Genomic DNA, 72,089 nt, shown 5'->3' with positions numbered 1-72,089 from the left:
CCATGTAAACCCTAAACACAAGTTGATATGGACATCATAATGTAACTACATTAAAGCTAAGCCCTTTATCCTGAGGCACCCCCTTTAAGCCCCTTGGGCTGGTGAAAACTCAATGATCATGAGGAATAATGTCACTCTTCCTAAGTTTTCTAACCCTGGAGGGTCCACAAATCTTGCTCTACATGAGGAAGACATCACCACTTGAGGAAGAAAATGCTATCCTCTTGTGAGCTCATACCCCAGCAGAGCTGTGGGTGAGAAGAATGGACAGAGAGCTCCCAAGGACTTCCCATTCCATTGCAAGCTCTGAAGGGGTTGGTTGGTTTTATATTTGTTTTGTTTCTGCAGGAACAGACTGCAGATATCCATGGAGACAACAGCAGAATGCCAGGAAACCCTAACAAAGATGACCGTTGTGCCTTACTCTGAAAAAACCAGATGTTTATTAAAATGTCAGCCAAATGACTTACATGTCACTGACTCTGAGGGCAGCACAGCAGTCCTGCAATGTTGAAAAAGCAATAATAATTAAAGATGGTCACTCATCACTATTGAATGATAGCTGGCATCCTTGCAAAAATGGCCATTTCTGCTGCAGTCCAAGCAGTGTGGAGGTGGTTGACATCTCCGTGGCTCAAGACTCTTATTTATTTCCAGTATTTAGATCCATAGGTCAAACCAGTTATTTGGAAATAGATACAGGCTACTTTATAGTTCTGACATTTCTATTTCCCCAGTGGATTGCATTAAAGGTTATTGACCTCTCTAGGGCTGAGTAAGCCCACAGAGAATGTGCTCTGGGAGACTTCGGCATTAAAAGCTGTAACAATTTTTCACTTTAATAACACTTATCAGATAATTCCAATTACTGCTTGCTTTTGGAGTTCCATACAGAGGGAGAAAGGGATTTACATTTACAGCTCAATTCCCAGCATGCTTTACAATACAGGCAACGTCTATTATTTATTACGTGTCCTTCCTTCTCTCCCTGCGCTCTGATGGATTGATGCTATTTGATCAATCACAGATCTGCAGCCTGACACCATAAATTTCAACCACTATGGCTTTGTCCCAATGTCACAGAAAGGGCTGGGGAGTGCTCCCTGGCCCATGAAGAATCAATGTTTAAGCCGTAGCCATGTGTTGTGTTTAGCCATGATGCGTTTAGTAAACAAGACCAAACAAGAACCAGACAACTCGGTCCCCTGACTTCAAGAGCTGCAAGCACTCTGCTTCATGCATAATTGCTTGTGGATGAAATGCATGTATATGGCCTGGAGGACAGATGGGGAGAGCATGTACAGAAGTATCTTTCTCTGTGGAAATAAGAGAGGAGAAGCAGCAGGTAGGGAGCCCTGCTGCCACAACATCCTGTGGGAGAAGTGTACCTTGTGAGAGAGATTGTATCAATTCTAAAAGACTTCAAACTTTCCAGATTTGAGCTGAAGTGACTGGATTCCCAACGGTGTATTGGCTGTTAACTCCAGCCAGCTTCTCTGAATGCTCTCAAGTTTCATTATGGATGCATTCATAATGATGCAAGTCCCACCTGTAAATTATCTGGAAATCAATACTCCTATTGAGAAAGTTAATACTCCTATTTTTAACTGAGACAAAAGGAAAACAATCTCAAAGTGGTTTTGATAAGTTCCTAAGCGCTGCTCCATTAATCCTGCCCTGGACAGAGCAATTGAGAAGATCAGTGAATTAAGTGTGGCTTTTCACAGGCAATGAAGTTTATACTTGTGTACTTTACTCCCATGACTCAGTGATGTGAATTTGGTAAGAAACCTCAATAAAGAAGAGTGCAACAAATATTGTTTTATACTTGGAAGGAGCAGATCAGTGGTTACTCAAAGATAATTATATCCAGATGTGTTTATCAGTTGTTCATTCGAGTATTCAAGCATAAATAACTAACTTGCTTTAAGTTACAGTTCTGAATTGTGCCAGGAATCCCCCTGGCAAACTAAGGAAATTTAACAGTTTTGGAATGGTCACAGGAGATTGCATCTGCTCATGTTGAATGTCCAAATGGATACACAAAATTGTTTCAATTTTGCTTTTGTATTCTCATCAGTCAGCATCTAAACCCAAGGGAAAACCCTGCCAAACAGGGCTCATTCCTCCCTCCTGGAATACTGAAGTGGATGCTGAGAAAGGCCATCTCCAGTGATTAACTGCAGAGAAGGATTCACAGCTGTCATTTCATTTTAGGGTTAAATGTACCTTTTTAGTCTGGAATGAGGTTTCTAAGTGTCTTTGAAAGATGGACTGCAAACAAAAACTTTCTTCTTGGCCTTTCCTTCTCAGTCTTCTCTCAATTCCCTTCTTGGATATCTGTCTTTGCCCACGCATGGTTGGCCACATGTGTGCACTTATCTACTCCAGGAGTGGGGAGGTCTACATGTTCCTGCTGCATCCCTGAGCCTAACTTACAGACTATGCGAATTTAAAAGCTGTTTTTTTGTGTCAATTTAACCCCCTCATGCCAAAGTTTCTTGGTAAAACCACCAGTGACATAAATGCTGTGTGAATCTGGGCCTGCAGTGTGGCCGCTCAAAGCTTCTGTGTTTTTATTTGAGTCACTAAGCTCCTAATAGAATAGCCTTCATGGGTGTCAAGGCACTATTCCTGTAGCATGTGTTGTTTTCTTTCTGGAAAAAATTAATCATGAGATCTCTGAGAAATCAATAGAAACTTTTTGAGTAGGATGGACAACACCTACTTGGCTAATCTTGATTTAATCTATGCTCAGAGGACAGAATTGCTGCTCCTCCTTGTCTGTTTGCCCTGAATTAAGCACATCTGATTCACTCCTAAGTGCCTTCATCAGCTTTAGAATATGGATGAGTAAAATCAAAATATTAATTTTTTGAAATCCCATTTTATATTCACATAAATAAGCAAAAGCTTGACGATAGGGAATCATGCTGTGAAAAAAGTGAATTTCAACTTCCTCATTATTTTATGTGATTTCAAATCTAAGAACAACATGCTCCAAAAATTTCTTACAAAAGAGGAATACTTATTTATCTAAGTGTTCAGATATATCTCATACCTAAAAATGAAATTGCATTAGTCTGAATAGAGAATTACACCTACAAAACCTACATTTAAAAGGGAATTCACGGTTTTTAGATTAAAATTTACTTTAAGGCTCAGTGGGAGTGATTCTGTTCCCAGATCTGAAAAAAACCTAACCCAAACTAATGTAAATTTATTTAATTTCTAAAAGCTGTGATTTCATAGGGATGCACATGATAATGTCATTGGAAGAGGGAAATGAAGTTGCCTTGGTTCAGCAATTGCTCGCTTCAGTGGTATGTTTTGATTCCTCTTGGATTTGTGCTTGACACCAAATATTCAAGATATTCAAGATCAAATATTCAAATGTTTCTCTTGGGGGTGGGGAGGAACTACAGCCTGATATTTATATAAATATCCAATCTTAATAATAACTTTTAAAATAGTCCCTTATAAGTAAAAGTTTCAAATTAGGGAAAACTTCAAACCCATAGACGCACACTTTCCATTTTAGCAACTTGATCTGTGCATTTTAGTTCAATTTTGAACAGCTTTTTGATCCCCCAAATAATGCAAACTTGATTTTCAGACAGTTCCCTGGCCTTTTAGTTTGCTAAATGTTGCACTGTGCTCTCTTAACTGCTATGTGCAACACGATGCCAGCAAAAACAATAGCTGTATTTATGAAATACATTACTGCAGTTTCCAGCCCACAATTCTGAGACTTCATGGCTGAAATCTAAATTATGTGCCAGCATGCATTCAGTTGTTATTAATCCACAGCTGGAAATGTGAGCCAGCCCTTAGTATGATATATTCTTCTTTTGAACTGGTGAACTACTTTTGCAGATAGAAATTACCCCAGTAATTTACCAACTCCCTTCAGCAAATGAGCACTGATGAATTGTTTCATCCTAGAGTTTATCAAGGGTCCTTCAGGTGAGTTTTCACCAGAATGTGTGTACACTGGCCTCCCAATTTTTTTTTTGGTTTTTTTTTTTTTTCCCTCTGTGTAATAATTAATCTCTCAGTGACATGTTGTCTTCCAAAATCTCCTGACACTTACTAGAAAATTATTCTCAGCCTGTCTTGCAGGTGACAATGTTTCATTCACTTATGTGCAGGTTGCACTGGTTTTCTTGCTTGGAAGTTTGTGACTACAAAAACCACCCTGTCCAGAAAGCCATGGTTCCTCCAGGGAATGACAGCTTTCTGGCATGAGCCAGCACCATTCAGAAAATGATACTTGTTCATTTAAAGCGGTGCTGAATGAACTCCATTGGGCAAAAAGATCTTATGGGAATGAGAGGATGATTATGAAGCCCAAGCAATCCTCCACCATTATCTCCAATCAATCCTTATCAACTCAAGATCTTACAGAAATACCATAGAAAAGTTTAGGCTAGAAGGGACCTTGTGAGTCAATTTGGTCAACCCGCCCTCTCTCACTCCATGTAAACACAAAATCCAAGCCCTTGGAAGGCTTCCGAGCTGCTCCAGGACCCCACACCCTTCCTCTTTGGCAGCCATCAAAATAAAGCAGTCCCTTCCAGCCCCGCAGTCTTACACAGCTTAATGAACGTGAGCATGGTGATTGCTCAAGTCTGCAAACCCATTTTAGTAGCAGCACCAACATTCTTTGATGCCACTAGAAGACCATCATTATACTCTGCACCACCAGGAGAACTGTCTAAGAAAAAGCCACCAAGTCCTGCCACCTCCCAGATCTACCACGGCCATCGTTCACATCAAGAAAACCAAATTCCCTGAGCGTTGCTAATGACTGCTTTCTTTTTCCATCTCCTTATCATTATGGTAGAAGTCTCCATAAGAAAGCCTCAAGCTTGGTGAATGGCAAACTTAATTGGATGTGCCTGGCTCAATATTTCTATTTTTGATAGCCTAATTAGAGTGGGCAAAAGACAAACCACTTTTATATTCAGATGGCTTTGCAGACTGCAGTGTTTTTCTTTTATTTATCAAAATCATATGTGTCTATTTTAAGCACTTAATCCTAAAATATTGTGTTCTGGAAACTGACAGAAGCTTCCTGAAGAAAACACAAAAATGGTAATTCAAGAATTTAGGTCATTTATAATCAAGGATTCAAAGCAAGATGCTGGAGACAGCTGAAACAATAAGAAAAGTACTGAGGAGAATGGCAGGAAATAGTATTCCTGCTCAGATTTCAATGGAGCCACACAATGGTACTTCTAGATGTGTGTCCATAAAAAAGATTGTGTGCAGGAAATTTAGCACCTCCATTTCCCTAAATCACCATATAAATGCAATATCCTCTTCTGCCAGTTAACAAGAATTTTTTCTGGCTAATCTGTGCATAAAGACAGCAACAGATAGTTCTTACTCCAGCCTTCCCTGATGTGGGGCAGTAAGGTGCCACTTCAATATGTTAATGAAATCTTCACCCTACTATATGAAAACCAACTGCAGACCACAAGCACATTCTGTCTTGCTATTTCCTGAGGGTTTTTTCAGTCTATTGTAATTAGAGAATTTACCATGCCGCCTAATCCTTCAGTTTGTGGGTATTTGCCATTTTTCATCCAGGTAGGGTAAAAATGCACAGGGAATGTATTTTGCCTATTTCTCTCAACTGGGCCATCACTTTAAAAGAGGGATATTAAGAACAAAAAAAAAAAAAAAAGGAATTTGACCCTGAAAATAATTAGCATTGGAAAGTCATGTATAATTTTAAAATGGCTTATCCCAAAAGTGAGAAGTTATAGAGCCTACATGTGGGGTTTTTTAAGGAGCCATATCTCCTAGAGATCAACACAAAACTGATAGGCTGTGAGGTTTCTTTTCTTTACATTTGATAATTACATTTAAAACAAAAACCTTTAGCAAAAAAAACCCACACTTTCAACTTTTTTACAAAACCATCCGAGATCATTTGTAGCTCAGACCAAACCACTGCAGGCTTTTATCAGGGCAACACTAATAATGGCACTGGAGACGGGCAGGGAGGGAAGGGGATGGTGCAGCCAGCTCCCCGAGGCAGGGCACACAGCCAGCCCTGGCATCCCCTGCCAAGGAGCTCCCATGCTTTCCCGAGGCTGGCAGCAGACAAGCCCAAGTGCCCTGCATGATTGCCAGCCCTGTCAGAGGTACAGGGCCAGGGCAGAGAGACTCTGGTGACACCTGCAGAGAAGGAGCTGCAGCCACCTCCACAGGGAGTGGTGACAAAGGGGGAGCAGCACAGAGCCTTTCAGCCCTAAAGGCCAATCCAACCTGTGCTTCCCCTGAAAATACAGGGATGTCTCAAACACCAGCAGCAAAGGCAGGATGTTTCCGTTTTATCGCATGTACATGTGGCACCTCCAGCTGCTGCCTGAGGAACAAAGGATGAGGGAGGGTGAGTGATCTTGCCTTCCTCTGTTAAATTAATTCATATTTAGATACAACTGACACATCTTCAGATCTGATTTTTTAAGTTAGTTGCCTATGGGGTGAGCTAATTTAATATGTAATTAACATGAGAGACCATGGATGCAATTTTTTATTTTGTGAAGTCCTCGATCTCTGATAAGCATTTTTGTATTTGACTGATGATTTTGTGAAAATAAAAATAAAAGGATTGGTCATTTCTAATGAGCCCCAAATTATTTTACACCAGCAAAAGCATAACTTTGAAACATTGGTGATAAAAAATACTGCCCATGCCTGTTTTTAATGCCTAGTTTGCCTTTAAAATATTTTGGGTGAAATTCTGTATCATCACACCCAGAGTGAGCCTGGAAAAGGATCAGGAATTTTTAAATGGCTGTAATAAAATGTGATAGTATTCTTGGATGGGAAATATTAGACAGATGGAAGGAATCCTACTAATGCCCAACAATGCATCAAGCAATGTAATTACATGCTGTAGCCAGGATCCAGTTACTAATGCTCTGCAAGGCACAAAGGTATATGGAATCAACTATTTTTACAGCTGTCATAAAACTCCATTCCTGCTAATATTCCTCTCCTCTGTGTATTGCCATAAGCAAAAAATCTGGATGCTAGCAGAGAAAAATCAAGAATTACAGAAGGACAAAGTCTGTTTTAATCCCACAGCAGAACAGATAGCATTGTGCCAGCATGGGATGTTATTTACAGAAATTCCATTATGTAACCCAGTAAACTCTGTTTACCAACTTAGAAATAAGTTCTTTGAAGTTTAGGGTTAATACAAGCCCATCTTAAAAGCTATGTGAAGGTTTTTTCCAAGTAACTCAGCATCAAGCCAGCAGAAATCCCACAGTTGTCACCATAAACATGTGTCACATGGTGCTGCCAGGCTAGTGCATCCCTGAGTTTGGAGGAAAGGCTGAGTTCTCAACTTCTTTCCCAGTTTCTCTTCTTACTGCATACCACATAGACCTAACCCATAGAGATATGCAAGTATCTCCATAAACCTCCATATCTGTGCTGGGGGAGTAGAAACAATTGGCATTTTCCACAGAGATTACATGGTGCCAAGGGTTGTACTTCACTGGGCCAGGGATGGAGCCTGCAGTTGGCCACAGGGGTCCTGCTGACACATGGTGAGCCCCAAGCCATTCAGAGAGACAGCATTTGTCAGGAATAACACTCCACGCACACAGCCAGGAAAACTGGAGCCAGATTCAGGGCTCATGTGCTGGAAAAAATAACTACAACTGTGGAAAAACTACTCTTACAGCCTCCATGGCTGACTCCAGATTACAGATAGGGATTTGTGTTACAGCACATGTCGCAGTTGAGAGAGCCATGACACACAGAGTATCACCACAGAATTTCAAAAGGCTTCAAGCATTCACCCAAACAGAGTCACACAATACCTCATCAGAAGGCTTCAAGCTTCTGCCCACATAGAGTGACATCCTGTCACTTCAGAAGGCTGCAAACATCTGCCCTTCTTGTTCTTCAGCCCAACCTTTTATACCCTGATGTTGATGCACTGCACCTGTGTGCCCTCTGTTACCTTTGGAGGTTGGTCAGTGCACCTGGGCACTCATTACCTTCAATGCTGGTCACCTGCTTCTCACAGCTGTGGCCAGTTAGGGATGAGGCTCCCAATTACCACAGCCTGGGTACCTACAGATTTGCTGTGCACAAATGCCCAGTGCTGGGATTGCTCATTTATGGAAATGAACTATGGAGCTGGCATTTTAACTAGTTGTACCTCCATAAGTGAATGAAAGCTCACTACAGCTGCAACTGTTTAGCAAAGTGCATGGAATTGTAATTGCTTAAGTTTTCTCATATTTTTTATCTATCACATAAATTACTTATAAAGAAGATTTTCTCCTGCAGTTCTCTTTAACTTATAATTTAATTTCATTAATTGACTTAACAAAAGGTCTGCTTCAGATATGGGGAAGCCAGGGAAGAGATTAGAAGCTAGAGGCTCTGCAGTCTTCGCTGCACATGGTAGCATTATTTTCTGGAAGATTTCACATTCTTATTTTAATAGCTTTTCCATTAAGTTCAATCTTGCTACAGTTAAGTTATAAAGTGATACTTGCCAGAATCACAGTTACTGCATATCTGAGGTATATAATGATTCATTAATTTAACAAATCATCAAATACCATATGTATTATTAGCTTTTAACAATTATTGTAGCCTTCCCCCAGTGCTCTCATAATACCAAAGGGATATAAACAATACTGTTTAATGACTATTGTTGAAGAGGCCATGGAACTTGCTCAGGTAGTTTTTCTTGGCCATGTTAAAGAAAAGCTCAGGTTCAGAGGTGAACAGGAGTCATTCCTACCTTTATTATTTAAAACACATTCTCATTGGTATTGTCTGCCAGCTTATTTACACAACAGTTTTTCCTGATTAATGTTTTGCTTCCCTGGATTGCTTGGAGCCCTTGCTTTGAGCAACTTAGAAGATATAATAGATATTATTATCTTAGGTGCTGAGATACTGAGAGGAAATATCTGAGTCCTTCAGGTTCCTCCTTGCACTGAGCTCCAGCAATACTTTATTTAATCATTTTCTAATTGAATCCATGCAGCATTTGTTCTCTTTCAGGAGGAGGGAGGATGTCAGCTAATTATATGCTACATACCAGGATGGGAGTGATTAGGTAATTATATATCACCAATAGCAGAATCTTCTAGACGAGCTGTTTTTTGTGGGGGGACTTTATCTGTTTTCCCTTTCTTTTCAGAGGTTTTGCTCAGTAGAAATATATCCCTGGGCTTTTCTTTACCAGGATATTGCCACTGGAAAGTTGTATTCTACAGATATCAAGGAGAAATTAAATACAAACAGAAACACTAGGGAAGTATTATAGCAGAAGATCACATATGATGATAAAGCAGTAGCACTTTTGCATATATAGTACAAAGCACACCCTACTCTAATACAAACACCAAGCACAGCAATTTCCATTATCCTTCAGGCATATTCATCACAGATTTTTTTTTTTTGGCCCTAGAATTAGCTTGGAGAGTAACAAAAATCAGAGGTTTTAAGTCAATTTCATTTGCTGAGATTAAAGCAGAAAGATTAAATGAACAGCAAACAGTGCCAAAATTTGGATATCAACACTGTCATTCTTGCAAACTTTTCCAGAGCTATAAATCTTCCACATTTTGCTCAAAGATTTTCCTTTTTTTTTCTTTTTTGCAGTGACTTGATGAAAGGCAGCAGCACTTTATGGATGTTATAAGTGGTGCGAAATGATTGGTAGCCTTGGGAATTCTCCCTGCTTGGAACGACATTTCAAATCTATGAAATTTAATTAAAAATACATATATCATAATTGCTGTGCCTAGCTCTCTTCAGTGCTCTGCTATCCCATCTAAACCATCTCATTTTCCATTTTTCCTGATCACATCTGATCACAATGGTTCTGAGCTGGCTGGCATGAACTCTTATGACTCTATCAAAATAGCGGGTGCAATGTCAGAGCTTTTTTCCCTCTGCTAAACCAAGGCACAAGCAATTTAGCACCATACATGTGGGGGTTCATAATCCCTGACACAGTACACTGTAACCATTAAGCCACTGACCAAAAGTCCCATCAAAGATGCTCAACTTGTATAATCCTAAAGACAGCTGAAGCTTTAAGGCTTTAAACCAATTTTCCTAGAAGTCCAGAAAGCCCTCTTGAAGCATATTTGAAGACGATTTATTTTTTCATCTGGTACTTACGCAGCTCACATTCCCTGCCCAGGACGGGGCGGTGAACTGGATGATGTTTAAAGTCCCTTCCAACCCAAAATGTTCATGGTTCTGTTTTAGAACCCTACAAATAAAAGTGTTTTCAGAAAAAGTGTGTGGTTTTCCACAAGTCCATATTTCCATGATGAGGATGAACTTGTTTTGGAGAAAGCAGGTGATGCACAGTAGAGAGTGTAATGTTGAGCAGCACTGATAAAACAAAGCTGAAAACCTTGCCTGGATTTTGGTTTCCACGCCATAAATCTCACTTCTACCCTTGTTCTCCACCCAGAAACCATCCTAGTGTCAGCAAATAATCCCTTTTATTTGATTGCTGTGAAATCTCCTTCTCTTGTCAGAACCACTGATAATCCTCATGGATGAAACAAGACCGTGGTTGCAAAAGAAATGGAAATATCAGGTTGGTATCCCCTTTTTCACACTGACTGGGTGAGACCTTGGCCATCCCTTGGCATCTGGATGGGATGCCCTCCGCAGCACCTCCTCCTCCACTCTTTAACTTTCCTCTCTGTAAAACATGAGCCTCAATTACTGCCCTCCTCTGTGGTTTGTGTGGAAATCCATTGATGCAGATACTGCCACTCTCAGAACTTCTTTAAAGCTGAAACTACATTCTAATTTAGCTCAATTTAAAAAGTTGGGGTTTTTTTTTAAATAAGAGAACCTTTACTTTTTGTTTTCAAGCAGCCTTTTCAAATTCATATTTTATGAGTTCCTTTAGCTTAAATTGGCGGAGCTATTTTCTCTCTTTCTTAGAAAGTCATGAAGTAGTAAAGATATTAGTTAAGCATTACAAACTAATTAGGCCTTCAATTATCATTGAAATTGTTTTTTTAACAGCTATCTGCTGATATGAAAGACCTTTTGATCCTATAAAAGGGATTGAAGTATCACAGTGTTCCAAACAAATCTTAGGTTACTCTTACATTAAATGTCTCTATTTATATAGAAACTGTTTCTGTCTAAACACTACAAAGGAGATTGTATTATCATAAGCAATTATTTCAGAAATAATTAAAAGGCTTTTTCCCCTTCAAAATGAAATTTGAGCTCAGCTACAATCAAAACACTTCCCAGTTTTGTTTTTGTTACATCAGCAAAACCTTAACAAGCCACCTTTAAGAAGACAATCTATAGAATACCTTGATATATTAAATATATTTAAAAAGAAGGTTATTTTCTCAAGGAAAAAAGCTCTAGGAGACATCCTTTCTAAACACCTTAGCAAGGAGGAGGTCTCCTGGTCTTTAAAAAGATTCTGCTGATGGTTGATTGCCTTTTCTTTTAAATAATTAAAAAAAAAAAAAACCAAAAAAAACCCCAAAAAACAAACAAACAAACAAACAAACAAAAAAACCCACCCAACTGGCTGCCTTAATTACAGTGTGCAGCAGCATCTCCTCAAATTAAAGGTTATTGTCAAACACTCTCTGCAAGACAATGCTAAACCAAATGGAAAGATACAAAAATACATCCCGGGGTTTATGCAGCAGAGAGCTGGAGGCAACGGACCTTGTTTTATGGTGAATAAAAAAAAAAAAAGGCATCGTTCTCATTAACATTCATTGTGTCTGAATGGAGCCAGCAATTGCCCTGGTGTCTATATAATTAGCTTTAACACTTGCTTTAATAAAAGAAGGATACAGGAGGATGTGAACTATCATTTTCTGCAGGTCTTAAGTACTCAAGGAACCTCTGTTCGGTTCCTTCTGCTAGGAAGAAAGATACTTTTGTGCCCCTAACTAAAATAAGAATAACCATAATAATAGTAATAACAATAATAAAAACATCATTAGCAACTAGCAACTAGGTTTGTTTTAGTAGTGACATTTGTGTCTGTCTGTCAAAAAGCTGGTGGTGAGGAATGAAGAAGCACCAGCAGGGAGGTAGAGAGGCACCTTATCAATTCTGGGGCAGCAGCACCACAAACCATGCCCCCAAGATGAGATTACAGAGCATCTCAGGAGAAGGTTTTAATTCACAAGGCATGGGGACAACAGGGGGACAAAAGTAGAAAGGGATTAAAGAGACAGAAAAGAGAAGGAGCATTTCCTGCACCCTTCTTCCTTCATATTGCAGTCATGCTGTGTGCAAAAAATATCTTTTAATCCTGAGAGAGAGACCCCCAAGAAGCAGCACAGGCATCCAGCTGAGACTCAGATGCCTTTGCCTGCAGCACTAGATGTATTTTTAAGGGCTCCCATCACCCACAGATTTGGTGTGACTCTGCTTAACTTGTGAAATCTGATCACAGCAGTAGGTGATATGACTTTAGGCAGAGTTGTGGCTCTAAGGAAGAGAGAAATGACTGTAGTGCAGTAAATAACAGCACCAGAAGCTCTTTACAACATGACTTTCAGGCTGATTAAAGCTGCCTTAGATGCCAAATTTGTATGATCCTCTACCAGGCTTGTTAACTGTTCAGAAGCTGCTGTTGATGGAGGTTTTAAGACAAAAGAATGTAACTCCTGAACCGTGGAGAGTGAAATCACACAGCAGCTACTTCATCTCCTGTAGTCAGCTCCAAACAGTTTGCTGTGAGTAATATAAACATAATTACCCATTCTTATGGTGGAACAAAGGCATTATTTCTGTTCTTATTAATCAGCTCAGCACAGTTCACCATAACATTTTCCTACAGATAGAGATTACCTTTCTTTTCCTCACTACTGATGGCTCCAACTGCACCAATCTAAAGTTGACTTCAATGAAGCTACTCTAAGTGTAAAGGAAATTTACACTTATATATATATAGATATACTTGAGGATTATAAACCTGATGGGTTTTCAGGGCAATCTGAGATGAAGGAATACAGAATGGTGTGGGTTGGAAAGGAGCAACCCGCCTGCAATGAGCAGGAGCAACCTCAAGTAGCTCAGGTGGCTCAGGGCCCCATCTAACCAAGCCTTGAATGTTTCCAGGGATGAGGCCTCCACCATTTCTCTGGGCAACCTGTTTCACCATCCTCATCTTAAAAATCTCTCCCTTACATATGTATGACCTCCCCTTGTAGCTTTGTTCCTGGACAAGGGCATCAGGCTTTATAATCCCTGCCTGTTGGACACACCAGGTTCCAGGCCTATGTGTTTTTTATGACCATGAACCCAACTTCCCTCAGCTGGACCAGAAATGCTCCAAAAATATGAACTAATATATTCTGTGAAAGCACACATGCCTCATTTTGTTTATTCTGAGCAGAAGCTCTGAAACATTACACCTCAGCAGATAAGACGCCTGTGCTCAGATTTTAGATCCATAGGGTGCTTGGAATGATTAAATCAAGGGAAAAACATGCCAGAAGAGAAAATTAGCTTCCTCCCCCACATTCTCTGCTGCTGTCTCACCTGCTTTTAAGCCTCACCACTGCTTTCCACAAAGCCAAGTCGTGTCTGTGCCTCTTCCCATGTCCCTGGTGGACGGCAGCCAGAGGAAAGCTGGGAAGCAGAGAACGAGAGACTGGAATATGCTTGCTCATACTTCCGAGTGATTTTGACGAATAAAACAAGCTAAAAGCAGACAAAAAACTGCTACTTTGGAAAACGTGGTGCAGGGCAGATTTACAAGCTCATATGGTGAAAAGACTGGAGAATTAAAGCTGGGTGAAGATTAAACTTTTTGTGTTTAAAGACTTCAGGCTCAACACCTGAAAGCCACCCTGACCCAGAGATCTAAAGGGGAGGAACCTGTATGAAATCAACTAAAAAATGCTGCTTGCTCATCTCAAGCCCCCCGTTTTTATGCCTGCCTTTTCCTTCTGTAAGTTTTACTTTAAAAAACTGAAGTAACAAAATCATAAAAGAAAATGTTTCAGTGATTTCAAACTTCGCAGAAAATTAAAATTGGAGCTGACTCTGAGTCTTCTTTCCACAGAAGAGTTTCAATTTAGATGAATTGCTGCTATTCTCATATATATATAGCAATGTATAATAAAAAATATATGTAATTGCTATGAAGGACAGCAGTACCCTCGTCTTTGCTGGTCCCAAATGCCTCCTCAGAGGAGTTAAAAAAGAAGCAGTTTCTAGTTTGGAGGCAAAGATAGAGGGAAGGAAGCCACGTAGAGCTTTGCACACTGCATTTTGCAGGCAATAATGTGGAAGGGAGGATGGATGGATCCTGTGGAGCGTGCCAGTGACTGCACGGGCTGCTCGCAGAGTTAATGGGGAACGTGTTCAGAAACCAGCTTGCACCACAACAAAGCAATTAATCACAATTTGTTGGCACGAGCCTGAAAACAATTTCTCTGTGTCTGTAATGACTGCAGTTGTATTGGGCTCCGAGTCTCAACAGAATTTATAGACATCAAAATACTGTACTATAAACATTTCACGAGGCCAAACTTTCACTGAATGTAAGGTTTTTGAAGAGAGTGTATATATAGATATTTTTTAAATCTAGATTGCAATTTGCCAGCACAATCTCCAATGTCTTGTGGTTATGAAAGTCTGCAAAGCCAGTGGAGGAAAAACAGCATAAAAATGTGATGGGGCAAATACTCAAGGTTTTTTCCTTGTCACCATGCCTCAGGATTGAGATACAGCACAAGTTTAGCACAGTGCCACAGCTGGGACTAACTGATGGCTACAGCCAAAGCATATTTAATCTCTTAGACATAAACATCTTTTATTTTCCTTAAACGCAGCCTTGAGCACAGGACTGGTCCAAGAGCAAAAAAAGGATAGTGGCAAGAAAGCCTGCAATCAGTTTTTCATCTGTCCCCTAGGATGAAAGAGGAATATATGAGTCATTTTCTTGTACAATGGAGAAGCCTGAATCCCTCTGCATCTGGTTAAACCAGGGACTGGCCAAAACTTATTCTGCTGTGATTTGTCACAGATTAAATGCAATCATAAATGTTTCTGGAAGTATTTTTTCACGGGTTTTGAACTCGGCAATAAAACACTGTTCTTTCAGTGGAATTTCAGCTACAGAACTCCTATACTAATGCTAGCATTAAAGTGATCAATAAGTGATAAATGACTGACATTCTGGTCCTATACAGTGAACAATGGAATGCTGAAGGACAGTGACAGTTGTTCCCGTGGGATTTACTTTATTGTTTTCTGCGTCTTTTCAGACTCATGCTTTGAGTCTTTTTACACTAATGTTTCATAAGCTGCTATTGAAGCGATAAAAACAGAGATAGGGAAAGCATTTGGGAGTTATTTCTGCATTTTCACACATGATATTCTTTCTGAGATGCTGCACATTATTCTTTCTGAGATGCTGCAGTCTGCTGGGAGGAAAGGGACTCAGGGTTGCTTTCATTTTATTTAACTAATTTTTAAAAGCAATATGGAAATTCTTGCTGTGTGAAGTAGCTTTCCTCTTTTAGTCAACCCTTCCTTCACCCACTGCCAGATGAAATAGTAACAGTGAGTGAAGCAGTATTTATTCCATCATGCTCCGTTTGGATTACCTCAAACTAAACCCAATCTCACTATACAGTAAACTTCAGTCTCAACAGTTATTTGGGGATTAAAGTGGTTATGGAAAACGAGCAGAGATGTTGTTCTGAACCTGGTGCTGGAGGGGGAATCCTGCCAAGAAGGTGGGCCCACCTCCCTCGGGAAGAAAGTGGAGATGGGGACTGTGCTGATGGCAGCCCTGGGGTTGGGCTGAGACACCAAGTGGGTCTCTCCACTTGGTCCTGTCTCCGAGGATGCTGTGCCGGCTTTAACCACCTCCTCCTGCCTGCTCAGTGCCTGCATGAATGTGCCCTGTAGGAGCCAGGACAGGTCAGGAAAAGCCAGCGCTGCCTTGGGGCCAATAAACCTGCTGGCCTCTGTGTGGATGTGCGTGCACGGCATTCCCACGCACATCCCGCAGCGTTGATGGCTGAGGGAGTGTACCTGGGGACTCCCTGATTAATCTCAACCAACAGAGGATGAACTGTGTGTCATAACCTGGCTGTATTTCATGTTTAGAGAAAGATTCAAGCTCTTTGAATAGCTCTCAGCCTGTTCCCAGGGGAGCCAACCCTGCTGGCAGCCGTCAGTCCGGGTGGTGGCTGGGACTTATCCCCATGAAAGCCGCCGTGCTCCAGCTCTGGATGCAGCGACCACACTGCAGCCCCAGCAGAGCTGCACAAAACCAGCTACTGCTGCTCTTAATTGCACAACAGACTCAGGCAAACGTCCCCAAAATGGAAGAAACACATTTAAATAGCCTTATGTAATTTCAAACTAATACATGCACGGATTAGAGTCCTCCTCCGAAGGGAGGGGTCACGCTGCGCTAGCCTGCTTTCCACCCTGAGGCTACGGCAGCGCCCTGATATCCAAACAAAGTCCTCCCACCAGCTGTTCCAAGCAGGGGACAGCCCAGACTACATTAGGAGAAGGATGAAGACATTCTGTCGCTAACTTGGTCTTCAGATCACACCTAACTTAGCAGGGCCTCTTCTGTCAGTCTCAGCAATCTCTTGGGCAGATGAGCAATGTTTTCTTCTCACAAGGTAAAACTCCCACGCCTCACATCCCGTGCTGTATCCACCCCGAGGACAGCCTTCTGGTATGGCTCTCGCCATGCTCTGCACTGACAGCCCCTCCTCTGATGTGCCAAAAATGAGACCCTGGTGTGTTTTGGAAGGCTTTGATTCCCAGTCTCACCTCTCATTTGTTATTGAAGGGCAGCTTTCTGGGTAGCCAGTGCTACCCACCACGGAGCTAGGTGTTCAAACAAGCATTCCATGCTTTCCCCGGGATGTAACAAACATACATGTACAGACCAAGCCTCATTTTCCACAGCGGTCCCCTGTCTGTCCATCTCCATGCTCAGCACCACCCCAAGCCCTAATAATTAGGATGCCTAAGTGAGAACAGAGCAGATTTAATTGAGACTGGTTTTTCCATGTGAGGCATGGTACCCACAACCTAGCGGTCCTGCCAGAGTGGGAAAACTGGAGAAGCCAAGGAATACTTTGACCACGGTGTTACCTAAGTTGTGGAAACCTGTTTTGTTCCTGAAGGAGTAGATTAGGAGTGTGGGGAATATCAAGTTTAAAGCAGCTTGACACTACTTGGCAACTTCTAGTCACTGTCCGTGTGATCTGTGAAAAATCCCAGAGTTAAATGAAAACAGATTGAAAAGGCAAACACAGTCATTATTTCTGCAGGGAAAGTGCTCCATCCTGGGGATACGGCTTGGCAAGCTGGGAGCTTAGGAAACACAGGAGGGAGTACATCTGCTGCAGTAATTTTCCTTTTCACCTGGTTCCTGCCGTGCTGCACAGCAGCACCGCCGAGCAGCACCATGGAAATACACTCCTGCACCTGTGCTCCCCTTTGTGCCCACTGTTAATCTGGAAAACACTAATTTTTGAGAGTGTGCATCCCCTATTACCAGCATCTGATGACTTTGGCTAAGAGCTGGAGAGGCAGTGAATCAATATTCAAGTTTGTTCATGTTGGTAATAAGGGAAGAATAACTCTGATGTTCTTGGGATTGTCTTGTCTCTATGCAAAAAATCAACCAACTTCCCTACATGGATCTGGGGCATGGAAACATTCCTTCTAGTTTGTTGCAAAACAGGTTTTCAGCAGATGCAAGGAAATCCCTATGCTTCAAATAGTATCTTCATTTTCTGCATTGTATGATGCTCACATGAACTGCTCCACAATTATTCCAGACCAAATTCTTTTGGACGTATAGAGACCTGGCATAAATCTACTCGCAGCTTAAAACTTGTGTTCAGTAGCTGATTGTCCAGTGGTCTTATTCTTAAAGAACAAATATTATTTATAAGCTACAGTGCACTTTTTCAATCTCTGCCACTTGTTCCTGGTTTAGTTAGCACTGACTGACACACAAAATATTAATGATAAAAACATTGTCTCTGGGTTGGGAAATCTCTGAACCACAAACAGCTAGAGAACATTTAGAGGAAAAAATAATTGAAAATTTACCCTGTTGTTGTACTTTTCTATTCACATCTGATATTGGTCATTGCTAATGACACATTGCAGGGCTGGATGAATTTCTGGAGTGTCCTGAAATGGCTGTTCTTAAATCCATCATCACATCCTGGCAAAGTGGAAAGACTTACCCTTTTTAGAAAATAGGCTGCATGTAAATGAGCCAGAAGTGTGAGCCAAAAAGCACTTTACTATCAATTTAGGCACAGATTTTGCTACCTTTCCTCAGGTGAAGGGAACCACACTCTTCAAATATTACTATGGAAGTGGATTGTAACTGCTGAAGTCTCGACCCCATGTAATTAAAAATGTCCCTGAATAATTCTGTTCATTAATTTCACATGTTAAAAAAAGTAATTAGCAAAAGCATTTCAAAACCAACTCCATCCAGTGCTCTTGTGGGAAATCTCAGCAGAGCACAAGCAGAGTGAATTAACCACGGTGTTACCAGGGCCAACACTACAAGAGTCGGAGCGAATGCGCTTCTGCCTCACTCTGGGTCTGCAGTGAACAGCTCTGGCAGCCAAGTGAGGACTCTTAATTATGCACCCTCTAATCATCTCAAGATTTGCTTTAGCAGTGAAGTTTTTAGATGTGGCAAAGAGTGAGCTGCATTTTGAAGACTTCAGAGATGACGTGAGCCTTTCCTCCCTGCTTTCTTCTCATGCAACTAAACGTTGTACATCACTGGTCCAGGTGCTTTTTGCTCCTGCTCCTGTATGGAGACGTCCAGCTGGAAGGGAAAGTATACAACTTGGTCCTCTCCAGCTTCTGAAAAACTTCTCTGCTTTGAGCACTGTGCCTGTAGAAGGATCTTGTCTCTCCACACCATTAATACCATCAAATGACAGCCTTCAAATCAGGCAACCCCATTAATTCCTCAGCAGGCTGACAGCTAATCAAGGCACAGGGGAGACGTGAAATGTTAGCACAGACGGAAACATTCAGACTGCTTTATCTCCTCTTCACTTCAGAGTGTTACATTAGCAGAAAACTGGCACAAGGACACAAAGGCTTGGATGCATGCTCAGTGCTGCCTCTCACTGAGCTCTCACCTGTTAATGAGGGTCCTGGATAATTCTGGTTTTTTTTCTTTTTCTTTTTTTTGAAAGCTCTGATTGCAGTAGGAAAAATGAGCACAACTCCAGAGAGAGCTTGGCAAGCTCTCCCCCCCATGCCATGCTGCTCAGCACGGGCCAGAGGCAGTGAGGTGGTCCCTGGTCCCCAGCCCATTCCCATGCAGGAATCTGCTGGCGGAGCAGCCTCCAGAATCGAGCTGACTCCTCTCCCACAGCTCCAGCAGCCAGCCAGGAGCTGGAGCTGGCAGCACCCAGCTGCGTCGACAGCCTCCAGCTTTTTGTGCACTGCAAATGCACAAAAAGCAACTAAAAAAAGCAACAGGAAAAAAAAAAAAAAAAAAAAAAAAAAAAAGCAGGAGATGAGTTAATGCCAGACAACAGGTTATTCAAGGCAGCAGAATTGCTTAGTGCTGGGAGCGGCCCAGGGGCTTTTCCTGACGTTGTTTTGAGCCTGTTCAGTGACTGACAGAGCAAATGCATCCTCATCTCAGTATTTCTCCTGCGTTTTCTGTGAAGTGCTTTGGGATTTACTGGCGAATAGTAACACCTTTCGTGAGAGCAGTATGAAAAAACAGCAACAGAACGATCACACTATTATTAAAGATGGAGCAAGACTGGAACGTTTTGTTCTTGGGGAAAACACAACATGAATTAGATAGCCAACATAATGGAAAATGACAGAATAAATCATAATAAAGGTCCACTGTGTCATTTATGGATAAAGTTTTGAGTTTTAAAAGTCTCTCTATGAGATTGCCTAATGTTCACCAAGATATAACAAATACACAATAGCTCTGCTCACAGCCTTAACTCTAAGAGGAGAGAATTTTATTACTTATTTTAATATTTCAAAATAACTTTTTCCCTAGGAGATGCAGGCTTAAAAGTTGTTACATAAAAAAAGCTTTTGGGGAAAATAAAAAACCAAAACCAACAACCAGACCCCAATGCCTTATTCTGTCCCCACAACCAGCAAATTACATTTAAATTCTAAAGGTCAATCTGTTTATATTACATACATACACATTTGGAGACTTCTTTATCAAAATGATTTGCCAACTAGATTTCCCAGTCTCATACCCTGTTTCTGTGATTCTTTGCAGCACAAGATGATTAGGATTTAGATCAAGGCCAAACTCTCAGTGCTGTCTCTCCAAGGGCCTCCAACTGAAAGGCTAAAGCTAAAGCCTTTGTTGTGCCAACCAATCAATCTCAGCTTTCTTTTGGAAAATACATGTAATGCACAGGCCAAATGGTAGCAGGGATCTCACAGAAGAGGTGAAGCATTATTAAATATGATTGTGTATATTCCATAGAATAAGAGATTTAAAACAGGTGTTGAATAGTTTTATTTCAATATTATTACAGTGCTTATCTGAAGAAAGTATCTGTCTCTGGGACATAATAAAACTTACTCAAAGATTAATTCAGTGAAAATTCTTTGCTTCAATGAAAAATAGCCACTGAATTAACGCATCTCATACTTTGTTATTTCAGACTGAGAACTTAACAAAAGAGGGTCAATAACAGAAATTCACAGAATACAAGTCAGCAGATAATGACAATTTTGCCATTCACCTAATCTTAGGAATCAGTTGAGCCATGTGTACCAGCTGCTGGGATCTGTGTGAAACAGAATACTTGGAGGGTAAACCTGAAGCATCATCATTTGCAGAAGGCACAGCCAAACTCCTCCTGCACACTCAAAAACCCTTTGCAGAAAAATCATGCTGGCTCTACGATCTGAAGAAGTGAGACAAGATCACAGAGCCAAAGGGTATTATTGCAAGGACCAGAAAACTTCTCTCTCCTACCTTTTCTAGTAACACATTAAAGAAAAATGAGTAGCCACTCAAAGTAAGAGAGCTTTTCCTTAAGCTGAAAATACTACAGAGAAACACTCATCAAGGCAATAATTAACAAAACCCCAAAGGGGTTTTGTTAAGAACTCATAGCAACTGAAATAGTTAATTTATTGGCCCTTGTGGTATTTACAGTATATAATGGTCACTTTAAACAGAAGGACATGCAGCAAGTCTTCTCCTGCATATGCTCAAAGCCACAGGAATTAATGCCAGGGTCTGAGGTTTGCTAGCCTCGGCTGCTTACTGGACACACACATCACGCTTCATTTAGCACTACATGAAAGTTAATCAAGTTTAATTATCTTTTCCTCAAATGTCCCAGGAAATGAGGTAGAAAAATTAAAACAGTTAGATGTCTGCTGAAAAGCAAATATATTTATTATGCACTTTAATATACACAGGGATTTTTGCTTAATATAATACAAGGAATAAAATAAAAATTTTACAATGTGAAATTCATTCAATGTACATTAAAGGCTATTTACAACCCACTCCAGGAAAAAACAGTCCATCTGCAAACCAAGTTAACTGAGGAGTTCAGATGGGGAATATTAAGCATAATGGACATTTGCATAGCAGAGTAACTGAGGAGGGAAAACACCTTTTTAGTTTTAAAGAAATGGTAATGTTTTCAATATTGATCACAGAGAAGACAAAAATGCATCAATTGTGCCTTGTTATCTCTTAATGCATTTCTCTCCAGATGAGTTTTTCCACATGCACACAGTATTGATATCCATGTCCACAAAACAGTCTTTTTCCCCAGCTCTCCCATCAAGAATTTTGGATGTCTTGTGGAGATGACCTTGGAAGGACCAGTGAAATGGGACGAAGAGAAACAGGATTCCTGTTTTATTCAGGTTTTTTGGGTGGTGAGAACTGCTGCCTGGCAGAAGGTGCTGTGCTGAGTCACAGTTGCACCTCTCTGCTGACCTCCACTCCTTTATAGATGGGAAAGGGCAAAGCGGAGGGAGCAATGGGGGAACAGCAACTTTGCTTGGCACACAAACCCCTCACAAATGGTGATGCTAAAAATTACGCGCAACAGCAATGTCAAATTACACAGACCATCTGAGAAAATAGATGATTTAAAAGCAATTCATGCCCCATTCCAGAGGGATATTCAAAATGTGGCAGAATTGTCATTCTGAAAACATTTTTGACAGGTCTACTTTCTGCTGATTTGGAGAGGGTTTCCCCAGTGACTGTTTCAAATGTAAATACTATTCACACAAAACCCACCAGACTATCTGTAAGTTGTGGCCCCTTGTGAAATTGGCCATTTTTTTACGTCCTCTGTCCACAAGGTACAACTCATAACAACACAATAAATTTAAATAAATATAATCCCAATGACAGTCAAGGTCAGTAGAAAAAATGTTGGCATTCAGTGATCCCTTTCCACAGAACAAAACATACATCTAATCACTAAGGAAAGTCGTATTCTTGCACAGTATTGCAAATGTACTACACTTGAGGTTTGGAACAAGTTTGCTGAGAACATTTTGGTACTTTCTCTTTTCTAAACCACCAACCCTCTTAAGGCCATTCTGCCAGACTCCTGTTATGTTTATTTTATAATTGTCCCACGGGGACAAGAAATTCAACACGTGAAACATTCAGAGTAATCCATGTTGCCATCTGTCAGCTTCTAACATCTAATTTTACTATATGCTGAATGCCTGACTATAAAAGATTCTTTTTTTTACATTTAAGAAAAAGCAAGTAAGAATGGAGGTGCAAGATTTAAAAGAAGTATTCTGATGACAGTTGATTATAATAACCAGACATGGAGCCCTTCAGTGCCTCATAATATGCATTACATCTACATCCAGACGCCATTCATCGAAGTTTAAGGATCTAATTAATCATCTTTGAAAAATAACCTCAGCTCTCTATCATCTTATTTCTGGAATGATCAAAATTAGAGTATGAAAAAGATGAAACCCAAGCCTTTAGAAGAAACACTTGCATACAAAAATAGGCTTATTTTCTAAAGAGCAAGGCTGTGTAATGGTGAATAGTAGAATATAGCTTGCATTTGTAGGAGAAAAGAACCCACTTGTTTCATTTTATCACTTGCAGAACTGTGCAAGTAAGATGTGCACATTTGAAGGGAAAACTCACACTGCTCACTTTCACAACAATGACCTTGACTTTGCACTCTTTCACACAAGTAAAATACTACTGCTGTAAGAGTGGGAAACCAGCTTTCCATTATCCATGGATGGGTTCCCCTGACTGCTGATTCACCGTGCTCCAGGTACAGAGACACGCTGGCTCTACCTAATCCCCGTGAAACAGTAACCACATTCATACCAGTTTGTGCTTTAAGGAGTTATTGTCTCAGGACAGGGCCAACTCAGCCATCTCTGTACTCCCCAGGCAACGCTGTTGCTGTGCTTTTCCACTGCACTCTCGCTGCATATTGCTCTCAGCCTTGCTCACAAAGGGTCTGTATTTTCCATGGTTTGTTTTAGTGACATTCCCAAAAATAGTCCTTTACCTTGGAAAAGAGAAAGAGCTGTTTCTAATGTATAGAGATATACAAGAAAGCAGGATCAGACCTCTTAGCACCTCAGACATACCCATATTAGTTACCTCATCACCGTAGCAATAACAGAGCCTATTGCAGACCAAGTGTCCAAAATTTGCCTATTGCTTTCAGTGGTCCCAGTCTGCTATCCAGATTTGGTGCTGTAGTACCAGAGAGTGGATTTTTGCTGCTTAAAAATCCCAAAGACACTGCAGGTGGTTGCAGTCCGACTTCTTTGCCACCACTGAACAGCAATTACACAGACAGAACACACAAGTACAGTATTTATAAAATACTGTTAGAAGACTTGTAATTCTGGAGGGAACCTTTTGAAATACACGGGGAACTGACAATACATGACAACAATGCAAATGTGACAAACTCGTTGCTTATTTTCTTTAGCCACAGAAAAATAAATACAAAAAGCACTGCCTTTTCCATAACACAGTTCACTGTGGCACATGCACCTCTACCAAGCGATCTGGAATAGGAAATCAGAATTCCTGGTTCTTACCATTTTCAGCTGTGGTCAGGGAAATACAGCATATATCTTTCTGCAATTAAAAAAAGTGCTCATTCTGTGTATTAAATACAAAGTACACAAAAAAAAATTTCGAAGCACAGAGGGTTATACTGAGAAGGCAGCCTGAAAATGTAGGCACATTACAGTAATTAAGGTAACTGAACTGTAGGAATCACATTCTTGAATTTCTAGGTGGACTAAACAAGCATTGTTTGCTTTCATCCCAGCCAGCTGATAAATCATTGGGAGCAGAAGCGCTTCTGTTCACAGCATCATGGAATTGGCCTGGAAGTATAAAATAAAAACATTAAGCTTTGAAATAGTCTGTAACACAAACAGCATTGTCAGAAACAGAGCTGTATCATCCCTAATTAAAGTCAAAAGCACACAACAACAACCTGATGAGGAAAAGTGTTTCCTGCCTAACCCCAGTCCTGTGATTGATTCCCTGTGCTCTCTGCCATCCCAAGCACCTACAAGGTCCCCACAACAGGAGAGCTTCCTGGTGGGAAGCAGCAGCTAGGGAAGGAAAGCCATTCCTTTGGTGCCTCTCTGGAATATTTTTGATGTGATTCCCCACAGGTGACTCATTTATCCACTGGTCAGGGAAATGACCCTTTTTTCTGCTTGAGATTTGGCAAAAGAGGAGGTAAATTACAGCCTGTGCCAAGCAATTCATAATCCACACAGAATTGTTCTAAATTCCCATCTTTAAAGTGACGCTCTGGGAAGTGTTAAGAGAAAAGCAAAAGGAACCATTTGGTTATCCACACCTCATTTTTTAGCCATTTGTAAAACCAAGAACTTCACTAAGAGAAACCCTGAATTTTCAGTAACACACCATTTGTTCCAGACAAAGCAAAGCCAAATTTTAGTATGATATGAGGAATGTTCAGATTTCTTTATATGCTGTTTATATTTTAAAATCAAGGAAGATGGAAAAATTCACCAAAACCAGGCTTTTGATGACAGGTTAGGTCAGATGAACACATTCTACGTCAGAACCATGCAATGGATTTACAATAAAGTACAACATGAAAGCACGCGATGAACATCAGGTGCAGGCACGTCAGAGTTAGGAAATACAATCCTTAATTACATGTTTCAAAGTTTTACAGAAGGAGGAAAAAATGACAAATAAATTCTAATCCTGTTTGGGCATGATGTACTACTGTGGGAATCTGAAGTACTTGTAACTTTTACGAAGATTTAGGGACTTTTCTCTCCCAGCTGATGATTCCTCTATGCCTGTTCCTGCTGTCCAGCCCCACAGCTCATCTGATCCTTTGGTAAAATTTGCATTTTACAAATTTTACAAACATCTAGTGCAGATGTTTCTGAAACACTGTATTGTTTCAAACATTTTTTAATGGAAGCAAAACGCCAACCCAACAGGGTCCTGCACAATATTCCATTGCTCTGCAATTCTAAAGGGACCTCAGCTACATCTACAGATATATTCAATTAAAGTAAATTTCCAGAACATTTTGGGAAAATGCCTGTTTATAAGTTTTTGACAGCTGAAAACCTTCCATGTGTGGATTCTGCACCCCCTTCAACTGTCCTAGAAACACGCTGTCTTTGATGACCTGCAGCAGAACTGAGTCAGAACTGGCAAGAACATTCTTGTTCTAAGGAGCAGCAGCCTGAGCTGTCCAAAATGCTGCATTCACAGACAAAAAATGTTTTCAAAAGTAAGTGAGCAAGCAATAAGAGGTGGGCGCACATTTCATAAAGATGCTGCTTCCATCTTTATGAAATGTGTGATTGAAATTAAAGATTCCAATAGAAAACATATTAACACATTCCAAATGCCCTAAAAAATATACACTTCAACAGGAAGAGGGAGAAAAATAGAACTATTTTAGCTGACTCACTGACAATTCATATCTGAAAAAGAGACTGATAATTACTTTTTCAGCTTAAAATTCAGTATTGGAGAGGAGGTGAGATATCTAAATGACCTCCACTGACTAAGAACAAGAGAATGGTCAGAAAATTGGTACCATAACATAAATAATAATCTTGCACTGAGGAAAGCACCTCTTTTATAGGAGGATTACCTTTACAGTAAGAGAAATATAAAATCAAAGCTTTAGAATAGTATTTTATACTTATTCACCCTTGAAATCCACATTCAGAGAAGTGGTTGCCTATAACTTATAAAAACCTTCAGAAACTTTCTGAGGAGCATTTTCATAAATAATGAAATAAAGACTATATCTGAAAACATCATGAACTGAAATTCTCCTCTGTCCTTACATTTGAAAATCAAATTCCAAATCAATGCTACCTGAAACTCACTTATCAAAGACAGTGGGGCACAATTTGAGCAACTGAATTCAACAGACAACATGACAGTGATCCAATTCCTCTATGGCTGGTGCTTTTAAATTACAGCAAAGGAAATATTTGACAGGTTAAGATTTTAACATCCATCACATAAGCAATTATGATGGTAAATTATAATAAAATGTCATTTTAACACGTTTTAAATGAAATGCAGACATTTGGTTCCTTTGTGACTGGGTAGGTTACCTTTTACAATGGTGTTTCCTTCTTGTAGTTGAAGCTTGGGTCGCTACCTTCAATCTGAAGTTTTAAGGCTTGCTTAAGGCTGAGTTCTGTCTCTGCGGAGGGATAGCCTTCCAACACATCCTGATGCCCTCTGTCCTGCACTGTTCGTGGGACAGAAACCCTGCCGAGAAAAACCTGATTGCTCTGAAGATGGTAATTTGGATTTGTCATAATGCCATTTCTCTTCTTCTGCTCCCCACTCTGTTGGTGAATCAGGAACTGCTGCTGAGATCGACCAACTTCTTGCTGAGCTGGAGGGACCAAAATCTTGCACTGTGGCTCTGGAGGCATTGATTTCAGTGGCATGCTTGTGCCAGATTTGGTAATAGGTACTCGTTTATCAAACTGAGTCATTTCATACTCTAGCACTTTGGGTTGGGAGGAACTACTCTGCTTTATTTTCTTTCCAGCTGACCCAGACTTGCTGGAGTTGTCTGTTTTGCCCCCTTTGTTCGCTTTAGTTGATTTCAAACTAGGTTTCACTTGGCTCCATTCAAACTCGCTACTGGGTGAATTATGATTTTGACTTAGAGAATGAGTTGTGGAAGAAGGGGAGACAATGGACTGCCTGCTTCTGCTACGTGGAAGGGAATGCTGCTGGATTTGCTCTGTGAACGACAGGCTGTGGAAACTATCGATGGGCACCGTCTGAGCGGTGGCCGTCGAGGACGTGGTGCGGAGAGAAGAATTTTTGGAGCTTTTCAGGGAATTATTTGATAAAGATGACTTTTGACGGTCAACCGTAGAATCGGGAGACTCTGAAGGAGAACTGAAGGCGTGTGCAGGCCCATTGGATAATCCCCGCATTCCAGGCTGCATGTCTCCTCCTGTACTCCCTGAACTATTGGACTTCATGGTTAAGGACTGCATTTTAGAGGAGACCGACTGTAAGGGCTTCTGCTCCATTGTGTGGACTGGAGACGGAGTGCAACCATTCAGAGTTGATGCACCATATTTTTCCAGTAATTTGATAATCTGGGAGTGTCCATTTTTGGCTGCAACCCGCATAGCAGTACGCCCAAATTGGTCAGCGTGATTTGGATCAGCACCATGCTCCAGTAATATCTGGACAACGTCAATGTGCCCCTCTTGGGCTGCAATGCAGAGTCCAGTAGCACCTTGATTACAAGTATGGTCAACCAGAGCACCATGCTCGATGAGAAGCTGCACGACCTTCACATGGCCTTGCCATGCAGCAGACTGCAAAGCAGATCTTTTCTCATTATCTGCAGCGTTCACATCAGCGTGGTACGTTATCAGCACCTGCACCATCTCCAAATGGCCCTGCCAGCAGGAAACATGGAGTGCTGTTCTTCCTTCAGCATCGCTTGCTTCGACGTTTGCACCATTTTCTAAAAAATACTCAGCCATTGTAAGCTGGTTTTCTAATGCTAGGATATAAAGCGTTGGCCGGCCATCAGCATCTTTGTAGTTCACATCTGCTCCGTGGCTGAGCAGTAGCTCAACTATATCTCTGTGACCTTCTAAGGCAGCAACTCGGAGAGCATTTCTCCCATCATAGCCTCTCTGATCAATGTTGGATTTATTTTCCAGTAACATCTGCACACAATCATAGTGACCTTCCTGCGCGGCTAATATGAAAGGTATCCGTCCATCATTATCAATTTCATTTGTTCTAGCACCTTGTTCTATAAGAGCTTCACAGATCAACCTGTGACCTTCAAAAGCTGCCATGTGCAAAGGTGTCCAGCCTGCATCGTCTCTGTGATTTTCATCTAGCCCCCTGTCCAGCAGAGTCCGTACTACTTCAACATTGCCCTGTGCAGATGCTATGCTCAGGACTGTTCTACCTTCACTGTCAATGCTGTCAACAGCTGCACCCCAAAACAAGAGAGTATTCACCACGGAGGCGTGGCCCATGGAGGCTGCTGCCAGAAGTGGTGTCCGGCCATTGTTGTCTGTGTGATCAACATCAGCTCCTCCTTCCAGGAGCAGATCAACCACATCCACGTGTCCTTCATAGGCGGCCACCAGCAGTGGAGTCATGCCATCCTTGTCACAGTGGTCAACTTCAGCACCACGGTCGATGAGAAGGCTGACCACCGAGGCGTGTCCCTTACTGGCCGGCACGCAGAGCGCAGCCACAGACAGCGCTGTCCTCCCGTCTACGTCCTCATGGTTCACCTCCGCACCATGGTCCAGCAGGTGCTCCACGATCTCTTTGTGTCCCATGTATGCAGCTGCGATCAGAGCCGTCCTGCCCTCGTTGTCAGCTTTATTAACTTCAGCCCCGTGTTGGAGCAGATTCAGCACAATATCTTCGTGCCCTCCCCACGCTGCTGCTCTCAGCGCTGTCCGGCTGTCAGCATCGGCACAGTCCACTTTGACCCCAGCGTACAGGAGCGCGGACACCACCTCCGTGTGCCCTCCCCACGCCGCTGAGCGCAGTGCCGTCCAGCCGTCGTGATCTGTGTGGTTGACGTTGGCCCCACAGCCGATGAGGCAGTTGACCACCTTGGTGTGCCCCTGCCGAGAAGCCAAGGTCAGCGCTGTTTGCCCATGGGTGTCTTCGATCTCCAGATCTGCTCCCCTTGACACCAGCAGGTTGACCACGTCGAGGTTGCCGCTGTACGCTGCGTTGGCCAGCAGCGTTCTCCCATTGGAATCACACTGGTTTACTGATGCTCCGTTGTCCAACAAGGTACGGATAGAGTCTTCCCTCTCCAGAGCCTGCCGGACGATGCAAGACGTGCGGTCATCTTCGCTGTTGACGTGAGCACCAGCCTTTACCAGTAGCTGTAACACCTCTTGCTCTTTAGGAATTAAGGTTGACAGGGAGTCTTTGACAGGTGTGCCATTCCATATCATCCACAAAGCCAGCTCTGAAGTCTCCAACTGTAAATTAGAATTAATGAGATGTAATGCAAACTCTTGAGCTTCTAACGGTGTTAAATCCTTTGCCCGGCAGGTGTAACTCATCGCCAGCATTCTGTGTCCCTCTGCAGCGTTACACAAGTATTTCTGTGTACAGTGCTTTACATCCAGCAACCACTCCGCAAAACTGTAATGAAACAAGATTTTTGTATTTCCAAGGCCATCGATAAGGACTTTGGACAGAACATCCAATTTGCGTTGAAAGTCTTCCATCGTCAGCGTCATGTTTTTGGTCCACACAGCATGATACAATTCTGTGGTGGTCAAGGGCCTGCAGGCTGCAAGAATTACATTAAGGATGGGCTGGACCTTTGCAAACTGTTTTCTCACAAAAAGTCTCTGACAGAGCCAAAGGTAGAGGCCATTTAATGTTCCTGGAATATCACGGATCTCCCGTAACATGATAAAATTCTCCACAACTCCATCTAGGACACGTTCCAGATACAAAAAGCAACCGCTGCTTTTGATGTGAAGCTGATTCAGCATTTCTGCTGTTTCTTTTGTGAGGTGTTGTCTCAGGGCTTCTTCCTGGTCCAAACGATGCAGAATATATTGCTGCACATCTTTCACAATGTAAGCCTTTCGGAGGTCATCCAGACTTATTTTTCGAAAACCTGTTGAGAGGAGAGAAAGCTGTAATTATTTCTGATCCAGCTCTGCTTAACTCAATGTTGAAAGAAGAGTAAATAAAAGCCAAGACATTTTTGGGTGGGGAACACCCACCATAAAATATTTTCCCCAGTAAACACAGTGAATATATATTAATTATAATAGCAGAAAACTTTGATAATTAGATGCACTGTTATCATCATCTAGTATAAGAAAAAACAGGTGCTATTAACAAAAATAATATTGAAAATCACTCTGAATTAGGCATTGTGTGTCTGCCTTGGACAACACTAAACACCTAAGTAAAACCATCAAAACTACAACTGAAATAAGATTATTAAGTATTATTATATTATTGAAGGAATAATCCCTTCTCCAATGTGGTTAACAATGGAATTCTAAGTAATTTTCAGCTATTTAGATTAAGACAATTATTATATTTATTTAATTACAGAAGAGGGTATTCGCACCTGCTGCACATGCATGATTAAATGTATATAAATCACTAACTTTACCACCACAGCTTCTTTTAAAAGCTTTTTATACAGGAGAGACACTCAAAAAATAGTTTTAAACATCTTCAGACCTCTGCACACTGAAAGTTACCTACATTTTGCAAGAGAAGACTGAGTTCTAGATAAACACCCTGGTTCTCAGGTAGGTGACTCATTGTATAAAGACATAGGTTCTCTTGTAGTCATGTCTCTTTGTTTTTCCAGCCTGTTTACTCTTTAGAAGAAAAAGGGACATTATTTCATACACACAGACCGTGTATGTCCCCTCCCCATTCAAGGAAAGGGACACCGTTCCCAGCAGCGCGTGCGAGGAAGTTCCCTGCGCTGCCTTAGTGGCCATAAGACTCTCAGGAATGGGGCTGAACCAATGTGGATACACGGCTGCCTCTGCCATTTCAAACATTTGCTCTGGTAGGGCCAAGGTAAGCACTTGATGAGGACCTACCCTCTTTGATTAATGACACATCACGTTGTTTGAATGCTGCTCTTGTGGAAGTTACGGGAAAACCACAGAGGTCATGGAGGCAGCACCTTCAGTGACTGCATTTCAGGTCAGAATTGCACCTCACTTTTCCAGGGACAGCTTGTGATCCTTTCCTTACAGCCAGCTCAGCTAGTCAGACACAAAACCAACCGCTCTTCAAACCAAAGCTATGTTACTAATTATACCAAAGGAAAAGCAACCATAGATTGATGTGTTCAATTCAATTCAATTCAATTCCGGCCCCATCTCCATGGAAAAAAAACATTTTAAGTGAGCCTCTGAAGGATGTTGCTTCTATATTTATGTTTTTATTGTATCTAAACACTGTGGATCAAACTGCTCAGTGTCTGAAGTTGTTTTGACAGCAAATTCAGGCTGGTAACAGAGCTGTGGTTTTTGCTCCCCAGTGGCTTCAGCAGAGGTTCTGAATGTCCCATTAAGGTCACTCTGTTAATTGTTTAGTCTACATGAGCACTGTACAAACACCACAGAGGAGAACAGAGAGGTAAGCTATGTAAGTGTTACTAAAATATTTCTGCTTCCCATAGTAATTTATGGAAGCACTACAAACAGGACTGAATCAATAGAATACCTAAAACAAAATCATGCTTCTCCATGAAATGAAATCATTGGAGAGGACATTTTTGCACAGTCACTTCAGAGAATAAAACTACACAAGTAAGATTGACTACTTGAAGATTTTTGAATGAGAAGGCCAGGAGCAAGAAAATAATCTTTCTCCATTCCATTCTTTTTTTTTTTTTTTTTTGGCTCTAAAAGGAAACACAGAAACAGAAACAGCTTTATCCACCATAATGTGCCACAAATTCAAGTAATGTCCTAACCTGACCTGTAGGATAGCATAATACATTGCTTTACTATGTATTTTATTAAAATATTCTGTATGTAACTTTGTGAAGCCCTCAATTCTTGCACATAACCCAAACAAAAAACGTTGCTGAGTAAGAGCAGACAGTGTCCTGTGATTCTGCAGATCCCAAAGCTCCCACTTGAAGTGAAGTCTGTTTCTAGGTCAGGATCCTTCAGAAGATACAGAAGTGAAAAAATAACACCAAAGCCAAGGCATTGCTTGGTGCATGGACACACGGTCACATGCATACAAGGAGGTGTAATTAGGGATAGGTGTCCCTTTGCCAGGCTCATTTGTGCAGAGGGAACAGCTCTGGTTTGCTCAATCTGGAGCAAACACAACTACCCCGCTCACTCACCTTCCTCTGAACTGCCCTGCTTTGCCTCACACAGATCTGTCCCTGTCTCTTGGCTGAACAAGAACAGGCAGGGAGCTCTGCAAAATCATTCTCTGTGTCTTTAGACCTACATGACCCTGCTCCCCAACCTCTCACATTAATCCCATGCCCACATCCTGCCTTCCAGTATATACCTGCAAAAGTAAGCTATTTTTATTTTTACATCACTTAAATGTTTTTTCAGTAGCAGATTTCATTTCTCTGCAATGAGAAAACCCTCGATGGACTGGCACAATAGCAAGCCTGAGATTTCAGCTGATGTTCAGTGTTGCCTGACTAATGATTACACTTCACCTCCCCTGACTCCCAGCCTTCCCAGGAAAACTCGCAGTGATAGTAGTTTAAGCACCTCTGTCTCAGTTTCCGTATCTCTGCTTCAAAAATGAGACTCTTGTCTGTCTTGCAAGCGTTCTTTGAAAAACAATTTTCATTTTGCTTCCCAAAATGGGTGGGAAAGTGAACAAAAAAACCCCTAAACCCTCCAAATAAAAAAGAAAAAAAGGAAGGGTTTGTGTGTTTGGCACTTTTTTTCCCCTTTAAATGATGTATCAGTGCCCTGAGAAGCTGTGGATGCTCCATTCCTGGAAGTGTTCAAGGCCAGGTTGGATGGAGCTTTGAATAACCAGGGATAGTGGAAGGTGCCCCTGCCCATGGCAGGGGGTTGGAACGAGATGGTCTTTAAGGTCTCTTCCAACACAAAACATTCTAAGATGCTCTGATTACTTTGTTCCATACTAGAGCTAAAAATTATCTATTCTTAGCTCAGATACACCAAATATTTAAGCACTTCAGACAAGTAAATAAATTTCAGAAGGCTTCAGAGCAGTTTTAAACTATTTGATTGGCAACATGTTTATGGAAGCCAAAAACTGCTTTTTTTCCCCTTTTCTTTTTTTCTTTTCTGCAGTATTACAATACATTCTTTGTTAATGAGATCCTATATATTGTATCTGAAAGTAAGCTTGGATAGCAAGAAGCACACTACGCTTATACAGACCTTCACACATCCCAGGGATGAAATGCCCTTTAAGGGCTGGGAATAACAAACTGCCATTGTAGCAGACTTTTGGACATAAAACAGGATGTTAATTTTAACCACTGCATCAGGCCATACTATAATAAGCAAATAATTCAAATGAAGCCTTATAGATAGAACTGAATTTTTTTAAGTCTGAATTTTTTGTTGCTAGCTTGAAGAAGGAAAACAAAGCTATGTATTTTCTCCCCATATATCTGCCTAAATCAAGTCATTTTACATTTCCAAACAAAGTGCTTGCAAACTTGCTTTTCAACCCTGCCCCATACAATAAGTCACTTTCATGGACAAGAAGCACAAAAATATTAAGAGAAAGCTCATTTTGTTTCTGATGCATTCCCATGAACTACTTAAGCTCAGCAAAACAGAAATTACAGTAGACAGAACTTGCAGTCCCACGACCCTGCTTCTTGCATTGTTAAAATTTTTCATACAACACATCAGTTTCAACCCAACGAGAGCTCCAATATGGATTGTTCTAATTTATTAAATTTCTGGCAGTTCTGTAAACAAATTTGTTCCAAATGTATTCATTGGCAAGATCTAGGGTCATTCAAAAGGGGAAAAAAAAGGATCTTGGTTATAAATACTTTTATAGCATGTCAACCTTTTCATACTTTAATAGTCAAAAAGCTATTTACTAGCAAGTTTCAATACTTAAAAATATCCTTCCACTTTCATATCTTTAAATGGATGTACATAAGCACATAACAGAAGTTTTAAATGCATTTTAATGTATTTAACTGAATTGTTAGCTTTAGAGTAATACAAATTATTACGAACATAGCAGTAATTTGGCATTAATACTTCATGCTGCTGATCTAAACATGTATTGAATTAGGTACTTCTGTGGCCATTTATGCACACCTGCTCAAAAAGAATAACTTATCCACCAGAGTAAAGGGCACCTGGAGACTCAGGCAGCACACTTAGCTTTTAGTGCATTTGCAGTATATTGTGCATTACAAATTTTTCTGTCTCTTCTGCAGGTGCTATGAGACTTTGAGGCTGAATCTGCTGCTTTCACTGGTCCGTGTCACTGCACAGAAGTTTCTTTAATTAGATCTACAGGTAATAGTCCATTTGAAACAATTTAGTCTTCCCTCTTTAATTACAAGGCAATTAAATTCCAAGTTCACACAACTTTTTACAAGGAAATATGAAATTCCCTAGTACAATGCTTTCAAAGTAGTAATGAAAAGAAAGGACACAGTAATTAAAAGCTCCCTATATATTTCCCAAGCATTTTAAATTATGTTTCTTTCAAAACCCCAAACCTAAACAAAAAATAAACTTTTTCAAAGCTTCTATATTATAAAAGGAAGTTTTACAACCACATAAAAATATAGTTTATCTTTTACAGTAAGAATCCAACTCCCATGAAGACTTCAAAGAAACATTAAATCACCCAAATAAATTCCAACCTACAATGAAAAATTAGAGGACAACTTAGATTTTTTTTTTATTTTGGAAGCAATCTCTCCTGAAGTAGTCTCATGCCATTTATTTTCTGGAATGGCAGAAAGGTTCAGCTCCAAATCTGGCAACCAATTTGGTTTGGGGATTCAGCAATAGAACTACATGAGTAGCTCTAATCACCAGAAAGTGAGGTTTCTCAGAGAAGCTGCATTGTGATTTTTTACTGTATTTCTCTAAGATTTTCACATTTTTGCTTATTTTTTAATTTTTTGGAAAGGTTGTAAGGAAAACAACCCTTCACATCTATTCAGACCAGTAAACAGCAGAAACAGGAGCAAGACATGTTCCCGAGATTTCTAATCAAGAACAAATTCGGATAAACACCAACTCCTAAAAGTTCCTGTCTGTCTGGAACTGAATGACAAATAAAAGGATGAGTGAAAAATGGATGACTTTGTCAGTTCCTGCCTCTGGACATGTGGGTGAATGGAACTTAAACTGCCTCTGAAGCTAAACTGAACCCTTTCACCTCCACTTTCGGTTTTTTATTAAATTTTCCAGTATCTTTCTGGTATTTGTCATGAACTTAATGAGAACTATGGCTCCCTGAGATGTGACATCTGCACAGGTTGTGCAGCCATCCTTCATGCATGATAAGGAATTCTTCACAAGAATGTCAGTGTTTAACTGAGGGGTATAATCAAGCCCCATGCCACAGAAACTTGATTTACGTGTCTAGCAAAAAAAAAGAAGAAATTAGGTAAATGCCTATTAAAAAGAAGCCTTTTAAAACCATTTGTATATATGCACTTTTGCCTACTTACCTTTATGCTGTTAATGAGAAATTATCTGCTGTTCACTCCAACTTATCTATGTAAAATTGCCTGATTTGAAAATGCCTCAAGTTTTCCAACTAATATGAGGGATCTTCAAACCAGGAAATTAGTTTTGTAAGCACGACTCCTATGCTTTCAAGATTTAGTCTAATTTTAAAAGAGAGCTCATTAGCTCATTAGCTAAAAATGAAAAAAAATACATTTTATGTTCTGTGCCACTTCCATGTTGGAAAGGCTGTGTTGATGTAGCTGCTTGAGTGCCCACACTTGGAGCCAAATGATAACAAACGATGATGTGCGAGACAACGTGGATAACTACGGGTGCAAGACAGAATTGTTAAATTTAGGGGAAAAGCCACTAGGAAAAGCAAGCAGGTAGCATGTGGCAGTTGGTGACAGAGCATATGAAGAGAAGGCAGTTAGTTATCTGTCCCTCTCCTTTTTTAACTCATTTGGCATTTGCTTACTGTGGAGGGTGACCACAGACTCAGCCAGGCATCGTCTCACATTTGGTTCATATTTTTGAGGTTGTCTCTGTAGCCACAAGAGGCAAAACTTTTTTTTTTTTCCACTTTTCTTTTTTTGGTTTTAAATTAGTGAAAGCTGAGAATTTGAGCAAGGGGAAAAAACCTGTAGTACGCTGTGCTACTACAGAATCTGGGAATACAGAAGGGCCCAGAGCACAAGCTGCAGCAGATGCAGGCACAGCTATTCAGTTTTCATAAATAAGTCGCCACCAGAAGTGAAAGAACAAAGAGGACCAGAACAAACACTCCTCCTCCTTTTCTCATTCTTAAGAGTGCTAGGGGATGATTATTCACCACTGGCAGTGTCAGGATGACAGTGGGTGAGAAAGACTGGACTCTCTCTTCCATGTCATCACTATTTTTGGCTCAGGAGCCGCTTGCACAGCTCCCATCTGTACTGCACACCCAAAAAAAGAGCATTATCAGGACAAGGCCACTGCAGCAAGCCCACTTCCAGTTTTTGGGAACACTTTGCTGACATGAGCGCTAAACCTATTTGTTAGACAGATTCAGAAGAATTTTTTACTGAATGAAAATTTTAAGTGAAAACAGATACAAACTCACTGCAAACAAATTAATACTGGCCAATGTATGTGTATTTCATACCATGCTTCAAAACTTTTTTAACAGAAAAAACTACAGATGGGACACATTTTCTTCATCAGTTCTGAAAGGATCCTAATCTCTCTCACCAAGTTAAAGATCAGTGCAACTGATTTTTATTTGGTCCAAATACTTATTGTTGATCTCCACTACTGCCCGCCCACCAACTAAATATAAATAGCTTTAAAAATTGGCTTAGCTAAAAGTAAACGTTCAAATACCACAAAGAAGGAGAAGAGTTTGCCCCAGCAGAAGAGTTAATGTCAGTTAATCCTTTGCAGGCCAGAACCAAAAACAAACCCACAATATTTGCAGTTTTACAACACCAAGTTGCATAGTTTTTGAAGTTAACAGAAGCTTCAGCCATGCTCCTCAGTTCCTCACTACTGCAAACCTGAATATTGGCTGGTAACAGGAAAATCCTCCAACCATGTATTAAATGGGCAGCCATCACATTGGCTGTAATGTCACATTTTCCTTTCATAGTGGCTAAACCATAACTGCCTCCAAATAGACCCTAAAATATCTTCTCAATTTGTATCCAATTCTTTCTTTGCTGTACCTTTTCCACAGTGAAGATGGGATTATAGTATCACACACCAATTTCCTTTATGCTATTTATCAAGTCACACTCTGTGGAAATGAAAAATTAGCTCACTGGAATTAAATATTTTTTAAAGGCATACCCATTAGTTCTGCTGATTCTTCCTGTCAGGAATTCCATCTGGAAATATACTTAAAAGACAACAGCAATTTTTTAGGGCTAGTCTGAAACATTGTATGATTCAATGGAAAGGAAACAGGACTGTTGTGAGAAAGTCTTGTCTGGTTTTTGGCAATAACAACATATCTAATCAGCCAAACTCTGACAAAATTATTCCTATGTGAATGCCTGAAGGAACCCTGTGAAGCCACCCCAAAGTTTCTTTCAGTTGTCACATACTCCCAAATACCAGTCTTCATGTCTGCCGCTGATTAATACAGTACTTCATTCCAAAATGCAATTATCCCATTGACCTTCTGCCACTGTGGAAACGAGCAAGCCTATGGGTCTAAGTTCTACAATCACATTTTTTGTCCTAATTGTGTCCTTAATACACACAGGCTTTATACATAGGCCTGGAATCCAGTCCAGATATTGCCTTTTATTAAATTTCAGAGAACTTCCAGTAACAATGTCATTACAGTGAAGAAATGTTCTCATGACACAGTAAAGCCTGGAAGAAGAAGCTGTAAAATTTTTTTTTTACTGTGCAACCTTTGCCAAAAGCACAGTCTAAGAATTCACATCTACATTGTTCCTCTCTCCAATTTCAACTTCAGAGATTATTACCGGCTTTTTGCAAACATGGGGAGAGATTTTAATGGAAAACCTTCTGAGGTTATAAGGAATGGGTGTATGCAGCTGAAATACTTCTGCACTTACACATCACCTATTTTGAAGCCTTCTAAAATGAGTAAAGAAGAGGAAAACTCAAGATATTGAAGAGAACATGGATGCTTTGCAAAGATAAAATTTAACTCTAAAATGTTTGGCTGATTTAAACTTTCCATAGTCCTTAGGAAACAGGGATGTGTGATTTTTAATTTAGAATTACTGTTTTTGCTATTGTCATTTTTTAGAAGTAAGCATGCAGCAGTGCTTCCCACCATCCCCAGGGCCAGGCAAATACAACATCCTAGGTAGAGGTCCCAAACAATTCCTGTGCTCTGTGCTCACCTGTAAACATTTTTGTAACAGCTTTGCTCTGCTTGCGGGCAGAACACAGGAGGAGCAGCCAGGGAGGGAAGAACTCGAAGTGGCTGGCTAAAATCTCTGCTATTGTCCCAGATAAACTCGTGGAAGTCTGTTCACCCTCGGAAACATTACAGCCCTCATCCACCGAATCCACCAGCATGAAGAGGCTCTGCTGAGGGGGCTTCATTCCCAAGAGAGGCAGCAGAATGCACCTGGAAGGAGCACAACACAAAATTGGTATTTTAAATGCACTGAACAATACATTGACTGTCACATAGGCATCCAGGACAAAGCTATGATCAACTTAAATGCAAAGTTACTTTTTAAAAAAAGTTACCATGGAAAATATTGAAGTAGACTAAACTAGAAGAAATACTTTGAACAAGTAGGTAGTGATCTAGCTCTTGTTTAGGCACCATTACTTTTTCATGAACTTCTAATTTATAACAATACTTTAAAATTATGTAATAGTGTTTAAGGCTAATTAGAAGACTTGGAAAAATGTTGGTTCACTAAGAAGCTACTTGGCCTAAAGTTTAAGAACTTCACTACTATTGTCTCTGCCAAAGCTGTTGCTACTGCTTATCAGAAACCAATAGTGAACAATAGCTGATCATGGAAAAAAAAGTCTGAAAGACACATGAAATATCAAAGCTCAAAGAGTTCAAGTCTGAATGAACAACAGTATTACAAAGAACAGAATTTCTGCCATACCTTCACAAATAAAATGCAAATTAGTAGCAGACTGAGGCATTCGGTAGTGACTTTGATGTATTAGCTTTTATTTATATTGAAGTTGCCAAGCTCCTGTTACTGGGAAAGGATTATCTGCATCCTTGGGATGCAGCTCTAACAACACATCTGATTGTGTGGCTAAAAAATTCAAATTTGCATCTACTGTTGCTCTCTTTAGCAGGTGGTTCTTAAAAATATACCTAACTGTATTTACATGTATCTTTAAATAGCACTACATAACCATCATGCATCTATTCAGTATTTCCACACTACACTACTATTTTTTGGGAAACTTCATAGTGATTTAAGCCTGTAAGTTTCACTGACTAAATTATCTTTAAATACACTTGGCAAGTAAACTTTGACTTTATAGTACAAGGATTTGGAAAATGAAATGAGGTGAGAAAAATACATATCTGACAGTTTACTCTCTTGTAAATTTGCTGTTTGCACACGTCCCGAAGGCATGCCCATCATAAGTATTTTTGTTTTACTCAAGTCCATAATAACCTTTTTTCATTTATTTTACTGAACAAATTTACCTTTAGAAGACTTTGGTCAACACATTATCACCTACCAAGCATTCAAATGGGAATAGGAAAATCCTGCCTGTTAATGCAAGAATTTAACCCACTTCAGAAATGATTCATAAGCCTTGTTGGGGGAGGTTTGTTATTTTCTGGTTTTCTGACAGATAAAAAAGCAAAATGGAAACAGTGGTGAACTTTTCACGTCTGACAGTAACAGCAGAATCTAGCAGAACAGACTAGGGGGGAAATTTCCTCAGAGGTATAAAAAGGAAGTATGGAATACTTGTGATCTGAAAATATTCAGTATTACATGGATTTTAAAACATGGCCTTCCCCCCTTTTTTTAAGAAGCACAAGATTTCTGGAACTCTTGTAATTCCACAGCTAGGTACTCCTTCAGAGGATGCCTGTGTAGAACTGAAATCACTGCTCACTACGCTGGGAAGTTAAGCAGCTACCAATTTACAGAACAGGAAATTAAAGTAGCCATGAGGTTAAAATTACTTTTCCAAGTGATGCCAATCCCACAATGAAAGGAGGTTGGAAATGACCACATTTTCCACCCCTTCCCCCACCACAACACTGCCTTGCCCCCTTCAGCTATTTGTGTCAAGGCATTTTTCCTGCAACATTTCTTTCCCTATCAAAACTAATTTTCTTCTCACATAGTTCTCTGTATGAAATTACTTTTTGAGAATGAATGTTACTATGAGATATGAAGAAATGGTAATGGTTATCTTAAACTAAAAATCTCACTTAAAATCCATGTGACCCTAACAAAATGCCTACGAAATACCTTAGGAGCATCCAGAAGCATTCTTGTGTCAGTTTTTACCTGTTGGGATCACCACCAACAGATAGTCTTGTCAAATAGTCTTGTCTGGGAAAGATTTCCAGATCACTCTGCTCCAAACAGGGCTGGAAGCAGATGTCTAAGGAATAATTTAAGCACTGGACAAGCACTAGAAGGCCAAATTTTACCAGTATCTCAGCAATCACTGCTTCCAGGGACTTTCTGAAATTCAGCCTTTGCATTTAACATCCCTTAACTGACCACACTTCCACAGATCTGTCCAACTGGTTTAAGGCTCCGACATTCATAACAGAAAGGCTGTCTGCAGCTTAGCTGCACAGTGCATGAAGTGGAAGGGTTCTTCCTTTTGTGGTTTAAAAACCAAAATGTCCTTGGTCCATCTGATATCCTTCAACTTCTGACTGGAAGGGGCAGTGAGCAGTAATGTCATATTCCCACTATCTATGCCATTTGTACCACAGCCTCTCTGAGCTATTTCTTCCCAGGCAGATGAGTCCTAGCATATTGAAGCTGCTATTCCACAGCTCCTTGTCTCCCTGTGCTCTGCTTCTTTCCACTTCACAATACTTGTATTTCTGAATCTTAACATAATTTAAATTCCACTAGGAAAAATATATGCACATAAGAAATGAGGCACAATGACTTCTCCCAGCTTCAAGCAATATTAATAAAAGTGTGGCATTAACAAGATATTGATCAGGCTTTCTCTTTAAGTGCCCTTTGAAACTGTTTGATAAAATTCTGTTCTTCCGAGACACTTTACATCACGAGTTCAGAGTGGATGCCAAGGAACATAATAGGGAAACTTTTCGGGAAGTGCTGTGCTAATTTGCCAAAGTCCCATTATGTGACAGCCAGGGGATCAGCCCCAGACAGCACGGGGTTAGGAAAGGCAGGTCCTGCCTGACCAACCTGATCTCCTTCTAGGACAGGGTGACCTGCTCAGGGGATGAGGGCAAGGCTGTGGATGTTGTTTACCTGGACTTCACTAAAGCCTCTGCCAGCATCACCCTCATCAGCCTCCTGGACAAACTGGCTGGATGGTGGAGTCTAAAGTGAGGTGGGGAACGGAGTTAAACCCACCTGGGGCCAGGTCACAAGTGGTATTGCCTGGGCTCAGTTTTGGGGCTGGTTCTGTTTCGTATCCTTATCGCTGACCTGGACAGGGGCACTGAGTGAACCCTCCCTAAGTCAGCCTCATCTCCCAAGACATGGTTTAGTGGTGGACTGGGCAGTACTGGGTCAATGATCTCAAAGGGCTTTTCTCCACCATCCTATGAGTGAGTCTGTGTTTGCCTCCATAACATGACTTAGTAATTCCACTCCCCTACCATTTCTTGATTACACAGGAAAATAACATAAATCAACAAGGAATTAACAATGTCTTTAAAGCACTTTCCTCAAGGGTGATTCATCTACAGATTGTTGTAACAGATTGCTTAATTGCAGAGTGCCTCTCAAAAGACTGGAAGTTGATTTTCTTTACCTTCTGAAAGGGTAACAGCTTAATCTTAACAAGTTTTATATTTAATATAGATATAAAAGTGGTCATCATTAAAAAAACTCCAAGTTAACCTGGATATTTGTAAAAATATAAAATCTCCAGAGAAAACAGCACAATGAGTTATTTTATAAGATGGAATTCATTTTAATGGTAATCTAATGACTTACTTATGCAGAGCAAAAATGTTTTACATGCTCTGCAGCAAACAAGAATTCCTCAGAACAATGAGTCATCCCATAGAATTCTTCAGGATTGCTACTGAATTGACTGAACCCATGCAAACATGATTTTCCACACATGACAGGAATACATACAGGCTATGCTGAAGTTCTGCTTATGGCTGGCCTTGAGATTTTTAGATTAGATCCACAAAAACACAAAGACACAACAGAACAGAGCAGAAAGACAGCGGCATTGTCCAAAAAAGCTGTAAAGAGTCACAGTGGAGTGCACATACTTATTTAAAAAAGAAAAAAAATAATAAAGCAAACACGTTGCCAAATAGCAATTACTGAGTGGCTCTAGGAGCAAAAGAAATAATAATGTGTTACTCATATTTGACTCTCTCTGGTGTATAAAAAATTCAGCTATGTCCCACTTAAATTGGGAGTGTAGCTTGCTAGAAGTGCTCCTGTTTCTCTACCCTGCTGTCAGCATTCTCTACTGACAAACACACAGAACAAGTGTATAAAAATCATCTCCTAAGCAGGCCAGAAGCAGCAGGGCAAAAAAAAAAAAAAAACCCAAACAAAAAAACAACAACAACAACAACAACAAAAAAACCAAAAAACAAACAAACAAAAACAAAAACAAAAAACCAAAACAAAACAAAAAAAACCCAACAAACCCACAAAGAAAAACACAACCACTACCCCTGATTTATCAGACTCCAAGTGCTGCTACTTTAGCAAAGCATGACATGCTTCAAATTTTATGACGGAAGGTACGTACTTCGAAATCTGCTGTACTACTACTGAGCTCTGACTTTTCCTTTTCTAAACAGTGTAACAATGCTTCAATAAACTGCTTCTTGAGACAACTCCCAAGAGATTATATCTCAGTATTTCCAATTTGTATTCCTGAGAAGCGCCATCCCAGATGTCTGCATCAGGAATTTACAAACTGTTCTTTCCAAAGAAAGTTTGTAAAAAAGTGGACAACATCGTTATTCCACACATAGCCTCCTCCTGCTTTTTCCCACGTTTCTACACCAGATTCCTAGAGGAAATTCACCAGCTATTTGTCATATTCCTAAACCCTGCATATTGATCAGGAATATATGCCTATATATATATATAGGATCAATGTCTTTGTGATTATGTATTTATATATAAAGAGTTTAACAATATCTAGTGTATAACAAGATAATTCTCCAAGCACTCATCTCAATCTTCAGGAAAGCAAACAAGCATCTTTCTTCTTGTAAGTGGTTCACAACATGATATATCACAGCCTTTTAAAATGTGATTTTTAAGACGCTTACTTCCATTTATGTTGTATCGGCAAAAAACTGAAAATAAAGTGCACAGTGAGACTGTAAAGCAGCTATATTTACATAATGTTGTAGTAATTTTTGCCAGCAACACAAGAAGCAGTGGGATCTTTGCCTAAAAAATCACACGCTGAGACCCAGCAAAAATCCTAGCCACTAAAGGGAAACTTGATGCTGCTGCCTCTAAATGAGATGCAGCAGAAGCTCTGCTGTGCCCAGCCCACTGCTGGGAAGGAGAAGGCTCTGTAGGGGAGTTAAGAGGTGGAGAAGCTGCATGCCAGAGAAAGGGGAAGGAATTATCTTGTACAGACACCACAGAGGGGAGCTCAGGCCATTGCAGGACAGCTAAGGACAGAGGTACCCAAGGGCACAAATCTATACAATAGGGTTTTCACTACTTCCACTGCTCATGGAGTAAACTAAGAGCTTCTAAATGCCTCAGAAAACAAAATGCTAAACTCCAAGTATTTTTAGTCATCCCTACTTGAGAAATTCTCACAAGTGACTGCAAACACCAGAGCTCACTTCTCCTATGCTTAGAGACACATGTTCATTTGTATATTGTAATAATCCAGGGGTTGGTTAGCATGGAGTATAATCCATTAAAGCTGTCTGTCCCCACCACCCCCAGTTCTCAATTTGCATTTAAAAGCATGGAGCCAGTGAAGATAAAGCTGTTAAAGACTGTTAGAAGCTTCAGCAAAAACAGACTTACACCAATAGCTGCATTTTTCTCTTTTGTTTTCCAAACTGCATTTGGGGCACAGGTTGCAATAAAAAAAGAAAAGATGAATTTAACTTCTAATAAAATTGATTAACTTCTAATAAAATTCCTGCTCTTCAGCTGATGAAATATTACCCTCTTTCCAAGTACTTTTAGCAGCTGTATTCACACAGGAAGAAAAACCAGAGCATCTTTACAAATTGCTTGTAGCACTGTTTGTAGAGGAGTGAGTTTTATTTTGTCCTGTGACAAGGCATTTATGTCTTATGGATGACTTACAGTAAACAGTTTATTTACCTACCTTATAATGCATTCTGGCTAATAATTAAAACGGAAATTAATGATCAAATAAATAGCTGCTTTCTGTATATCACCACCCCAATTCTTGGCACTATATACATGTGGAATACAGGCCTTTACTTCTTACTAATTTGCCCAGCTGCTCATACTGGTAAAAACATCCAGAAAAACAGACACATGGGACCCTTAAATAACTGGGAATATTTATGAAATATGAGGGCTGCAAAGCACAGAACAATTCCACACTTTAAAAAGCTGAAAAATATAACCCGTTAGGCAAAAGTGAAGTGACCCAGTTGGATGTGTGCACACCTGTGTACACACTGACAGATCTGATCTGGTTATCAAGGTGCTTGTTCTGTATTTTCTCAACAAGATAAAGTGCACTGCAGCTGATTATGACTTTCTGACTAAGTGTAATACTGGAATTAAGGCACACTCCTGGGCTACAGTATAATACAGATTATTGTTTCTAGTAAATTATTTATTTGCAGGCTGCACAGGAAGACAAACCGGCTCTAACAATTCTACCCAACCATGGTTAATCCTATGAAGGAAGGAGCAGAAAGCAGAAGAGGAAAACAAACAAACAAAACAAAACCCACCTTGAGAATCACCCATTGGGAAAGCTCTAGGTGAAGTACACAGATGTAAATCGAGGGTCTGGCCTTTTCAGAAGTGGTGAATTAGAAACAGCAGGCAAGTCTTGTGCAACTCAATACCTGATTTTGCAATGTCTTGTAGCAACCTGGATTTTATCTGCAATTGTAAGGCAGACTTGCAGACACACCAGGAGAGCACAAAAGCCAGCTCTAGGGCATCAGGCCAGACAAAAGCAGAGCTTATGGTGCAACCAGCACCACTGGTCCCACAGCAACAGGCCATGCTGGACCCTGGGTATTGATTAGAGCCCTCCTACAGTCTCACACAAATACAGAGGTGATTTCTGCCTACAAAGCACTGCCAGCGGATCTACTCGTGGATTTACTTGAAACCTCGAAAAATAGAAACCTTAAGAGCAAATATTTTGGTGTAATAGTGGATTGCCCAAACAGTTTGCAAACAACTTGGCTATTATAAAGGACAGACAACTGTGGCTGAAAACCATTCACAATGCTACCAGGAGCAGGCTGACTATTTTAAAATGAATATAATTGCCGTATGTCCTAACATATAAAATGTATTCTAAATTACTCTGAGTCTGACATACAAAAATCTGTGTCCCCAAAGGCAAAGAGGGGAAGAGTACAGAGTACACAAGGCAATGAAAAGATTTTTCCCCAAACATGTAATATAAAAAAAAGTGCAATGTATTCAAAACAAACTCTTACACTTCTGTTTTATAGTGATGGAGAGGTCACCTAGTCCACTTCCCCACCTTTAGCATGATCAGCTCTGCATCTGCCACCCTGACATACAAGCCTAGGCATTCCTGAAGATTTTCACAAATCAATACTATCTCCCTAAGCAATCCATTCCAGTGCTTCAATATTCTTCAAAATGGGAAGTTTTCTCCTTCCCTTCCTGCGTCTAACCTTTACCTGCTTTCCTGCAATTCAAACCTTGTACTTCCTGCCCTATAACTTCTGCCCCACAGATAACACCAGGTTCATAACAAGGAAGCCAATAGTACCCAAGATTTATAACCATTTCTCTTCAGTCACCTCACAGAGTTAAGGAACAGGTTGAAAAGAAAAAAAACCCACAGGATAGACACCTATGAAACCAACTTGATGTGCTGTGTCAGTTTGAAAGTGGTGTACTGATAATTATGTACAGTTGCCAATGTCTTATTCCATGTAGTCAAATATAGTCCTACCTTGCACATGGCCTGTTTGCACCAGTCTCCTGTAAGCAAAGCAGTCAAGATGGCATTTATGGTTATCTCTTATCCACAAGTCCTGTGACTCTTCCAAACAGACACTAGATTAAATTTATCAAAACCAAACCATGTCATACCATGTTAGTTGCTTTTCACCTCTTTGTTATCTCCCAGCTGTCTGCAAATAGTCTGTCTGATTGATTATATCTTCTGGCATTTTTCATCTCGACACACTTCTAATTCCCCACACCTTTTATATCAGTTTTAAATCAAGGCACTAAATACACACATTTTTCTTTCAACTCTGAAATTTCAGCAATCCTGATAAAGATAACCTGTGCTTTGAAAACAATCAGGAACAGTTTGAGAACATCTCACCTATTCTATGTTGGATATCTGTTTGAGGTTTTTGGCCTGGGCTGTATTTCTCTTTGATCTTACCTATTTCTTGCTACTTTTAATTATGTTAGCTGACTGCAAAATGACTGCTTTTAAAGAAATGGCAATATACAGGAGCATTGAAATTTTAGCTTTCCTACTGCTATCAGTTTTTTCTCCCCAAGGAATAGCAGACCAACACTTGGTGGATATTGTCTTTTTTCTGCTAACATATGGAGTTACTTCTTGTGAAACATACCTCACAGGAAACATGATCAACGCACCTTGAACTTGCAGTCTGGCTCTCATTTTTACATTACTCTTTCACTTTCACATTTACTGACTGTTCTACTTTCTTTCTGCCACCTTCCTCCTAGAGTTCAACCATGTGAGCTATGAGGAGCTCAGTTTCACTGAACCAGACATTTAATACAGTGCTTTAAGACCTCAGTGCTCTTCCCAGCCAATTCCTTTCTTTCATATACTTGTCTTCATCAGATCTTACTCATAAATCCTCTGAGATGGTGAACATCTCCATCTTTTTTAGTTTGTCTTTCTTCTTCCTCCCCTTCTAAGGAAAGAATCATAGAATCATTTAGGGTGGAAAAGACCTTTGAGTCCAACCATTAACCCAACACATGCATTTAAGATCATTTCATAGTCACTATATCCAAAAGATTTCTTTCACTTCCTCAGCGATTTTTTCCAATCTGACTGAAGCTAATTTATGTCTCCCTACTAGCTATTCTCTCCTCTTTGATATCAGAAGCATGGTCACTGGCAGACTCCTTGTATCACGCCCTCCCATCTGATGTTTATCTCCTATTTGTTATTCAAATTTTTAACTCCACAGACATTATCATCCAAGTTCTATGCCATGGATGACAACACTTGTTATCTTAAAGCAGCTTAGCTTACTTGAGCTTGCTGCTTTGGTAGGGTAAAGCACTTGTAATTTTACAAAATACATGGTTTTGAGGTGAGAGAATCTCTCTTAGTTACTTGGACAAAGCAGGTAAACTCTTAGACACACAAGATGGTCTGATAGGTAGTTGGTAGGTAGTTTGATTTACAGTCCATGGAAGATCAGGCATACCAAAAAACCTTGAAGTAAAATCCCACGTGTAGGGCTATCACCACACGTAATATATGTATTTTATTCAGATTTTCCAGTGGCTTTAATTTCTTTACTTTATTCTGGACCTACAAGCAAGCATATTATGCACAAAACAAGCTACTTTTTTAAAAAAACATACCTGTTACACAAGTTATCCTGACAGATCTTTTAGAGCACTGAACTCAATCTTGACTGTACACTAAAATTTCCAGTTCTGCTTGTTCACCCCTTACCTTTTTTCCATTAGTATAAAGACAACTAAGGCATTTGATTACTCCCTGACTTATCTTCTTGTCTGTCCCATGACCTACATGACTAAGCTTATTTTCCCTCTCCTTCTCCATCCCCAGTTTTTGAGCTGCTGTCTAAGTTGCTATTATTTAGATTTATTCCTGGAATTTGTCATCCACCAGGTTTTGCTTTAAAGCTCTTTATTTACGGTCAAAAATCAATGTTTCTCTTTCTATTAAGCATCAGTTAAGTTCTCAATGGTATTTTTTTTCCTGCAAATCCATCTCTCTCTTTTTAAAAAAAAGTAGGAGGTGTCAAAGAACGTAGGCTTTAGATCAAATGCATGAGATAAAAGCATCAAATCAGACTTACTGAAAACTATCATTAGTAGAAATGAGAGAATTGCCTATACTTCGCCTTATTTTGCATACATGTAAATTTAGGATAATAACTTACTTTGCAAATATTCAAAAGCCTGTGGCTGAAATTCAACATGTAAGAGTGGGACACCACAATAAGAAAATGAACAAGTTTAGATATGCAACAGAATGTATCAAAATCACAAGGTTAGTTTTAAATCATTTATGAAATCAAAGGTACAGCAAGTGAAATATATATATATACACAAATACAAACATTCAGTCTTTTCAGCTTTCCTTATTAACTACCTGATTCCCTAGTCATAGCAAAACTAATATTTCTTTGTTAAACAAAAATGTAACCTCTATAAGCAGTGTCATCTGAACACATTAGTACACAACACTTAAAATTCTTGTAACTTTACAGGCATTTGAATTTGTAGGTATTCTTCTGCGTTTTGGAAATAGACAAAAATCCCTTTATTTTTTCTGTTTCTATTTATGCAGTGCATAAACACAACTGAAGGAACAGCTATTTCTTTCCAGGTATATGATTGCATTTGCTGTCATGAGAGAACTGCTAACCACAAAAAGAAACCTAAAAACCTCCCAGATGAGGTAAGTAGAAAACTGCACTGAATAAATTCAATTGTGTGACTGTTGTCAGGCTATATGCTTGTTTATTATGTTCTATTATTCCATGACCATAAAAGAGAATACAGCAGATTAATACACACAATAAAAGAGCCACCATCACTACTGCAGTTCAGTCTGACGACCCTCAAATTAATTAGATTTGTCCCATGCATTCCAAAGGGGGAAAAAACCCAACTTTACTGATTGGAAAGCAGGAAGAAGAGCTGTAGTGGCTGTTTCAGCAGTAAGCTGCTCCTTCAGAACAGAGGGCTCTTGAACTGCCAGCCTGGAAGAACCAGGCCGAACAACAGCTGATATTTTACAATCTTGATCATTCCCTAATGAAGTTGTTCCACACCTGCCTGTGTCATGTCTTGCACACCATCATAAAGCACCTCACAGTTCCACTGCTGAACTGATTGCAGGATTATACTGCCCAACCTCATTTTGAGAAAATCCTCTGCACAAATACCAGATGAAAAGCTGTTGAGAATTTACCTTCCTAGTCAAGCACACTTAAGACAGCTTTCCTACTCTGTTTGTTAGCACATATCTTTATCCATCTTATTTTCCATCTTAGTAGAATGGACTATCCTAATGTTTATTGCACTTAGTTGAAGAGGCAACAGATGGAGCAGCTTTCGTGAGTCCCATTCAAAATTATTCTCCCATACTCCCCAAAGCACGATTCACAGCACATGTTCCTCATGCATCACGTTGGGGCCTTATCAGTTACCTTGTGGTTTGGGTTTTTTCATCCCCAGCCCCAAACAGATACAGTTTTTTCTGTTTTGCCTGTAAAGCTCCAATTGATGCTTTCTGTATTGTCACCATAATTTACTCTGAAAAAACACTGTAGGTTAGCACTGTAAACCTGATTCTATAATCTTACTGTACTGTTGTGTTTAGCTTTGGAACTGCATTTGTAGCCTCATATTTATTAGCCTTAGCTACAATAGAACAAGTGACAGAAACTACAACTTCCTCTTCCTCCCGTCCAATTATTCATACACAAATTGTTTACTGTGGATGAAAACCACGATTTAAAATTAAAGAAGGTATTAACAAAAAAAAGTGTAGAAACACAGAATGATTTGGTGTTGTGCTGCTCACTGCTGAAGTTTCCATCTGTTAAGACTTTGATCATTTAAGGTAATCCAAAATCCTATAGGACACTATTTCTCTTAGCATGGATCAGCTTCACTTTACCTACAAACTGAGCTTTTTTCTAATGTCCTGCTGAACTCTACTCCAGGAAAGCATAGAAAAAGGATAGACAGCTTAGTGTGTCATGCTCACTATCGCTGCAGGAGAGCTGATGTAGTTAAACCAAGCCTTGTCAATTAACTGCTCTAAGATGGAGATCATGCTGTAATCCCATTCTGAACAGTTTTTCCTCCTGAGGTTCATTCCTACCTGCCTGTTACTGTCATCTCTACACTGCTGGTATTTTCCTTAACCAACCTAGAACTTCTGAACAGTGCTCTCCTTCTTCCAGGACAACTCCATGATGCTGCAAATAACCTTAAATAAGGTGCTGCCAGGGCCCCTTCCTTCTCTCATGTTCTAAGATATCACAGATCTGTAGCACACAACTTGCATCTTATGCACAGCCAGGTAGGTGCCCACCTCCCCTTCTTCACATAAGCACTACCACCTCTTATTAGGACATGACAAAGAAAAAAACCCAAGGAAAAGACACTGCTGGTGGTCTGTGGACTCAAAGTCCACTCACATATGATCCTTTATTTCATCCTTCCTCTCATTCCCATCAATTTAAACAGCAGCATCCACAACTGAGCCCAAAAGTCTGATGGCGTTCTACCTGCCTGCACGGCCCTCACTCTGTGTGAAGGTATCTGCAAACATGACAGAGAGAAGAATTTGATAGCAATTGTTTTGCCCCTTTTACTTCTTCATTATGCAATTTTCCCCAGTTGCCTTCTTTTCATGATCTCATTTTCAGTTCTTTTTTTCATGCTATCTTCTCACATTTTGATGTCACAAGCAGACCAGGAACCTACCCACCTCTATTCTTTCTGGCACCTGCTTTCAATACCTTTGAACACCTCTGTACAACTCAACCCTTGGGTCAATGTAATTATTTTCTTGCCTTTTTGGCCTAATTATTTCTTTTTCAGCAGTCATTCTTCAATCACAAAATGTCTTTGCATTAACTATGGAAAACACTCCTGCTCCTGGACAAAGGCAGAAGATTTCTCACCATTCCCAGTGTATTGTACTCATCATCACACTCAAGAAACTGAAACCTCTTCAAGTCATGGCTTTCAGGAGGCAGTATTTCAATACTATCTTCTCCCAGTATATAAGACACACTACATCCTTTCTACTTCACAATCCACCAAATCCTTTTCATTTTTTCATTGAAAAAGAAGACAGGAAAATAAACCTAAACCCTTGCACAAGCTATGAACATGTGCACAGAAAAATGAAGGGAAGGGAAATAATTAACAAGTAAGAATGAAGGTCCACCTAACTAAACAGCTTATAGGAAAACCTGTAAGGTTTAAGTCTGAGCCACATTGATTAAAGCCAAAATGTTAATGCCTATAGAAGTAGAAGACAAAAAGGTCTATGTAAGTTGTCATTATTAAAATGCCTCGGGAAAACTTTCTTATGGTAATTTAATCTGAAAAGGTTAAAACCTTAAACGGTATTATGTTCAGTCTGTAGGCTGTGCTTCCATACAATGAAAGAGGAACATACAGCTTGCTCTTGCAGAAACACTGACTGCTGCTATGTGACCCGTTAACTCCGCAGATTTAAGGGAAAAGCCTAAAGAGAAACATGCCACAAAGTACTTAAGCTTCAGGCAACTCTCAACAGTTCTAATGGTCTGGAGAACACCAGAACACAGTGTTTCCTATGAAACCCAGCACCAGTTAAAAGTCTAAAGGCCCAGTTACACATAAATACTCAGAAGCTCCAGCAGAGTCAAGATGCTCTCACAAAAGCAAATTTACCTGCTGCAAGTCCACTGGAAAGACAGGCTGAGTTGGCAGATTCTTTTTAACCCTCTCGTGGCATGCTCTTACAGAAATAGTTTCTCATCTCACCCATAAATTGGTATGATTTTCAGTTGGTATCTTGCCTCCATCATTGTTGAGTATTAAATGAATCACAGATAACCAAAACAATTTGCTTTTAACTGTAATGAGATTGTTCTTAACTGAAAACTACTAAAAGGAGAAATCAATCTTCTACCAGATCAAGCTCTTCTGAGCTAGGGCCCATCTAGCTTCAGGATTCTAGTCAAGCATAAGTGAACAATGTAGGAATGGACAAAAATCTGGGAAAGTACCAAAGTAGAATGTTGCCTATTTACACATCTAAAACATTGGTAAGAAAAATTCCCTTTAGAAACCGAACCCTTTTATTTAGGTAAGGGATTTTTTTAATGCCACATTCTTAGGCATGACCTCTGAGGACACATTAACAAAATGAATTAGTGAATTTCAGCCTGAGATGAAAGAGAATAAAGCTGTATTTAAAGACGTAAAAGGCTGTCCCAAAAAAGGAAAGAATGAATTTATTCTCCATGTCTCTGGAGAACACCCTGAGTAGCAAAAAACTTAGTTTATAGCAAGAAGAAACCAACTCAGTGTAACATATGGATTTTTTTTTTTTTCTAGAAGAACTGTGAAGCATAAATAAGAGCAGATGAAGCCAGCATCTTCAGTTTTTTCTGTTTGGTGAAGGAGATGCTGGACTTGATTTTTCTGAGCTCCCCTTCCAACCTTCTCAAGGTTGAAATCAGTCAATTGCACATTTGAACTTTACATGTGGTAAATGTATAACAAAAACACTGGAGGTTTAACAACTTACTTCTTTAAAGGGTCTTGTAAATTAATTTTTTATGCATTCAGATCCTTCTTTGCATGAAACAGGATACAGTTAGTCCTTGCCTTTGTTTCTACCATTTATAGCTCTACAAAATTAAAGGAGTCTGACAAAACCTATATCCTCATCCCCTTCTTGCAACCACTGGAGAGCTACAGCTCCCAAGATTGTACTGAAGCTCTGGAAGCAGGGGGAAGGGCTCTGTAGCAGCCCTTTCCAGAAGGAAGTAGATTAGAGAGAAAGAAGTAGATCACTCCCAGACAGTCTGAGACCTGGGTGAGAAAAACTGAGTCATTTATCATCTATGAAAGATTAATACTGAATTACTAATGTCCTCTAGAGTAAATTGCTAGAAATCCCAGCAGCTTCTGGGTTTCCAGTAGCCCAAGCTCAGGTATCTTCAACTGTCTCCAATGTGCTGCCTCTCACCTTTTCACAGCAGTCTTGGAACTTGGGTGCTGCAAACTGCAGTAGAAGCACATACCATGGTTAATTCACTAGCAAGGAAAACTCCCAAGTTTGTAGGGTGCAATATCAAAACCCATTAAAGTCAGGATACTCCTAATTCATCTCAAATTTACTCCAAAATGCACTCAGATTTTTGCAATTAAGAATAGGCTACTCCAAACCAGCAAAAAGCTCACTAGTTAATTGCTCAATAAAGCCTACACAATCCATTATAATTTTAATTATATTACTGACTTCAAAGATGGTACAAGGAGTTCTAAAAATGAACAGCTTCTTCACACTTCATCTGCCATCGTTTACAACTCAGTGTCTAAATCTTTTCCTTCATCTAAGCAGGAAAATACATTTCAGTACTGCAGATTGAAAGTCCCTGGACAAAAGTCACAGAAGGTTTGCTGAACAAACCACTGTTTTTCTACATTGTCAGACAAAGATTCCAGAACTTGAAATAAAGCTTCTTACCCCGTATCATTTAGACAGGAGTAAAAACTCTATCACCTACAATTTGCAACTTTCTCATGACACACCACTCTTGAGGGAAGAGGGAAGAAAAAGATAAAAAACTTAGTAACGTGGAAAGGCAATACAGGTGAAGGGCTGCGGGAAGGAAATGCTTGTTAGCTCTGGCTGACAGTCAGAGGTTTTTCCTCTGAATTCTGCCCTTTAAGAGGTTTCCATTACATTGCCAAACACAAAACACCAGAGGCTCAATCCTTTGGAGTTTCCAAGCAGGCAGAAGGAACTTTACATAGATAACAGCAATTGGCACAAGCCCTGCTGCACTTTAACGCTTTCCAAGGGAGTGACTCACACAACTCATACAAGGCTTTCAAATTTAAACAAAATAAACCCCTGCTTCAAACTTGCAGTCAGCAGAGAACCTTACGTGACCTCTCACACCTCTTACACTCAAGTCTACAGGTATTTGCATATTCTAGAGAACTGTAAAACTGTTTGGCCTTTTACATCACTTAACATTATTGCCCACATTAAATCACAAGGCAAATATGCAGAGATGAGGAGTTAGAAACAGAAGAAAAGCTCTGATAGTCTGGGAATCTGCACAAAAGGAACCACTGCACTGAATTTAGCACCAGCATGCATAAGAATCTGGTGTCCTTTCTGGAGGAAACAGAAAGAAAATAAACATCTTTTGATGCTGACATTAAAAAAAAAAACAAAAAAAAAAACCAAAAAAAACCCAAAAAAAACCAAAAAAAACCAAAAAAAAAAAAAACAGAAAAAAAACCACAAAAAAAACCACAAAAAAAACCAAAAAAAAAAAAAACCAAAAAAAAAAACCACAAAAAAAAACCACAAACAAACAAAAACAAAAAAAAACAACAAAAAAACCCCCAAAAAACTTAAGCTCTGGGGTACCGCTTCCCTACATTCACTTTTGGTAAAAAGGATGTAACATGAGTTTGAGACAATGTCTAAGAAGTTCTTAAAGAGCAATAGATTTGTTCAGCAGCTCTTTCTGGTTTAGGTTTTGTGGCTTTATTTCTTTTAAATTTCTGGAGGTTTTGGGTCTCTGCTGATCAGGGAAATCTCCTTGCATGGGAATGGGGAATGCAACTTTAGCAATGCAGTAAGTGGAAATCTGAATTCACAGCTTCATTCTTTTTCCTGATAAAAGTCACTCAGACCCTCTTACATTAAAGTAGCTGTATGAGAAATACTTTAGTAATAAAATTAGGATATTTCACAAGCAAAAAAACACTTGGACACTGTTGACCCAAATTCAGTATGTGAAAAATAAGGATGTGAAAAGTCTCACAAGATTTGAAGTTCCTTGAAAAGACACCCAGAAGCTGGAAAGAAACTTCACCTGTGAGTGAGAGCAATGCAGCTCCACCTGCACCAACCTGCTGGGAGATGGGAAAATCCACCATTTTTTGGTGATTTATTAATTGCAGCAACACACCCAAACAAAATTCAAAGTTTGGTTTAAGTTTGTGCCAGACCAAGACACAATAAAGGTGAGTTAGGTGGAACTTTAAAAACATGATGTTATTTAATACCTTCTACCTCTTAATTCTCTATCCCAGGAGCTTTGGTCTTGGCTATCTTTCAAACTCAAGAGCAATGGTGCAAAAAAGAATCAGCTCTGCAGGGTAAACCATGCCCACACTCCTAGTGACAGGCACTCTCTGGGCTGTGAACGAAGCAAGCTCAGCCTCCCACCAATAATCCCAACTGCAGCACAAACCATGGGAATTATGTGCTTTTCCCTACTGTCTGAAGGTGTTTAATGTCATCTCCTCTGTCTGGAAAACATAAACCAGGAACATAAGGGAAATGCCTTTCTACAGCCTGGTTTACACAAATTTCAGCATTATCCACAGCTTATATCAGAGTTGCTCTAGGCCCTTATGGCCTTGGATAAGTGGTATCTGCCTGTATTCCTACCAAATCACTGGAAGCATAAACTTGCTGCAGGAAAACCAAAACAACCTTAGAGATAACATTACAAAATTTGGGTTATTCAGAATTTAACCTTTTTGTATCAATAGGGAAGAAGAGCCTAATTTTGAATTAAATTCTTTGTTTATCACGTAATTTCTTAACTTCTGATGTCTATAACATCTTTTCCTTCCCTTCTGCTGTACTTTCACTGAAAATTTGAGTGTGAGGGTTCAGTACTCTCCCTCACATTTTAAGCTGCTTTTGTGCTCCACCACCAAGTGCCTGATAAGAAAAGTGCTGTAAGTAGCTGTTCTTTCTCTCAGCTGTCAGTGCAGCAACAAATTCAAAATGCTAAATGCATTTGTATAATTCAGCCTTTCTGGTTCTTCAAAACTTCAAGATCTGCCCCAAAAGAATTTTAGGGCATTTAAAGCTTATAAATGCATAAGAAGTTTTACAGAGGAGATATTTAAACAGTGTGAGAACCGTCTTAACTCTGAGGGTCATTGCTTGCACATGTAGCACTATGACCATCAGGACTGCTGAAAATCTATTTAAGAAACATCCTTCAGGAAAACATGTCACCATTTTAACTAACAAACTTTACATTGTTTATAAACTAGCATGTTACCAGACATTAAGAAGCTTTTCTTTCTCAGTATTTCCAGGACAATTAGCACAAAAATAGAGTGGTATCATCTTGTTTAGCACTTATGAAGAGAAGTCTTTCCATTTTAGGCCATGAATACACGGCTGGGTCTGGAGCAGCTGTGAAAAGCAGAGCAAAAATTTGACAGTGTCTTTAAAGAAAAATCTTTCTCCTACTGAATAATCTAAAATAAGGCAGAAATCGATGGAGCATTGAGACAAAGCACTTTGTGCTTCTTCAGTGCCTCTACACAATGAGAGATACAATCATCTGATTAGTAAGTCTTCCTAGAACTCATTTCACATTACAACAACCTCCTTTTTAACATAAACAGGTTGTTTAACAACAACCTTTTTAACATAAACTCTAAACACACCGGAGCAGAGGATCCAAGTGCTCAGTGGCAAGACTCAGAAACCACAGAACATCCTAAATTTTAATTTTGTTAAAACCTTCCTTGCACGGTTTATACACTAGCAAAGGTTCAATTAAACAAATGATTGAGGCGTCTGATGGTGGGAAGGGGGGGGGGGCAAGTGCCTCTTGTTTGTGGACAGAGATTGTATCACCCAGCAGAACAAGCTCGTGGTGCTGTCAACAGCCACCTCCCGGTCCCCTGCCACAGTGCTGAAAACTTATATTCCCAGCACAGCACCTTGTCTCCAACACCTCATCTCCCTTAAATTTGAAACAGGAGTACGAAGACCAGCCACCACAGCTGCTTTTGAGAGCAGGAGATCAGGATAAGTGGGAGCAAGGGAATAGATGAAGGACAAAAAGAAAAATCTCCTTGACTGACTGAAGCTGCTGTACTATCCCATAAGTATTTTTAGTGTAATAACAGGAGTTCACAATCAGTGCTGCAAAATTTGAGAAGGAAAAGACTATTGCTGCATGTTGTGCCCATTTTATTTTTCCAGTACAAAACCAAGAACCGCATATACTGACCTACTCAAAACAGCCCATCATTAAACCCTGTGTTTATAAAAATCAGTCTAAACAAATCTGTATTATATTTTATATTTCTAGATTGCATTTTTGTCTAAAGACATTTACCTAGCTACTGTTCTGTACAGTAAGGCAATCACTTTTAGAACAGAGGAAGGATTCCAGCTCTTACTGAGAACTTGTGTGTACTAAATTAGTCAGATTTCCCTGTAATAGACTTTTAAACACAAACAGGCTCTTATGCACCAGATTAATCCACTTTCATGATTTTAAAAGACTGCCTGAAGCTAGATGGCCAGTATTTATAGACACTTAATTGCACACAGTTTTTATTCATTAGAATTTAAGAGGGCTTAGTACCTCTGAAATTAGGACCCTAATCGCTGTTAGAAGTTGCATATTCACTTAGCAGAAACAAAAAATCCAGAACTAGTCTCGGTTTAGACTATTTGTTTTAAGACACTACACTGAGAACAATGTAGACATGCATCCTGTTTATTCAGCAGGCAAGGACGTAACAGCCACCAGAACTAGAAGGCTCTTTTACACCACCATGGCAATGAGAGCAAGCACTACAGTTCAACCTCGGGACTTGTCTCCACAATAGTGGTAGGCAGGAAAGAAAAAATAGAGGGGAGGAATTTTATGCTGGAAACAGGCAATAAACCCTCAAGTACCACAAAAAGTTACCCCACTACACAGTACCAAAAAAAAAAAATATTCAGTTTAACCAATATTCCAGAGAAGTTTTATACTGGCAACACATTCATCTGAAGCTCTGTTGATGAAGACAAGCCTTACCCTTCATGATTTTCCTACATTGTGACCCAAAGGAATAAAGACCAACAGACACATGCTGACACAGGCTGTGCTCAAGACCGTACATTGTTTTAAGAATATCTATGGATATACACTTACACACATATAATTTATCCTTTCATATACCCTTATCCTCACAGAAACAGAATTATCAGTGATATACTCAGGAGACTATAGTTTGTTAGGCAACACTAGTAAAAAAATCCTGTTTCTTTTCCATTCAGCTTAGACAGCTGATAAACCTCTTAAGGGGCAGGGTGATCAATTTCTGATCAATTTCTCAATCAATTTCTGATCCCATCAACACTTTGAAGTACTTACAGAAGAAGCAGCAGTAAAGATTTGACACAATCTGTGCATATTGTGAGAAGTAACACAAGGAGTTAATTGACATTTTCCTACCACATATTTTTAGACAAACATAAAACCGATGTGCTGGATCAGACCCAGAGGTCCATTAGCCCAGTTTCCTCTTAGACAGAGCACGTTACTGGAAGCCTTTCCAAAGGTCCTGTAAAGTCTCTTTCAGGTCTGTGAAGGACAACTACCCTACCTTTATGGCACATAGACACCATGGACCAGATATTTTCCACTCTGAAGTCAATTACTTTCAAATCTTTCCAAAACACCCAGTTACATCTGAAGGTACTAACATACAAATGTAAATAAATTCACTATTAATAATAAACTTTGTTTTAAAAGTAAATATTTATTTATGTCAACTATAACGACAAAGTTAGATTTTTCCATGGTAAGTCTGCATGCTCTGACAGAGATAACAAGCCATGAAATAAACACGTTTTAAACTATCTGCATCTTAGGCTCACTGGAAGAAAGACCTAAATAGCAGATTTTTCTTGTTTGTTTTATTTTGGGTTTGTTTTCAACAGGGCTTTTTTTTTTTTTTTTTTAATTTGTTTTTACCTTTTAAATGCTTCAGCAGGGTTCCTCTCACATTCCCCGGGCTGCAAGAGACTTTGAATAGCAGGATCTCTTAGTTTGTCCTCATATCCCTGGATCAGTCCACTGCGGCATATTTGTGTGACTAAACCTCTAATAAAGCCTCCAACACAGAGCGTGTCAGAGTCCTGGGCCCTGCAAAAATGGAAGGCCAGGGCCTGGCGATGTAAGCCTCTTTGTAGGTTTGCAGGTGAGCTTGGCCACAGTAACTCAGTGCAGAGGGCTGTCTTCCCACTGCCGGGCCCTCCTACCAACAACACACCCCAGGCAGCTCCTTTCCCAGAGACAACACTGGTGTTATTCCCAGGATTCGCTACAAGAGATGGTTTGTTGGCAGCACTGCCACCGCAGCTCGCTTTCTCCTGGAGGCAGTGCTGAAGCTTGTGGAAAACCCACTCCCTACAGTAAAACTGCTTTCCCTGCAGCAAGCTGGTTTGAGCCATTTTATAAAGCTTCTTCTCTTGGATGTGTCATAAGCTGCAGCACATATTCAACATCTCAGGAGCGGGGAGACGCACGTTCACCCGGCACAGGACGATCTTGCGCGCAGAACTTGACAGAGGTGACAGCAACCGGTCACCCTTCCTGGTAAAACTCAGCAGCCTCTCCTGTGCAGGACGGGTGTCACTCCATCTGTGTGCTGTGCTGGGATCAGCACGGCACAATCACAGCTCAGCTGACATCGTGCAGCGGTGGCTGGGACCAGCCCTCGGCGAGACTTCTGGTGTGGCTCACAAGTTCACGCAGCTCCATGGCTGCATCTGTGGTTCAGGCAGTTGTGTGTGCTCCCAGTGTACAGGGGAGACAATACATCTGGAAAAGTTGAGGGAAAGCCAACTTTGCAGTGTATACTAAACGCCTTTCAACTCTAGGCATTAATCTCTCTGGATATACATACAGAAAAAGCTGTCCATAATAAAATGTTCCTTCTGGGAATTTCATAAAAAAAGTGATTTCTCTTCAGAGTACTATATACACACCACAAATGTGGCAAGTACCACTGACTAAAGCAGCCAGTCTGGCCAGCGAGCTTTGCAGACTTCATACATCTGGGAGAGTGTCTGAGAAGCGCCTCACATTACGGTTCCTTATGCAGTACAAGCAACAGGGGGGAAAAAAATGTTTACAGCTTCTTATTTCAATACATTCGTAGTGTCTTCTTCAGGAACTTGATTCTTACTGAACCTGTTCTCAGGTATCTCAATCGCAAGACGTCAGAAGAGACAACATCTTCCCCTAGAGCTCTGAAATAAAGGAAACAGCACTTTTAACCCTACATGCAAGTCATAATTCAGTCAGCTGCAAACGCAGACAACAAAGACCAAAGTCAAGGGCTCTTATTCCTTATTCTTCCTAATACTGTTGAATTAATAAAGAGAGCCGATTTAAAGAAAAATTGTTGTTACCAGGCGTGATTAGCCACATGCAAAAAAAAATCCCCAACAATAAACAATGAGCAGATATGACAGTGGCCTCAAAACCACAGCAAGTCTTTCATTTTCTCCCGAGGAGAAGCGAATATATCCTTCCATCCTAGAAACACTCCTCCTAGCGAGGCTTCATCACCGAATCCTCTCCTCAGCCCATTTTCCTCCTGCCGGCTGCGAGCGTTTTCGGGAGTTCGTGTTGCAGGGCAGCGCTGCTCCCCGCACGCTTCTTTGTTCGCGGCAGCGGCGCCCGGCAGCCCCGGGGTCACGGCGTGACACCCCGCGCCACCGCCCCGTGCCCTGCACGACACCCGCACACCCCGAACCGCCGCCTGAGCCCGGGCCGGGCTTCAGCCCCGCGCCCTGCCCGCCCGGGCACGGCCACGCAGGCACGGCTCGGAGTCGCCTGGCAGCGCGACCACCTCCCTCCGGGGAATCCCCCGAGCAGCTGGGGAGCGTCCCAGCCCTCTGCCTCTGTTCCCCGGCGCGGCGCCGCATGCCCTGTGCCCGCCGCCCTCCGCCGCGCACCCACCCGGCTCCGCACGGGCACCCGGGCACCCACTCCGCGCCCGGCAAGGACCCCCCAGCCCTGGGGCCGGTGTCAGCCCCGCCCGGGCAGGGGCCTCCTCCCGCCGCTCGCTCACCTCCGTCGCCGCCTCGGCGCGGCAGCTCTTCCAGACGGCCCCTCTCGCCACTGTCCGCGCCCCTCCTCTTCCTCCGCCCGGCCCCTGGGCTCCCGCCCCCGGGCGCCGCCGTGCCAGGGCCGCGGCCACCCCGCTCCGCGGTTGCCTCAGCCCGCCCGGTGCTCTCCCTGCTCGGCGCCTCCCTCGCTCCCCGCTCCGCCCGCCCCGGCCCCGCCTCGGCCCGCCCCCCTTCCCCTCCGGCGGCGGGGACATCTGGGGCGAAGTAGTGCGAAGCGGAGGGAGACGGGCGGTGCCCCTCGCCGCCGCCCCGGGCTTTGTGCCGGCCCCGGGGCCGCCTCCGTCCCGGCCGCTCCCGCAGCGCCTCCCGGCGCGGCCCTGCAGGGGGCGGCCGCGCCTCCCGCCGCGGGCTCGGAGCGCCGTCCCGGCCCCGCTCCGCGGCCGCGAAACTTGGGCGGAAAAGGTCCTGGCTGGAGGCGAGCCCTTCTCCCCACGGGGCTGGCGCGGGCCCTCGCATTTAACACCTTATTTGAGTCGTCTTCCTGAACCGAGCACGGACCTCAGAGCGTGGTCTTCTCGCTGCCTTTTGCCCTTGTGCCCCGGACTGGCCCGTTTCAGAGTTCCCATTAATTACCCTGACAGCCTCCCCAGATCGTAGCAGCAATTCTGAACCTTTTCCACCTTTCCCACCTTGCCTGCGGGGATACACAGGTCCAAAAATCATGTTTCCAAGACTGTGAGAGCTCCAAGGGGCATCCCACATCCTTCCCTTAGACCGTTAAAGCGACCCTTGAGCTTTACAGTTTGTGGATCCCTACAAACCTTTGGAACCAGGGACCTTAATATGGAAGAAACCAGGGTAGAAGGTCCTCCAGGATAACTTTGATATGGAAGAAAACGGGGTGGATCTTGCACCAGGACACCTTTACGAGGCCCTTATGAAGCCCCTTCCACCCATGACAACAAAGCAACCGCTCTCCTTTATTTTGTCTATGATAGAACAAAGGAAGGATTTTTATGAAAAGTTGCTCCCCTTTCAGCTGGCTGCATTAGTTATGATAAGGCACTTTTCCATCAGGGATCAAGGTCTTTACGGTTGCTAAACAGTGCCTTCATTTTAGCACGGCTCTATATGGTTTTGTACACAAGGTAATTACAGCATTGTGGAGTACACACTGAATATATCCATAGGATACAATTGAGTGATTGATTTAGGAGCATCTCGGGGTTCTTTGCAGGAGCGAAATTAAAAATTAAATAAATTCAGTTGGTGTGCTTAGAAAAGAGCTTAGAAAAACAAGTCTGTCTGCTTCTGAAAACCAGTAGAACAAGTTTGAAGAACCTTTGGAAGCAGTGAATTACAAATTCGCAGAGCAATTGGGAGTGGGGGAGAAACAGAAATATGATTAGTAGTAAGAAAATGTTGTGTGGTTGTTTTGGTTTTTTTTTAAGCTTTCTGACTTGGTTGAGTTTTTTTAATCCTACATTTTGGGCAAATAATCTTCTCTAGGCTTGGGGTTTTTTTTGGTGTTTTTTTTTTTTGTTTTTGTTTTTGTTTTTTTTTTTTTTTTTTTGTTTTGTTTTGTTTTGTTTTTTGTTTTTGGGTTTTTTTTGGTTGGTTTTTTTTTTTTTCCTTCCTAGCTGCACCACCCTTCCATTTCGAAATGTTGTGGAAACTCAAGACTTCCAAAACTAATGCTAATACAAGTTCAAGAGACTTTGAACTGTAAAATATTTTCTTTTTCTTTTTTTTTGTTCTTTAAACAATAAAGGGATAGAGACAGATAATGGTTGGAGTGATGGGATTGCAGCACTAGTCTGCTGAGCAGGCTAGAGCAAAAAACAGAAGTTGACAGAGAGAAAAAAAAAAGTAAAAACCCACAAGAAATAATTGCAGATTCAACACGTTAAGAAGCAGATCTTGGCAGAAGCATTAGACTGGTAGGTGACCCGAGGAGGAAAAAAAAAATAAATTGGACAAGGATGAGATGCAGGGGAAAGTGCAACTTCTGCCTTTCTGATGACCAAGACACAAGTGAGAAGCCAATTTAGATGAAAAGGCACTATCAGATTTCACAACATCCAGTGTGAATATAGTGAAGCAGGTGGAACAACAGCATGGTTTGCTAAAATTAGATATTTAAATGTATGCATGATGGAGTTACAGATAATAACTGTGAAAATACTTAACTTTTCCATGCTAATACATAAATCCTAAACCAGATTACAATAATTTGATTTTAGTGTGGTACAGAGGACATGAAATAATTAACCCCCTAAAACTAACTGGTGGGCACTGCATCTGAGATAAGTTTCCCTTCAGCATATCACTCCTACAGCTGGTATCAGGAGTATAAAATACTTGGTGGAATTACAAATGGAAAAAGGAGAGGGGAAGGGAGAGAGGAACAGAAGTTAGGAAAAAAATGTAGCAGGCCTAAAGTATAATTAGGCAAAATCTTGCAAAGTCCAAAGCATGGACAAACTAAAGGTGAATGGCCTTGCACTGACCCTCCCCTCAAATTACTACTAGGAAGCAACAGCATGTAAACACTTTTCATGCTAAACCCTTTTTTTTTTTTTTTTGAAAAGAGAAAAAAACCCTAAAAATAAGTTCAAAGGGTTAAAACCCCAAGGTTGTCATGAAGAGGCACAGTCGCGATCTTTCATCTGTACACAAGAAACTAAGACCCTGAAGTCAACCTTCAAAAGCAAGGGAGGCATTTTGTTATCAAGATTATTTGCGTAGTACCTCCTATACCTAAGGTGACAGCTCAGACGACATCATCCTGGTGAATTATTATAGCTAAGGGTCAGATATTTCTGATACAATTGTGCAACGTTGTAGTTAATGAGACAGTATCAGGATAAGAACCAAACCTTATTTTTGTGGTTTTGTATAACTTACTTTGACACAGATAGGAAACAAGCTGTGGTCTAATTGGCTGAAACCTTGCAGGCTACAGGGCTGACAGATAAGCCCTAAAAGAAGATGAAACAGAGCAAAATTTCCTATCTGAGAAAAATTAACTCATATTTTTTATACTTTTTATTTTTGTATTTTATACTTTATACTTTTTGTTTCAGTGGTCTGAAGCTGTGGGAACCTTCCTGGTTAATCTGAGCCACACCGACACACCTGATTTTAAATGATGGGATGGTTGTGTCATGCATTTTAGGTATGGTTTTGTATTTAGCCGGTTAAGGCTAAAAAAAAGAAGAAACTTTGAATGAAAAGATTGCACAAAAAGTTGTAACATTAAGAAGTCTGCAGTAACAATGGGAAAACCTGAGGGGCTGGGTTAAGCAAAAATCTTTTATGCTTTCCAAATGATTTGCCACATCTTTTGCAGAGTATTAGCAAAGACTGCTACGTGCTTTTCAATTATTTCAGCAGTTTCAGTATGATGTTATTTGGATGTGAAAGCAGGCAGTCGTGATGGACTGGAGAACATGACGGATCACAATGAGAAAGGCAGCGTGAGGCTGATCCTTGGAGCCATCAAAATCGGAGCCGTCCTGTGTGTACGCAAACGCCGCTTGGCTTTGTGTGTAGTTGGGAGCGCTGTTCCCTCTGCGGTGGTTGGTGCATGACTCAGCCCTTGCGGGCCCGTGGTCGGGGCGCACGCACGTCCCAGCCAGCTCGGAGCCAGGACTGCAGATCCTCGGGAGCTCCTCATGTCTTGCGTAGAGCTTTGGGCAGGCAGTGATTCACATCCACAAATAAATGTTTTGCAAGGGTGGGCCTGAGGCGTGATTATCTGCTTAAACACGGTGTAGTCATTTTAACTACTTTTGTAACTTTGGAGTTACTGATTTTCGTGCATCATTGTCTTTTAATTCAGATGCTTTCATTCTTTGACAGGTAAAATTAGCGAGGTTGATGGTAAATAAAGATAGTGCAGACTTAGGATAACATAGGAACATAAACATAAAAATTTTGTAATTTCCTAAGCAAATAGTGGAAATCTTATCACATGAAGTATTCAGGCAAAAACATTCTCTGATACTGATGTTTCAGGTCTTAGTCCTAAAATCTGTCTAGGCTGAGATGCACTTGGGACTGTCAGTATCGTCTAAGATACCTCCACAAAATCACCTGGAAGTCCTGTTCATGAGTAGCCTGTGTCCAGTCTGGCAGCCACAGGCAGTCTCTCATCCATCCATCCATCCATCCATCCATCCATCCATCCATCCATCCATCCATCCATCCATCTCTGGTCATCCATTGCCCCTGGTCAGAATCTGTCGGCTCCTAAATGATGCTGCAGGGGATGGATGTCAAAGACCTCAGAAAGGGCTGGTTAGTTCTTATTCACAGTTATTAGATCCTTCAGAGTCAGCTTCAGAGTCACAGTTATCAGATCCTTCAGAGTCACTTAGTCGTATACTTGGGAATGGACTCCAAGAGGATGTGCTTCCTGAGCGCCTCCGGAACTGAGTTAAGCTGACCATCTTGTTCCTTCTTGTCTTTTTTAAAGAGGAAAATAATGCAGGTTGGTTTTGTTTGGCTTTTTTTTTTTTCCTACTTATCAGGGACTTGCACTCACAATTTCGATTTTCAGTGGATGAAGGTAATAGTGTTCTTTTACATAAGAATATAGCCAGGAAGCATAATAGTTCCTTTCAGCTCTTTCCTCACCCTTCCTCATTACCAGGTAATTTGGGTAGGAGTACTATCTATCCCATCTATTGAAACTGGAGCTCTGTGAACAAAGGATGCAAGAATGACTAAGTTGAAGCAAAATTAAACAAAAGATGTGGGATAGGATCATGTGGTGGCTGGAACAGTTGGCCAGGAGAGGAGGGAGCTGTATTTGCATTCTCCCTGAAAAGGAAATAGCTCCCGTTTCCAGGCTGACAGCATTCAATTCTAGGTCATTACAGAACTGCCATCACAATATAATCTAGTTGCATTTTGGTAGAGAAATGGCTATTGTGCTTTGGGTTAGAAAAGGCAATTCTCTGTTCCTTGGTACACAGGGGCAGGGTCTGTCCTGTAGCCACAGAAAAGGAAAAGCAGGAGGTTTGCATCCACGTATCCTCATCCTCTGTACAAATACATGTGTGCATTGAATACCCAGCAGTGGTGGATGTTCATTTTGCAGCTTAATAACACTTAAGATAAACTCAAATGACCTGCTGTCCATGTCTGGGAAATATAATTTGTATCACATGTAGTTATAACTGTGCTTATATCTACTACTGTGTGTTACTATCATCGTGTTGGTCCAATTGTTTGTCCCTGCTACGCTGTCAAGGAAAACTCTCTGCCAGGTGACTGTTCAAAATAGAGGATCAGTCTAAATGCTCTGAATTCTCTCAGGAGTAGCTTTTTTTCTTGCTCTGTGCTGACGTGAGAGCACTGTCCTCCCAACTGCACACTAAATTTTGTCGATAGGCTTGGAGGCACTTTTTATGCCTCTTGATCAAAACCCAGGCATTGGCTTTTAAAGATTTGCTGCAGCATCTTTTTTATATGTATGTGTAATATTTATACACACACAAATATGCATCTTCAAAGAAGTAGGAAGATAGAAATCTTCTGATTAATAATTGATGCTCAACCTCTGATACTTACTGGGCAAAGGTTTAGCTGCGTGTCTGCAAAATCAGACACCCAGCTAAATTTTTAGCCAGCTACACAAAAAATCCCAAACAACTGCTTTTAGTATCCACGAAATATATGTTGGTGTAGTGCTCTGGAGTGCTGTGGTCTGTCCAGCCTGTGTCATTCTAATATCAAATACTTCTGTGTGTACAGGAACATGAATCTGCTTCAGCTTCCTCCTACCTTGAAGTAACATGTTACTCAATATTTGTGCAATATGAGTTGTGGTATAACATCACCATTCCATTTAATAACAGTTGACAATGCACAAGGCCAGCCAAAATTAACACTAAAGCAATGATATTCTTGAAAACAGGTGCTGCAGTTGTCCTGCTGGATGAAAATATAATTGTCTGTTCCTTGGGAATGGAAGAATTTAGATGCTGTTAAGTGATGGCATGAAAATGTCTGTGGAGTAGAAAAAAAAAAAAAAAATCCATAGCAATAAGTCAAAAGAGAAAGCTAAATCATGAAAGTGACTTTTTATGTGAGTTGGTCCAGAAGTATATTCAGCAACATTCTCAGATCAGGCATGGAAGAAATTGTTACATTCTTAGGTAACTAATATTCAAAATATCAGTTGAATGTTCAACTGAATATTCAAAATAACTACAATAATGAAAGACATAATGCTGGCACAAGATTTTGTATAAACTTAGTGAAACCTAACAAAATATTTGCTTTATATGACACATGAATAAGCTGTGAACTTTGGGAAATTTGGTGTATAAATAACCTAAGTAAATATATATATATATATGTATATTTCTCACATAATATCAGTGTTTTCATCAGTCTGTGTTACAGGCAGTGTCTGAACACTTGCCTTGACCTGCTCATGTCACCTTACCTGCTTCTTCTATTTCTCCATCAGTATCATAAAAATAGTAAATCTTTCCTATCTCCTTTCTTATGCCTGGTCAAATGGCAAGCTAAAGTAAAGCTTGCCAAAATATTTTCTACCACTTCAGTAACACAAGATAGGCATAAACTTGCTTCAACCAGCTAAGTTTGACTGATGCTATTGAATTAGCATAAACTCTTCAGGCTAAACCAGGAGTAATAAATAACCAAAATACTTCTTTTGCTGTATAAGCTCTTACAAACTTCTGCCCTAGGCCTGTAGTAGCTCAAAAGCTTTTATGCGAGAAGGCACACTGTGATACTATAATGAGTCATTTTAACACATTTTCTCTACATCTAGCTTACCTTGGCTCAAGGGTTTCATGTTATTTGTGAATTTGTGCGTTTTAGACACTCCACTGCAATCCTTAGGCAGGTGGGCAGGCTGCCCAGGTCGTTTAGCACTGACTGCTGCCCTTCTTCTCAGTTTGTGAGGGCTCTGCAAATCATCACTTCAGAAGTGAGAAAATGGCAGGATTTCATTTTGCCCATCCTTTAAACAAACTTCACCCACCCAGCCTGTTTCCTGTGAAGCCAGAGCAGTGTTCTACCTTCCATCGCCTTACCTGTAAGGGTGCTACATCTATCAAACACAAATTTGGGGTTATCTATAAGCTCAGCTTCCAGACTTATCAGCACTTTGGAAGATAATATGGAATGCAATCATGCCCATCTTTGTTCCTTAGCATAAGCTGTGCTCAAAATCGCAAATACAGATCTTCCTTTCCTACGAGGAGGCTCAAGGAACATGGAGCACCTGCAGGAACTCAGTGGGAGCCCTGGAGGAGCCAGGAGCAGAAGGAGCAAGTTCAGAGCTGTCCTGGTGGCCCTTGCTGGCAAAATTCCTCATAGGACAGCTCTGGCCTTTGCCCCTGCAAAACTGTCTCAGCATCTCCCACTGCTCCACCAAGGTCTAGTTGAATAGTCATACTATTCAGAATTATTTTTGTGCTCACAGAGTTAGTAAATACAAGTAATCAGCATAATCCTAAAAAAAATTGCAATAGAAACTATATTTTTTCCCCAGGCTGAGGCCACTAAACTCTTGTAGACACTCAGAAAATAAAATTATTCATGACAAATTGTAATCAAGAGGGGTAAATAGAAAAGAGTTTTAATCTATTTCACTGCATCTATGAAACCACTTGATTAGTCCCCTTCTAACACATGTCTAAACACAGATGAGACATAGTGAGATGAAGAATTTTTAGAGCATATTTTGGATAAGTTTGCTTAGATTAATTGCAGATCTTCTGAATCTAGAAGAGGCAGCTAAAATATATCCTTAGAAATGTCCCATTAGACTTTGAAAATAGAATGAGAAAGACAAATTAATGTTGATTGAAAAACAGCATGTGCATTTTGTGTGGAAGTGAATTTAGTTTGGTCATTAGTGTCATTTGATAAGCTGAATTTCATTCCTTCCCCTAAATAAGAAACTCTGTTTTTCATCATCCAGACTGTTTATTCTAATGGATTTTAGGAATCCAAAAAAATCCATTTTAAACAGAATGAAAAGGAAAGAATCAAATTATGTTTCCTCATGCAACACAGCAAAATAACTCAAAACTTTAGACGCATACTTGCATCAAAGCAATTAACTTTTCCACTTGCTATTTTCCCATATGAAAAAAAAAATGAGGGGTTTATAAAGAAAAATTGAATTTGTTGTGTCATAATGGGAAAACCAGTTATTTCTGCACTTACGAAACACATAAGCCATGTGATTTACTGACACTTCAGAAGGTAAATGTAACTCAGAAGAGATTCAGAAAGTACATAAAATTGATTCAGGGCAGATACTAAGTTTGGATATTTGTTGGCTGTTCCTATGAAATGTCATAAGCCACTACAACCCAAAACAGTAGTAGTAATGTCAATAACAGTAGCAGCTTCCACAGATTCGTATTTGTCAGTAATGGACAAAAAACTCCCCTGAATTGACAGATGCAGACATTTTCAAAGGAGTTTGGATTTCAGTAGCATTTGGTTTGGCCCAGTCAGTGTCAGGGAACCTGGAAAACAAACATGATGATAGCTTTGGAAGAGCTCTTCATCAGCCCTGAGTGTGGCGGTGCATTCCTGAGTGTCTTTCTGCTCACCATTAGCTGATCTCCTACCACTCAGGTTGCATTACCCAACACCCTTCTCTGCCTTTTCTCCACGGCATTAGCACACTGTAGAAAGCCAAACAGAAGTCAAAATCTAGGACACAAGATCAAAGGGTTTGGGTACTGGCTGTTTCCATGTGTGTGTCATCTTCATAAAAATCTGTTAACGCTCTTATGATGCAGACAATTGAAATGGAACCTGGGAGAGGAGGTAAAGGACTGGCTGAGGCAGCAGAGAGTTTATGAGATTGTTTTATGGAGTACACTGCCCAAAAGGATTAAAGGATATTTAGATGTAGAGCAACACACATCTTATTTTAGCTTTCTTTTGGAAACAAGTCTCATTAAAAAAAAAGGTCTAAAAAATACAAATGGAGTTGAGACTAAAAGAGTAAAAAGCATGAATTTGATGATACAGTTCCTCTGGAAAAAAAAAAAAAAAAACAACAAACCAAAACAAACAGACAAAAACTAGTCTATTGTTGAAAAGCTGTATTCAACTAAACAAATTTACCAGTTAGACCCATTCACAGATTTATTCATTTAGGTTGGAAAAGGCCTTTAAGATCATTGAGTCAAATCATTATTCACTTCCTTACAGGTGAGATCCTGAACCTTCAAGAAGACTGGAAAAAAAGCCCAAAGTCCATTTTGCTGCATAGCCATAAGCAGCAGAATAAAAGCCAAAGATACACTGTCAGCAAGGCTCTACTCAGTCTTGGCAAAAACCACTCCAGTACTTTAGTGCTGAATATTCTTGAAAACATTAAGGGGTGGCACATAGGACCTTGAAGCTGAGGATTTAGCAGAGGAAAAAAAAATAATGGAAGGATTTAAATGGATTAAGGGGGTAATGGGACCCAGGCAGAAGGAGGTGGAGATAACTTTAGCTGTCTTGTAAATGAGAAGAGGGAGAGATGATAAATGGAGTTCTGAAGCCTCCACAGATTAAATTATCTGGGTGGGAGTCAGGTGTGAATTGCTGGAGAAGTGCTGGGACTAAAGGGATTTTTGTATTTGCTGGTGCAGGTTAAGTTTCCCTTCAGGTGACACAGTCAGTGGTGGAAATGCTTGAAGCTGTGTCTCACATATTATCCAAGGCTTGGGGAATAATTCTCAGTGTGAGAAGGAACCTTTAGTGCCTCACTAGACACTCGGTGAAGTGAGACAGGAGGGCAGCACAAAAATCAACCTTGACAAACGTAAGAAAAAGTCATTAGTCACCATGGCAAAGACAATCTTACTATAAAGGAGAGGATTGAAAGTAGTCTGAAAATAACCGAGGAAGCTGCCTGTACAGCAGATATACATGCACTAGAAATCAGAGTGTATCCATGACATCAACAGCTTTTCCATCTTGTTGCCGAGAGCCTCATTTTAAAATACTTTTGCAACTGTTTTCAGATTAATCTGTGTTTCTTAAGGGGTAAGAATCCATTTGGTGCCTGGGGCTCCACTATCATATCTGCTGTGTTTTTCTGCAGTTTTTAGCAGCTATTTATACTCTTTCCCTTTCACCACTAATTACTATCACTCTTACAGTAAATCAAACCAAACTGATTGAAGCCAGATTTATCAGAAGTTCCGTCAGGTTTTGTCAGAAAAATAGAAAATAAACTCAATTATTTTCTAATTAAGAATGATAAATTATGTCCCTGTATGAAGCCACTATATTAACTATCCACATTAAGACACTCATTAATGCCATGGCCAACATAGGAAAAAAGTAATTTCTCTCCTTTGACAAGTGCTCCAGATCTCAGAAATCCCTGGAAGCCAAGTAGGTGCCTTTAAGGAAAGTCAATATCTAAATGTCTGTTTCCAAGGAAGTTTAGACTTGTCTGTGTTTTCTCTTGCACTGTATTCACAGCATTAAATTCACACACAGTGGAAGAGGATTAAGTATTTTACTACTAATTCAGCATCTTATTACTGGAGGTAATAGCATTCATGTGTATCAACAGCTTTATAATCCTATTGACATAAACCAAAGTCAGATGT

The 72,089-nt window shown here is 40.5% G+C and overlaps 1 protein-coding gene across 1 annotated transcript; it reads right to left on the bottom strand.

Annotated features, from left to right (window-relative positions):
* Window positions 1-21,421: 21,421 nt before the first annotated feature.
* On the bottom strand, window positions 21,422-61,584 carry ANKRD50 (ankyrin repeat domain containing 50). The gene is made up of 5 exons (XM_053976064.1): window positions 61,467-61,584; window positions 59,360-60,639; window positions 38,622-38,851; window positions 26,671-30,218; window positions 21,422-24,417 (listed from the first exon to the last, which is right to left on the bottom strand). The coding sequence occupies exons 2-4, from the start codon at window positions 59,836-59,838 to the stop codon at window positions 26,674-26,676; spliced, it is 4,254 nt and encodes a 1,417-aa protein (XP_053832039.1). The 5' UTR covers window positions 59,839-60,639; window positions 61,467-61,584; the 3' UTR covers window positions 21,422-24,417; window positions 26,671-26,673.
* Window positions 61,585-72,089: the final 10,505 nt, after the last annotated feature.

The sequence above is a fragment of the Vidua macroura genome, chromosome 4, assembly GCF_024509145.1.
Source record: "Vidua macroura isolate BioBank_ID:100142 chromosome 4, ASM2450914v1, whole genome shotgun sequence".
NCBI lineage: Eukaryota > Metazoa > Chordata > Aves > Passeriformes > Viduidae > Vidua > Vidua macroura.
This window is presented reverse-complemented; position numbering and strand designations above follow the sequence as displayed.

Coding starts and splice junctions, on each gene's coding strand:
- ANKRD50 (XM_053976064.1), bottom strand. CDS start 59,838: ATGGCTCAAACCAGCTTGCTGCAGGGAAAGCAGTTTTACTGTAGGGAG. Junction 38,852..59,359: donor CCTGCTGAAGCATTTAAAAG/GTAAAAACAAAT, acceptor TGCTCCTTCCAG/GTGCATTCTGCTGCCTCTCT. Junction 30,219..38,621: donor TGTTACAAAAATGTTTACAG/GTGAGCACAGAG, acceptor TCCTCTCAACAG/GTTTTCGAAAAATAAGTCTG.